The sequence below is a fragment of the Mesoplodon mirus genome (assembly GCF_964341445.2).
Source record: "Mesoplodon mirus genome assembly, chromosome: 12".
Classification (NCBI taxonomy): Eukaryota; Metazoa; Chordata; class Mammalia; order Artiodactyla; family Ziphiidae; genus Mesoplodon; species Mesoplodon mirus.
This window is the reverse complement of record NC_138988.1, coordinates 66,825,291-66,895,298: the sequence shown is the minus strand read 5'-3', so window position 1 is coordinate 66,895,298 and position 70,008 is coordinate 66,825,291. Positions and strand designations below refer to the sequence as shown.

General features: G+C 53.9%; 2 protein-coding genes across 2 annotated transcripts; both read left to right on the top strand.

Moving 5' to 3' along the window:
* Positions 1–30,533: 30,533 nt before the first annotated feature.
* Positions 30,534–42,039, top strand: MLN (motilin; the record flags this gene model as incomplete). The annotated part of the gene is given in 8 exon segments (XM_082637724.1): positions 30,534–30,546; positions 31,014–31,067; positions 31,241–31,298; positions 31,968–32,091; positions 34,064–34,106; positions 34,109–34,173; positions 37,484–37,592; positions 41,900–42,039. Coding segments are annotated over 8 exon segments (606 nt in total).
* Positions 42,040–44,688: 2,649 nt separating this feature from the next.
* Positions 44,689–63,070, top strand: LEMD2 (LEM domain nuclear envelope protein 2). Its single transcript, XM_082637259.1, has 9 exons — positions 44,689–46,280; positions 47,993–48,033; positions 51,242–51,317; positions 54,428–54,504; positions 55,396–55,475; positions 57,138–57,283; positions 58,266–58,367; positions 58,445–58,547; positions 61,724–63,070. Exons 1-9 carry the CDS (start codon positions 45,509–45,511, stop codon positions 61,872–61,874), a joined length of 1,548 nt encoding a protein of 515 aa, XP_082493385.1. The 5' UTR covers positions 44,689–45,508; the 3' UTR covers positions 61,875–63,070.
* Positions 63,071–70,008: the final 6,938 nt, after the last annotated feature.

Sequence of the window (70,008 nt, the reverse complement as noted above, 5' to 3'; positions counted from 1 at the left end):
ACATTAGCATGAACTACACCCCAGGGTTAACAGTGGTTTAACAAGTAATTTGTATATTCTTTATAGTAATAGGACACTTAATTTGGGGAGGTGTCCCTGTCTGCATTTCCCTACCCCCAATTTGGGCAACACCACCCCGCCCAGCCCCCAGTCTTCACCCTCCCACTAGCTACCGCCATGTGGACCAATGGGAACTGCTAGCCTCTTACCTGATTCTGCCCTGTGATTGGCCTGGGCTTAGGCATGTGACCCAAGCCAGACCAATCAGAGAGCTTCCCTGCGGTTTCCAGAACTGGAGCTGGGGGAGAGCGCTCCTCAACCCTGAGGTTGTGAGGATGTGAGGCCGTCGTTCCAGCCTCATCGAGACAAGGAGCCTGAGACCAGGAGAGCCACATGCTGAAGAGAAAAGAAGCAGTGAAGGTGAAGCGGGCCCGCCAGACATGTCTAACACACCTCAGCCCTCCGGTCACTACCTCCTGCCCCAGGGATGGGCTCCAGTAGGCGCCTCCTCACGTGCACCCGGGAGGGCTTGCGCTAACATGGAAGACTTGTCTGCGTTTTTCATGTTTTCTACTGTAGGCACATATGTTACTATGTACCATCAGAAATTTAACGCTTACTATCATTGTTTAATCTTCCTCATCTTTCACAGTTAGATACAAACATCTGTCTTCCATGAAGGTTTTCTAATCACCCAGCCAGAAGCCCAGACCAACTGCCATCAGAGCTGAGGCCTGGCCTGGAGCGTGGGAAACAAGGTCAGTAGTGGCTCCTCCCCAGGAAGGGGTCCCGATGGAGATGGGGAGGGGAGAGACAGAGGAGGGGAAGGTCTGTTAGGGAAGTGGGGGCCCAAGTGGGCCTCTGATCTCCACTGAATGGCACGGATTTGGGAGATGAGGCCTGACCAGACACCTCTCCCTGCAGCCTAGGGTTGCCAGCCTTCTGCAGGGCACCCGCCAGGCTCTGACCCGCCTAGTGTTGCGGCAGACTGCGCAGACTCTGGCCCTTCAGCTAGAAGGATGGGGAGACGCCTGCTCCAGGGGCCGGGGCTTCTGGGCAGGACCTGGGCCCGCTGACCTGTGGGGAGATGCTTGCCGAGGTGACCCTCGACGCCCACCCCTGCCCCCACGGGTCTTGACACTCTCCTTCTCAGTGAGTCTAGAGGCTTAAAATGAGAAGCGTGTTCCAAAAGATGGGGCTTATGAGAAGACTTCAGCCAAATCAATTAATGATAAAACCCTTGAGCAAACACAGCTACTTCTATCATTTTAGAATGTGGTGATTTGAGCGGCAAAAGAAATTAAAAACACAGAGGTCAGGATCAGAACCCCAGCCGCTCTCGTTGGTTTTTAATCTCTTGTTAAACAATATATCTTCTGATGGCTTTTGTCAGTTTATTCAATGTAAGAACCCAGGACATGTGGCCCACTGACCCTCCTCATTCCTTCCACGTGGCTGAGGGAGAGGATGCTGCTGGCAGCTGGTCAACTAACAAGCTTAAAGTGGGGATGGGCAGGTGGGCCAGGGTCAGCGTAAATGACAGGGGGCCGCACAGGACCCTGGAGACTGGATGTCACCAGAGCTGTGATGGCAAAGGGCAGGGCCATGAGGTCCCCTGGGGCCAACTGACCCCTCACATTACAGATGAGGTACCTGGACCCCCAAAAGCAAACGTTTTCCTAAGTCACACTGAATCAAGACTGGAACTCAGATGTCCTAACGCCCGACCCACAGCTCATTCTGTTGGACACCCACACAGGTCACCAGGAAGGGCACTGGGCTTGGTACAGGGAGTGTGGTCCTCAGCTCTCTGTCTTCTCTCGGGGCATTATCAGTGGGGCTTATTGAGCTCAGTCTGGGAGACAGAGTTAGGCTCCATCTTTGGGAAGATCCTGGCCTGATGAGAGAGGCAGTTCTCAAGGTTGGGAACTTCAGTCTGATGAGGGAGACACAACCCTGCCCTCAGAAAGCGCTCAGTCTGATGGCGACACAGGCAAATACAGACAGCCAAGCCTATAAGTAAATCGTTTGGGTGAGAACACCCCGTGACAAGACAGGGTAGCCTAGAATTTTTGGTGGCTTCACCAAAGAAGGCTTCTGGGAGGAGGCTGAGACACAAGGAAAAGAAGCTGTTCTCAGGACAGCTTAGGCAGAGAATCTGAGGCAAGAGAGAGGCTGGAGCTGGTGAGGGAGATGACACACAGAGTGAGTTGCCTCTGAGTTGTCTGTACCCACACACAGGCACACTGATAAACACGCAGTCCTGTTTGCACACACTCGCGCCTACTTACACAGACTCCTCCACATACACTCATAACCACATGCTTGCATGCCAGGTGTAAGTACATAGGAGCTTTCTCCTACCTCCATGTGCACACACATACATGCACACATGCATTTATGTACATGTACCCATACATGTGATCATCTACAGACCTACACACTGGCCAACCCCCGGCTTTGTGCATAGCTCAGATGTGCTCTGTTGTGCACATAGGTGGGGAGCCTGCAGTTATATCACCTGGGGTAGCCACACTTGGGGTCCCCCAGCAGTTATATCACCTGCCAGATGTCCCTGAGTCCCCCTGCCTGGGCTCTGTCTGCATCCCCTGCCCCTGCCGTGGTCCGTGTATCTGCTGCTTCTCCTCTGGGTCGGTGGATGGGCAGGGAGCTGAGGTAGACCTGGAGGAAACTCCTGGGGAGTCCCCTAGAGCTCCCCCTGAGCCTAGAGGACCCACAGGCCAGGGAGGAGTCTCCAGGGCCTCAGAGCGGAACTGTCTGGTTCCCTCTTGTTTACTCAGGGTCTCTGTGACAGGTCAGGCTCCTGTGAAACAGACTCTGAAATGGAGATTCGTGTGTAGATTCCTGGGAGCAGCACCTGTGGGGAGTGAAGGAGGCAGGACTGGGCAGAGTGAGAAGCTGGGCTGCGATGCAGTCGCAGCCGAGGCCTCAGCCACCCCTGGCCCTGCAGGTGGTCACACATGGTGTGAGGGGGGCCATCCTTTATGCTGTCCACTTACCAGTCACTGGATGTGGGCTGCCTCCAGAAAATGGGGTAACCTTGAGGGAGGAGGCTCCCTTCAGCCAAGAACACTCACAAGGAAGAGGGGCTCACCTTGGAGCAGTCCGCTGCCCACACTCCCCACTGCTGGGAGAACAGGCACTCAGGCCTTGAAGGGGGGGGTGTGGGCAACATGGTGGTAACTGCCATAGGCTGCAAAGGCCTATGTCCACTGCCCACACTCCCTCCCTACTGCAGGTCTCACTCCAGTCCTTCCTGCTGCAGGCGGATGCTCCTCTCCTGAGTTTTTCTGGGCCCCACTCCCTTGTCTGTCCTTCCCACATCACCCCATCTCCCTGGACTTGTGTTGACAGCTCCAGGTTGCAGGCTTCTGTTTCCCTCTCAGAAAGCAGTGGACGAGGCTCCCTCCAGCGCCCTCCTCTGCTGGGGGCCGAGAGCCTCTCCGAACACAGAACACAGGGGGCTGCGTAATCCGGGGAGGGCTGAGGACAGTCCCTCCCACTCGCTAGTCCTCCGTGACTCAGATCAGTGGGACAGGGGCTGAGGCCACCCGTTTTGCTCTGGGCTCACAAGGCAGCAGCGTGGGCTTGTAACTTTGTTATTCAGCAGGCTCTGGGGGGCAGATGGCTTCCCACTTTCCGCTGACAGGACCCCCTTCTCCACTTCCCTGGGTCCTCTGTTCTATCAATCACCCCCTTCACCGTCTCCTCTCACACACACAACCCCAGCAAGAGTGGGAGCCAAAAGCCTTTGGATCCAAGACAAACCTTTTTTTTTTTTTTTTTTTTTGCAGTACGCGGGCCTCTCACTGTTGTGGCCTCTCCCATTGCAGAGCACAGGCTCTGGACGCGCAGGCTCAGCGGCCATGGCTCACGGGCCCAGCCGCTCCGCGGCATGTGGGATCTTCCCGGACCAGGGCACGAACCCGAGTCCCCTGCATCGGCAGGCAGACTCTCAACCACTTGCGCCACCAGGGAAGCCCCAAGACAAACCTTTTATCCCTTCCTTTCCAGGGAAGATGTGAGCCAGAGAGTGTCGGTTTGGAGAGGAAAGGGCTCTACCCAGACTCCACCCAGACTAGGACTGTATTTCATCTAAGATACACATGTGTTTTCACATTTTAATACCCCTGAAACTGGAATATGTCTAACAGTCGATGCTTTATTCTGGTTTAATCTGTAGCATTTTTTCCCCTTCATGGTACCTAACGTAATGGTTACTTTTTCAAGGAATGGTATCTTAGGTTTGATGCAGCTGAGAGGTGACACCCGCTCTCCACCAGAGGTGGGGGAGGGGAGGGGACTGGAGCTGGACAACCTTTCAGCACCTCCTGCGTCAGCTTTTCATGGCACAACTTCAGGATCTAGGCCCTCCCAAGGCCTCCTGCAGGCAGATGAAGAGCAGAACCAGGTTCTGGAGCCAAATAGAAAATTATTTTTAGAGACTCGGGGCTGAGGTTTGCTTCCAGGGCCCTGCAGACCTCATCTGCCGGCGGCCACAATCCTCCTTCTGAAGCCTAAATAAAAGTAGCTGGAAGCAGTTTCCGCTGCCTCGCAGCTGGGAGGATGTCAGAGATGTAAACGTGGGTGCAGAACTTCTGGGGAGGAAGGCTCGGGGCTCTCTTTTAAAAATGAGGCTTTTAAAGTGGTGATGGGCCTGGCACTGTCTCCAGGTAAGAGGATCAGCCCGCTGGGGGGCCAGATGTTAAAAGCCTGGGAATCAGGAAAGAGAACGCCATGTGGAGGAGAGGCGAGGCAGGGGGAGCTGAGGGCAGAGAAGCACATTCTGGACCTCATCTGGCCACCTGCAGCCAGGAGACCCCAGAGGCAGACTCCCTGGGGATGGCCTGCCTACCGGGCCACATCTGCACCCAGGCACTGGCTCTCTCTGCCCTCCACAGCCTTGGTGAACTCCCAAATGGCCATCTGAGCAGACTCCTGGGGAAGGAGGTGGCAGATGGATGACATTGAGATCCAAGCCTTGACAGCCAGGTGAAATTTCAATGAGCAGCAGAGACTGGAGGAAGCCATTCCAGGGGCAGGGTTGAGCAAGGCCCAGAGGGAGACACCAGGTGCTGAGGAGGCTGGAGGGCCGCTGAGCAGTGATGCTCCCTCCTCGCCCTCTAACCGGAGCCAGAAGCCCCTGGCAAGGAGCCCTGGGAAGTGTAGTTCCCAGGAGAAAGGCAGGAGGGCTCTGAAAGAGCTCTGGCAGCATCCCCGCCCCCTGCAAGGCTTCCCAGCCCAGGCCAGCCCACACTCGTTCCTCCACTCCACCAACTTGTACTGAGCACCCACTGCAGGCCAGGCACTGAGTTGGGTGCTGGGGATTCAAGAAAACAGGCAAAAATCCCTGCTCTCAAGAAGTCTGTGTCAGAGAGATTATCTCTAATTGGGAGAGAGATAATAAAGTAAACATATAGAATGTCAGTGCTAAGTGTCATGGAGAAAGATGCAGCAGGATAAGGGGGTTGGGGAGGGACAGGAATGCTGCTTTCTGTAGTGTGATCACGAAGCCCCTCTGAAAAGATTTGACTACAGCCTAAATGAAATGAAGGAGTAGCCAGGAGGGTACCTGCAAGCAGTGTGCTTTAAGCTCAACAAGCAGTAGGTGCAAAGGCCCTGGGGTAGGAGTGAAATTGGGATGGTCAAGAACTAACAGGAAGACCATTGGCCAGAGTGGAGAGTGTTGAGAGAGGAGAAGGAATCGAGGGCAGGGAGGAAAGCAGCATCAGAGCCCACAAGGCTTTATGGGCCGTGGAAAGGACCCTGGCTTTCACTGTGAGTGAAACGGGGAGCCTGTAGAGGTTTGAGCAGGAAGGTGGGATCTGACTTCGATTTTAGCAGGACAACAGACTGTAGGGGCAAGGGGCCGGAGGCAGGGTTGGTTTCTTGCAATCTTCCAAGCAAAAGATGACGGAGGTTGGATTTAGGTATATTTAGAAGGCAGAGCTGACAAGATTTGCTGACAGACTGGATTCAGGGGTGTTCCAGTTTTATATTGCTACATAACAAACCACCCCCAATACTTGGTGACTTCAAACTGCCACAGTCATTTATTTTGCTCATGAGAATGCAATTTGGCAGGGCTCAACAAGGAAGGCTCGTCTGCTGCATGTGACATTGACTGGGGCAGCCTGGCGTGAGGCGCTGGAGCCACTGCCAAGGTGAGTCAGTGTCAGCAAGTGTGTGCTGACGGGGCTGGGAGCTTAGCCTGGGCTATTGGCCCGAGGTCTCAGTTCCTCTTCACACCGGCCTCTTTTCGGGGCTTCTCATAACATAGCAGCTCAGTAGCAAGAGCAGGTGTGCCAAGAGACCAGTGTGCCTTGTGACCAAGGGTCAAGTCCCAGAACATAATTCCACCTTCTCCTTTGGTTAAACAGCTCGCCAAGCCCAGCCCTGATTCAGGGGAGGGAGATTTGATGCCACCTTCATCTTTCAGTGGCAGGAGGACAGAGAATTTTCAGCCATCATTGATCTCCGTAGGAGAGAAAGTCAGGGAGACTCCAGGATTTGGGGGCTGGGCCACTTACCTCCTGATGGGGGACGCTGTTTACATCCCAGTTATCTTACCCTCCAGAGACAAAGTTGTGTGACCTTAGCCAAGTCCCTTCTCCTTGCTGGACCTGTCAAGTGAAGGGTTTGGATTAGAAGACAGCTGTCCCTTCCAGCCCAGGAACACCAGCTACAGAGGCTAGGAGCTGCCTTCCCTGAGAGCTCCCAGGAGGCAGATCACCTCTCCTCCCAGGGTTGCTCCCAGAATGTTGCTCAGGAGGCCTGAGACTGGGGCTGGGCAGCTCTTGGGAGGCACCACAGAGCAGGATCCCAGCTCTCAGCCCATCTCCCTGCTATCCTGACACTGCTTCTGGGCTGGGCTCAGGTGCACTCCTCCGCTGGCACAGGGGAGCTTGGCCCAGGCCACAGTCAGGAAAAAGGTAGAAGGACCCAGCCAGGTTGTGGTCTCCAGACATCTGCAAGCCCTTATTCATCAGGGCATAATCAAACATCAAGAGACCCTGAGGCAACCAGCCAAGCCTCTGCCCACTGCCGCCCCGCTCTGGGCCAGCAGCATGGTGGGGACTCTGACATGCTTTCCCAGGTGCAGAAGAGGGGCGGGGAGGGGGGTGCTGCAGCGGCTGTGAGCACACTCCTGGGACGGCTGAGGGGTATACAGACATGCAAGACTAGCGGGATGTAGACCCTCCCCTGAAAGCACGCCAGCACAAATGCTTGTGTACCCATGACTCTGCTGGGCGATACTGTCAAAATGCTGAAACTAATTCAAAAGGTCTCAGGCTGGAGGGGGCGTGGGGTGGGGGGTGAGACTCTGCATTTCTAACCAGCTCCCAGGTGACCCTGATGCTGCTGGTCCACAGAGCAAGGGTCTGGTCTAGCTGACCTATGGCTTCCTAGGTGGACACTGCAACCCAGACAACCCAGTCTGAGGGCCCATCTTCCAGCCCCCTGTGCTGCAGACACAGAAATGGGAGCCACAGGCCCTGACCACCTATAATGTCACAAACCACCCAAGGGGATGAGCTATGTGACCTTGGGCAAGTTCCTTCTGTCTCTGCTCATCTGCAAAACTGGGAGAGGCCTAGAAAGTGGGAGAGAGAAGGAAGGGTTGAGGGAGGAGGGGAGAGGAGAGAATGGGGAGGAAACGAGGGGTAGGATTGAAAAGGAAGAGGGGAGGGCAGGGTGAAAGGGAGTGGCAGTTAAGAGACCTTGAAGACGAAGGGACTTAACTGAGAAAACGAGAGTGAGGAGGGGAATGAAGGTGGGAGAGTGGGCACTGGGGGCTCGGGGGACCAGGGTATCAGAGGAGGTGGGCAGGGGAGGGTGGGCCGGAGGGGCCTCAGTATCTCTCTTCTCATCCTAAGCTCTCAGGCACTAGGGAGAAATGAGATTCTAGCTGCAACCCTTCTGGGAAACATCTGCCTTTTCATTTATGAGGAAAAAGTAGAAAAATGACCGGAGGAAGTGCTGCTACTGTTTTTTTAAGCAACGCAGCAAAAATGTCACCACTGGGAGCGTAAAGCCCATCAGTATGGTTAAGTAATAGCCTGGCCGCCTTCATCAGGCTTAGCTGCCCACAAGCCTCCCGTTCCCTGGGCCATATTTCACCCCCGGGCCCTGCGGCCCAGACTTGCCTATAAGCCCGTAATGAGCTGCAGGATGGATGTAAAATCCCCACCCCCGTCTCACTGGCAAGCCAGGCCCTTCTGATGCAAGATCCAGAGCTCGAAAGGCCTTGGCTTTCTCACCCCAGTTCCATAACACAACTCCAAGAAGGGAAACAGCACAGGAATATACCCGAGTCCTTTCTGGACCACCAGACCTGCTCATTGTTCTGGCTTTCCCAGCCCACTCAGGGACCTGCAGGGGACCAGAGTTGTCCTTGAGATCATGGAATGACAGTTTTGGGGTCTCCTTGAAGAAAAGAGAAATGATATCTGTGCCTTCCTGTAGTCCACCCCCCAGATGGAAACTTTCTGTTTGGATTTTGCTGGAAACAGCTCTTTGTTGGGTAAGGCTGGCAGTGGGGAGGGGAAGGTGAGGCCTGGGAGGAAACAAAGGAAGGTCATCAATGTCCTGCCAAGGGTAGAGGCTGGCATCACAGGCCTCTAAGAGGTGCCAGGGCAGGGAGGTCTCTGTGCCAGCAGTGTCTGCCAAGCTCAGGTCAGGGGCTGGGGCAGCCCATCCCCTCCTGCACGGGGCCGGGGTGGGTGGAGCAGCCCTTGCCGCACCTTGGCTCACACTGTACCTTGGCCTGGGGTGCCCTCTCCCTCCTGTGCAATTGTGAGTTTACTCATCCTTCAAGGCCCAGCCCAGATGACACCTGCTCTAGGAAGCCCACTCTGAAGCCTCCAACCTCCTGACTCCCTCCTTCCCGACTTGTCTGAAGCCAGCTCGTGTAGGGAATCCTGTCCAGGGGAGAATCCCACAGGCCCCTGAGGCCAGTCTAGTGTATTTGTCTAAATACACCAGAAGCCCCTTAAGGGCAGAGCCTGACACTCACCATGGCTCGGGTGAGGAATGTTTGGAGATTGCCTCCTCCAGTTGCACAGGAGGGGCCTGGCCTGCTGGCTTTGTGCTTGGAGAGCCGCTCCCACCCAGCCCACCCCGCCCACTCTCTTCCCCTCCTCCACCCTTCTCCCCCACACTCTCTCCACATAGTTCTTTATTTGTTTATTATCTGTTTCTCCAGACTAAAATGTAAACTCCCATCAGGACAGCTATTTTTGCCCATTTTTTTTTCACTGCTGTATCCATAGCATCTGCATTAGTGCCTGGCGCGTAGCAGGTGCTGAAGAAATGTTTGTTACATCTTATTCTTTCCAAAGAGTCAATTTATGTGGCAGAGTTTTTCTTTGCCTTGATCCAGGAACATGGGCACATGGGCTATGACGGGCAGGGTGTGTCCACACTGGGACAGCGCAGGGAAGAAGTAAGCCCTTTCGTGTCACTTCCGGGTCTTGTCCCTCCCCTTGAAAATCTGGAAACTGGTGGCATCTCCCCATAAAATTCCCTGTATCTGGACCGCAAGCACTCAGAGAGCTCAAAGCACAGATTTTTGTTGTTATCGTTCATGTATTTGCTTGGGCACGTGGGAGAATATCTAGAGAGTCGTTGCCTTTTTGAGATGAGGGGGGTACAATGATTTGCCAAATCAAGTTAGTGGCCCAGCCAGAGCCCCATCCCCGACCCCAACTTGGACCCCCAGGGGAGGGCGCTGGCCACCAGCCCACTGGCTCTCTTCTGCCACCCACTGAGGCTGAAGGAGGCAAAAGACAGGAAATTAGCTGACTTGGGGTTTTGTTCCAGACTCCTATGATGGGGTCTGTACCTGCCTCACCTCCACTCCTGCCTGGACCAGGACTCATGGAGCTTGTTCTCAGGCTGGGATTCCAGTACTTCTCTCGTACAGATAGAGTGCAGGGCCCCAAATCTGCACTTCCAACAAAGGCCCACGCAGCTGGAAGGGGCACCAGCTCTGAGAACTACCAGCCAGGCAAAAACTCTCCCCTCCGTTCACAGGCTCGAGCTAGGGGTTTAGATCTGGAGGGAGAGAAGGATGAGGGATTTCTGCTTTTTATTTATCCACTTCGGTACGGTCATGGACGTTTAAAAGCCTGTAGGGGACTTCCCTGGTGGTCCAGTGGTTATGAGTCTGCGCTCCCAATGCAGGGGGCACGGGTTCAGTCCCTGGCTGGGGAAGATCCCACATGCCACATGGCATGGCCAAAAACAGAAAAAAGAAAAAAAAAAAAGCCCGTAGGGATGATTTTTGTAATAACTTTTTTAAGGAAAAGAAGTGATTCATGCATGGTGAAATGGCATTTATCTGTTCAACCTAACAAGCATTTATTATGCGCTTACTGTGTGCCTGGCAAAATCTTAAAGAATAAGACCCAGAATCCCATTGTCTGGACACGGAAGGGTCACGATGGGGAGTGAGACAGACAGAACAGCGGTAAGGAAAGAAGGAGGGACCTCACTCGAGGCGTTGACAGGCACAGTGGGCATGCAGGTGGCAATGAATCCCCCCTGAGGCAGCAAGGACGCTGCCAGAGGGAAGGTAGCATTTTCGCTCAGCCTTGAAGGACCCCAGCCAAGGGGACCAGCATGAGCAGAGCCTGAAGAAACCGGTACCTGAGGTTTTAGGGAACTGGACCAGAAGGCTGGGGTGCCGGGAGGCCTCCAGGATGGGGGGGTAGGAGGCACTGGAGGCAAGCCAGAAAAAGTGGGATGGGGGGGAGGTGGCAGAAGTCGCTGTCTATGGAGCTAAGTGGCTGTGACTTCACAGAGAGCCCTCCAAGGGCTGAAGTAGAAAGGTGAGCCCCTCAGCTCTTTCAGGAGGACGTCTCAGAGGCTGTGCGGGTAGATTGGATGGGAGGAGGCAGAAAAGAGAGGCTGGAGACCAGAGAGGGGTAATGGGGCCCTGGGCTGGGGGACAATGTGGGTGTGGATGCCTGGCCTCGGGAAGGGAGAGCGAAAAGGAGGAGCAGACATGCTCTGAGGCTCCAGCTTGGACACAGGGCTGCAGTGGTGCCACGGTCTGTGTCCTGTGACCCGGCCCTATTTCCCCATAGCCACTCGGTCCACATCCAGGCATATGGTGGGGGAAACACCTGGGGGGATGGAGACCTACTCCAGAATATTCCTTTGCAAAATATGTATAATTAAGGGCTCAGCCCTGATACCCCTGCCACCCTCCTGGTCCCAGGACAGGACTGGGCCCTCAGTATGATATTCATTGAAAAGGAGGGCAGAAAGGGCAGGCGCTATCAGGGAGGGCTTCCTGGAGGAGAGAGTTGGATTTAGATGGGCAGAGGGTAGGGCAGAAGCCATGGCAGGAGCACAGGGCCAGGCAGGTCCTTAAAGGCTATCTCTCCCTCTCCAGCCCTCTCAGGAGAGGAGCCCCAGTGCAGTCCTACACCTGGGAAGGAGCTCTGACTTGCCTGCCCCCTTTGCCCGTGGGGCCTGGGCTCTCTGAGAGCAGGTCTGGCAAGGAGTGTGGCCTCCCTGCAGCTAAAGAAATGAGCCCAGGGGGAGCAGCAGTTGGCCTCAAGTCAAACTTTCAGTTAGTGGCCCTGCAGGGCCTCAAATCCAGGCCTCTTTCCCCCACGGAGGTGGTCAGATCTGGCCCAGCAGCATGCGGTGAAATCTCCAGCCTGTATGGGACACCAAGGACTGGCCCAGAGATGCTGACTCAGAGTCCAGAGCCCCGGGGGGCTCTGCAGACCTGAGGCAAGGCTGCCCAGAAACCCCTTCAGCTCCAGCCGCAGGCCCCTGGAGGCCGGAAGAGGAGGCTGGGCCTGGGGTTGAGGTCAGGAGACCTCAGGAACCTCAGCCCTGCCTCCATACCCCCCATTCTAGTGACCACCCATCTGGCCTGGTGGTTCTCTGAACCCTCCCTCCAGAGCGTCAGCCACAAGCTGCCAGATGCTCTGCTGGCAGAGCGCGGGAGACCTCTCCTCGGTGGGCGGGGATCTGAGTGGAAGTAACAGCATGACAGGCACCAGGCGTCCAGACCTGCAGATAGATCCATCAATATCAGGTGGATACAGGCGTACTGCGGGAGCAGAAGTAGGATGCAGATGAGTCTCCCCAAAATCGGGATTAACCCCACCCAGGCCTGGGTGGCTGCAGAAAACACTGCCAGCTCCTCTGTTTTCTGCTTCCCTCTGTACCAAACTCTCTTCTCTCCCCAAACCACACTCCCCATGCTGCTCTGACCCCATCCTTCTCTCACCAACCCTGCTCCCACCCCGACTCCCCACCCCCATGGGTCTTTGCCTTCTTTCTCCCTCCCCCTCCCGCCTGTCTCTCCCCTCCTTGCCTTCCTCCTCACTCCTCCTCCCCGGAGGTTATTCCTGTGGGTTAAGCCTCACCCTCCTCCTCTGACCTCCTTTTAAATACCCCTGGGGATGTTCTCAGGGAATATCAGCCACTGCTGTTGATGACAGAAAGAGACCTTGGCAAGGCAGGTCCTGGAAGGAGGAAAGTGAAAACACAAAAGGGGTGGACAGGTGAAGAACACCCCCATTCTCAGCGGGGACTCCCACTGACCCCCTTGGACCCTGCTTTGTGAATTGCAACAGCGGGAGGAGAAGGGACAGAGAAAGGGGAGGCTGGAAGCCGAGAAAGTGTCATCCCCAGCCCGCAGGGAAGAGTCAGGGTGGGCAGGGAGAGAACTGGGCTGACTCCAACTCTCAACCCCACAGCAAGCGCGCCCAGAGCCCCGTCCTGGTTGGGGCAGGCACCTGGGAGAGCCATCTTCCTCCCTGTCCCCGGGCCTGGGGGAACCTTGTCGCCTGCCTAATGCGATGCAGCAGGTGGAGTTAGGTCACACGGTGCAAAGGTGGCCCCCACTGCCCACCCCCACCACACATAGTAGCCACATGTGGCAGGTCCTCAGCAGGGTCTGGCCCAGCCCCCCACCACCACATCTCTGGGAGTGCCCGAGCCCCTGGGTTTCCATCCTCCTCCTAGGGAGCCTTGGGTCACGTCACCCTCACAACTATCCGTCCCCCAAGGCCCATCCTCAGCCTGCACATCCCAGCCCTCAGGAAGCTGTCAAATTATGTCAGAGATTTCCTGCATCGCACACCAGGCAAGCACAGCCTACAGTGACCCTAATGTCCCCCATGCTTGCACTACCATTTTGATGCTATTGTGATGAATAAAACCCAAATGCATCCAAAGCGCTGTGGTGGATTATTTCATCATCTTGAACTCCTACACAGTGACTGGAAGGTACAGTTGAAAGCTTTTGTTTTCAGGCTAAGTGGTGCTGTTGGTTTTTCTTTTCTTTTTTTTATAACTTATGTGTTACGGAGAATTTTAAAAAATGTACAGAAGTGCAGAGAATAGTCTAATGAAGGCCCATGTACTCATCCTCCAGCATCGACTCAGTCTTTGCATCTATACCCCCCCAGCCACGCCCCCCCAGTTACTTTCAAGAGAATCCCAGCCATAGTATCATATCATCTGTCAATATTTCACTGTATATCCCTAGAAGATGAGGACCCTTCTTTGTTTTGTTTTAAATTAATTAATTAATTTATTTATTTATGGCTGCGTTGGGTCTTTGTTGCTGCACGTGGGCTTTCTCTAGTTGCCGTGAGCGGAGGCTACTCTTCGTTGGGGTGCGCGGGCTTCTCATTGCGGTGGCTTCTCGTTGCAGAGCACGGGCACCAGGCGCACGGGCTTCAGTAGTTGTGGCACGTGGGCTCAGTAGTTGTGGTGCACGGGCTTAGTTGCTCCACAGCATGTGGGATCTTCCCAGACCAGGGCTTGGACCCGTGTCCCCTGCATTGGCAGGCGGATTCTTAGCCACCGCGCCACCAGGGAAGCCCCGACCCTTCATTTTTAAACAAAGTCAAAATACCGTCATCAAACTTAGTGGTAATTCTTTCGTATCCTAGTCCACGTTCAAAGCTGTTGGAAGTTTTTTATGTCAAACATGGATCCTATACTTGTCAAGTCAGGTTGCCACAGCCTTCATGTCTTCCTGTCACTTGATTCTAACTGGGCATGCCCCTTAGTCTCCACCCCACTCCACCCCCCAACAACCTCAGGCCAGAAACCAGGTCAAAATCCTCTTCTCCCCCCAAACCCGCAGGGGAGAGGCAGGTCAGGACCACCACTGAGGGCTCCACGGTGGATGCTCCATAAACACATGTTCAATTGCATTGAGCTGCACTTTTATGCTGGAACACGGCTTGGTGGGCAGTGACAAGCAGTGGGCACCCTGCCTCTTATCAGGAGCACACCCACCAGGAGAGCATCCAGGTCCAGACACGGGGTGGGGGGACAGAGTCAGCTTCCCCCCTTGCTGTCCAGAATAGGGTCGCATCCCCAGCCACTGTCCTGGGGGCCCTCACCCATTTAACCTCTCCCCAACTCCCTCAGGCCTTGTGAGAAGCTATTCTCAAGAACCCTACTTTCCACTCTGCGTCTAAATGCCACCTTCTCCAGGGAGCCCTCCAGGAGCCCACCTACCACTAAAAGCCCACCAACCTTTGTCCTCTCATCCTCTGGACTCTGCCTGGTCCACCCTTTACTGTGGATCATTCGCTGTGAGCTCCTGAAGGGCAGGGGCCGTGCCTTGTCCATCTCCCTCTCCCCCACCGTAAGCTCTTGGTAACTACTTACAGCTGAACAAATAGCAGACCCACTTTCCACTCAGATATTACTTCTCCCTCCCACCCTTACTGATTCTCTCCACCCCTTTGGCCATTTTCTCGCTTTTTAAACCAGGCTTCTGGGCCTCCCTGGTGGCGCAGTGGTTGAGAGTCCGCCTGCCGATGCAGGGGACGCGGGTTCGTGCCCCGGTCTGGGAGGATCCCACATGCCGCGGAGCGGCTGGGCCCCGTGAGCCATGGCCGCTGAGCCTGCGCGTCCGGAGCCTGTGCTCCTCAACGGGAGAGGCCACAACAGTGAGAGGCCCGTGTAACGCAAAAAATAAATAAATAAACCAGGCTTCTCACCCAGAAATCTGTTTATTTCACAAACTCTGATTAAGCACCACTGTGTGCCTGGTGCAGGGCCAAGCCCTCGGGGCTCAGAGAGAGAAGGAGGCAAGGTCAGCAGGGTGCAGGGACGAGGATAATGTCACGTATCTGTAGGCACGACTGCCGGCAGCTTCTCCAATGATCCCCACAAGGCCTGGATCTGCCACACATCTAGGCGTTGGAAAGTCAAAGCCAGATACTCAGGCCCATCCTGGAAGAGATGACACTTAAATTGGAAAAACATTTTCACTTCCACATCTCATTAAATCTCAGGCCAACCCGGGAGTAAAGTGGGGTTTGATGGGGTTAACAGGTCCAGCTGTCGATTGATGAAAGGGAAACAGAGGTTGTGCCTTGACCAAGGGGCACACAAGGCAGGGAGGGAGAAAGCCTGGACGTAAACCCAGGTGTCAACGCTTTTTCAGCGGCCTGCACTGTTGGCCTCCAGGGACCACACTGAGCAGAGACCTGGCTCCACATCCACCATGCTTGGTCCGGCCCCTCCCATGCCTGCCTGTCATCACCTGGAAGAGGCTTCCTCCTTCCTGTCTCTGGTATCAGAGAGTTGGGAGGGGCATCCAAAACCCTGCTGTATGGCCTTCTTTTCCCCCAACTCCTTATATTACAGTTGAAGTAACTGAGCCAAGATAGGGAAATGCCTCAGCCTTTATTGAGCACCTTCCATATACATCAGACTCTTTACATCCATCATCTAATTAATACAACGCCCCAGCAGGGCAGACCTTATGATCCCCATCATTCACATGAAAAGGCACTTTAACCAAGCTGAGCCCCAGTATTTCTGCAATCTCAATGGCCAGAAGTGGGAACAAACTTCTGTGTCAAAGTTGTCACCAATTCTCCCATCCATGTTGTGGAAAGAGAGCTCTTTTGTTCTGTGGGAAATAATTTAGCAGGTTTTTGGTGTAAAAGTGCAGCCAAACTTCTCTTCTTGACTAGAGAGGATAGAGCTGATGAGAAGGACATGATTTTGGAAGCAATATGGCCTTTCTCCCTCCCTCTCTCTCTCTGTCCCCCTCCCTCTCTCCACCAGCCCAGCAGAGGTCAGGGCCTGGGCTCTGGATAACAGGGCTGTGGCCAATGGCACTCTCATTAAGGGTATGAGCAGACCCCAGGGCATCAAGTCCAAGCAAAGGTGAGAGCCGCTCAGAGGGAGAGGGCTTGGAGAGGTGCCCATGGAGGCATGGGACCTTCAGACCCCAGAATCGGGGCACCTGCTAACCCATTTTACTCTACTGCTGGCTAAGCCCCAAGGAAAGCTTGCTTAAACTCCGGAGCTTAATCTTAGCCAGGCTTTGCGAATCATAGGAATTAGGACCCCGTTCCAGCCTGGAGGGGCAGGATTTGGGAAGGAAGGAATTAGCCTGAAAATGCCCACAGTGGGGAGGTGGCAGGCAGAGCACCATCCGGTAAGTTGCTGGGGGACCTGCCGCCATGGATTTGGGGGACATGCAGGACACTTTGGAGGGGAACCTGGGAAAGATTGAGTTTCCTGTGCACAGGGGAAGGGGCTCAGGGTATCGTGTGGGTGTTGAAGGAAGCCCAGTTCCTGTAGTTTCCCCACAGGAGCAGGAGGCATCTGATTACTACAAGACTCCTCAAAGCCCCTGCTCTCCTGGCTGAAATAAGAAGGCAGTTCTCCTGCCTCAGCCCTCCCTGTTCCTCATTGGAATCAGTTCTCCCACTGGGCCAAGTGAGTGGTTGGCCAAGTTCCCTCCCTCCTTGCCTTTTGGTCAGAGGCTCCTCCACCTGGTGAGGGGATCCCTGGTTCCTAGCGGGGTGCAGCCTGCCCGGACACGTGTCTGCCTTCTCCCTCAGCTCTGATTGATTTTTTACTTCCCCGCTTGTCCAAGCAATAATTAGGATCCCTTTTTCCATATTAAGCAGCTGCTGTCATCACCGCTTCACGGTTCTCCTAATCACATTTCTCCTTCTCTTTATCCTGGAGGCAGGTTTCTGACAGGTCTGCTCTTTCCATTTCCCTGCGCAAAAAGGCAGAAGGCCATTGGAGAGGGAGACTGGGGGTTGCAGGGGTGTGGGGTGGCTTTCTGAGAATGTGACAAGGCCGGTGTGACTTCCAAGGTAGAGCTGTCCAAGATGGAATAGAAGGTCACATCCAGTCTCTCGGCAGGGAAACTAGGAGAGACATTTATGACCCCACGGCCCACAACTCACCTGTCCCTGATGCCTGAATCCCCTCCTTAGAGATTTAGCCCTTTGAAAAGGGCATGTTAAAAATACAAATATTCCTGGAGGGAGACTAAACTGCCCCTGTGATTTCCAGTAGGCACGTGTGTTGATCCCTGCCTGCTTTGCCTGCCCTCTCCTGCTCTGCTCTGTATCACAGCAGCTGCCCCCAGAAAACTACATTTCCCAGGCTCCTCACCTGCTGGCTTCCTGTCAGGTTTGGCCAGTGGAAGCCTCTGGCTGGAGACTGGTGGGAGGGAGATGAGGAGAAGCCAGGGTATTTCTTCCCTCTCTGATTGTGGTCCCTGCCTGTGGCTGCTTATCTGGCACTGGTCACATCTCTGCTGTGTCCTCCACAGTTCCAGTTCCAGCCTGGGAGGCCCCTTGCGCAACCCCTTCCCCATATCCCAGCTCCCACCAAGCAGCCCCAGATCCTGGGCTGGTACCATCACCTCTTTCCCTTGTACCTCCATCCTAGGCTGGGGCAGATTCCTGCCATCGGCAGTCTCTGGGTTGTTTCCCTATCTCCTGTTTTAGCTCTTCCAATGCCTCTGTAACTTGTTCTGTATATTATATTCCCTCTATTGAAACTACCTGGGGAAAGTTCTCTTTTCCTGCCTGGACGCTGACTGACACAAAAACTCACACATAAAATGTTCAACGTGGAACTATTAATTCCACCTCCCCCAACACTTATCTCTTCCTTCCTCAGTCTTCTCCAGCTCTGTAAATACCACCACTGTCCACACAGCACCCAAGTCAGAAAACTAAACACCATCCTTGATTCTTTTTTCCATATATCCAGTCTATCACCAAATCCTTTTGCAAGTATATATCTTGAATCCTTGGTTTCCATCACCGTCATAATCTCTCACCTGGCCTGGAGCCTCCCAACTGGTGTCCAGTCTTCTTTTCTTGCCTCCTCACAATCTTTTCTCCACCTAGCACCCTGAATGGCCTTTTAAAAACAAAACTCAGATCCTGTCCCCCACCCCCACCACTGCCCCCTGCCTAAAACTTCTCAATGGATCCCATTTGAATCCAGACTCAATCAGGATGTGTCCATTCATATGTAATATCACCTGTTTCTGGATGACTTAAGAAAAAAAGGCTCTGCTGAAAGATATCTGGGCCCTCAGAATTGATGGCAGGAGACTCTAGGTTTGGAAAACAGGCAAGAAGCATCTTTTGGCAGGAACAACCAGGACAGAGCATGCCCAAGGCTGCTAGGCCCCACATCCCCCATCACTGCCCAGAAGGAGCCTGACTTTTTCCCATCTTTGGCTACTTGTCCAGGGCAGGAGGGAGGTGTCAGACAAACCTGCTCAAGTGCCATATCCTAGACAAGAGAGAAAGAATCTAACTCTCTGGCTTCCCTCTCTCAGCCCCAAAAGAGAGGGAGGATGAATGCTGGGCAGCCAAAGCAAAGCATGATAAATATCCACAGGTGGACTTCAGGCACTGCATGATCCAGCTCCTGCTTCCTCTTCATCCCCAGCTCATCCACCCCTCACCACCTCCCCTCTGGGGTTCACTCCACACCATGCTGACCTGTCAGTTTCTAAAACATAGTCAAGCTCTTTCTTGTCTCTATATTCTCTAACAGGGCTGCCCCTCACAGAGGAGCAGTGCCCCATGACCCCTGGGGCTGCCCTGAAGCCCTCCTGCACCCCCCACTTTCCCTGCTGGAGGGGTGTGAGGGGTGAGGGAGCTAATCCTGTATCCGGTAGGTGCCCAGGCCATGCTGCAGTCAGCTGTGGTGAGTGATCCTAACCCAGCCTCTGGGGCAGCATATTTTCTGAGATGGGGATGTTGTCAGGGCCACTTAGAGCCTCCCTGCTGGAAGGGAGCACCCTCAGGTGCCAGCCGCACCCTCCTCCAGGCCCAGCATTTTCTCCCAGAGGCAGGGCCCATCCTCAGTGGGCACAGAAATCCGGTCCCTCTGAGTCCCTTCTCCCCAGACGCGCCTCCTTCCGCCCCCCCCCCAGCTCTTCACCACCAACAGCTGCAAAATTTCAGCGGAGAGCATAAAAGACAGGTGCTTGTCTTTGGCTTTATTCTTTTAAGAAGAAAAACAACGAAGAGACAAACCCTCGGAAATCAAGTTGGGGGGGTGGGGCGGAACCCAGCCCTGCGTTCCGGGGAAATGTTAAATCAGCGAATTGAAATGCCGGAGATGAAAGTGGGACTGCTGGGTGGAGCCTGTCACACCCGTGCTGACAGTGACAGCGTGGTGATGGTGGGGGACGCAGGCAGTGCTAGGCTGTGAGGCTTGACGTCAGCGCCCCCATTCTGCAGTCTCCTGAGCTCCCTCCCCTGTGGCTCCCCCTCCTCGTCGCGCCCTCCAGCTCATACAGGATGGGTTGGAGGAGCTCTCTTGTCAGCCCCTCCCACCACCGCGCCGTGTTTAAGCCCCCTACACCCCTCGTCATTTAGGAGAGTGCTCCCTAATGGTGGTGTGATATTGATTTATGATAATACGTATTTGGTTCCCCACCCACCCACCATTTCTGGCGCAGATCTCCAAGAACCCTTGAAATTTCCTAAGTGATAAGAGAAAGGAGAGCATCGTTTGTTATAATATTTGGCCTTTTGTCCCCTGTTCCTAAACAGCCCCCGCCCGAGCCAGAAAGGTGAAGCGAGTCTTTTTTTTTTTTTTTTTCCTGGAGTACAATCGCTTTACAATGTTGTGTTAGTTTCTGCTGTACAATGAAGTGAATCAGCTATATGTATACCTATATCCCCTCCCTCTTGGACCTCCCTCCCCCCCATCCCGCTCATCTAGATCGTCACAGAGCACCTAGCTGAGCTTCCTGTGCTTCATAGCATGTTCCCACTAGCTATGTATTTCACACGTGGTAGTGTATATATGTCAATCTTGATGTCCCAGTTCGTCCCACCCTTCCCTTCCCCCCATGTCCACATGTCCGTTCTCTACGTCTATGTCTCTATTCCTGCCCTGCAAACAGGTTCATCTGTACCATGTTATTCCTAACAAGCCACTTTCGACCAACCTGAGTTTATGTAATGAAGTGACTTTTGGAAAACCCCTAAAGCCTGGGGGCTGGTTGCTGGTTGCCAGGGGAACCAGCCACGTGATTAGAGGGTTGGAAATTTCAGCCCCTCCCTGCCCCCACTCCAGGGAGGAGAGAAGGGCTGGAGATGGAGATCAATTGCCAGTGGCCAATGATATAACTGATCATACCTATGTAATGAAGCCTCCTTAAAAAAATCAAAAGGACAGGGTTCGGAGAGCTTCTGGGTTGGTGAATGCACTCACACACTGAGAGGGTGGGGAACCCCAGTCCCCTGGGACAGAAGCTCCTGCACTCAGGACCCTCCCAGACCTCGCCCTGTGTATCTCTTCATCTGGCTGTTCATCTGTATCCTTAGACATGGAATTGTTTGCTGGTGTTGGAAAAAATACAGCTGGTGCCAAGGTGGACTCAGCAAGAAATTGTGGCCTCCTTGGCTTTCTAGAAATCACCCCTTTCAGGACCCCCCTGGATGGGAAGTGGTCCTCCTGCCCTCCTCTGTCCCAGAGTGTGTTCAGCCCTCAGGAAGTGGACTGCATTCCTGTTTCCAGAGCACTGGATACATAGCCCCCTGGTCATTGACTATGACCATGGATCTACCGGACTCAGGAGGATTCCAAGTGGATTAAGTTCTCAGAGGAAAGAAAAGTAGAGAAAGAGATGTGTGACATCTATGGAGAGGGACCCATCAGATGTAGCTACTCACCGCTAGGCTGTGAGACGGGGTGTGAGGGAGGAAACAGAGAATGCTTGGAGAAGAGAGCAGAAACCCAGAGCAGCAGCCAGTGAGATGGAGCAGTACCCCTCCCTGGGTACCTCCAGGGTACCCCTCCCTTGAACCCGAGCTGGGCCCAGGCCGGAAGCTGTCATGCAGGACCTCTGGGCAGCAGCTTGTGAGTTTGAGGAAAGGCCTGCTGCCCACCCCACGCAGTTACCACCACACCCAGAATGTTTAATCCTCTAATGAGCTGTCTCATCCCCACGCAGCATCTGCCCGTGTGGATCCGTGGGAGCCTGGCCTCACTAAGCAGCTGTGAGTCGTTTAGGACAAAGTGGGAGCCTTCTCTTTGGCACAGTGCTGAGCCTGTTGTGACGAGCATTGAGGGAAAATGATGAGGGGACAAATTGGACCCCCCATATGGGCCTGACCAGGCCAGAGGCTGAGGGAAGGAGCTGGGCATGGCTGCCAGGCTGGGTCTTATTTTCAGGGCTCCTCTCCCTTGGGCCCCCACGCACAGCAGGAAGGTTGTAGCAGAGCCTGCCCACACTCCTCTCCCCATCCTTCCAAATCTCTTGCTCTCCCAGCTCCCGGCAGGGCCACTCAACCCCACTTTGCCGCTGAGTACCCTTGAATGAGGGGTAGTCATTCCAGAGACGCAGCAGGGAATGTTTTTCTGCCCTTAGGGGAAAAGGGAAGTATGTCCAAGTCCATTCGTTTCAATTATTCGGCCCTCCAAGTTCCAAAGCTGCTTGAAGGTGTGCCCTGGGCTGGCCAGAGAGCCTGGTTAACTGGGTACGGCCTGGACCGTCAGCACCACGGACAGCGCCTCAGTCCCGAGCCACCACCCGGTGCCTGCAGGTTGGAGGATGGGGGAGGGGGGGTGGCGGTGAGAGGCATAAGAAAACCCCATCCTCAAGGCCCTGAGAGTTCGTCCTTTTCACTGCAGCTTGAAGGGACATCGGATAAGGAATGTCATCACCAGGCCCAGATGCCTTGTAATCAACCATTCTCGGTGCCCTGCATGGAAAGGCAATTAAAGCAAGAATTAAAAAGCCATAGCATCATTTAAAATCCAATAACACGGCTGGCCTGAAATGTGTCCTCAGTCTCTGGGGAGGGTGGAGGTGGCGTGTGGGGAGGTGCTGAGGACAGAGGAATGCGGCGACGAGGGAAGAGAAAGAGTCGGAAAGGAAGAAAATGGTGGCGTGGGAACGGAGGTTTCTGAGTCTCACACGCCTTCCCACCACATAGCCAAAGTCTGCTCACTCCACTCCCATCCCACCCTGCCTTGGAAGCCCTCCCTGATGACTGGCCTTAAGGAAGTCCTCTCCTCTGGAGTCCTCTAGAGCTGACTCCCCTCTCCTGGTATTCAGCATTGATTCCTGGCTATTCGTCTTCCTTGTCAACCAGAGCATGTGCTTCTGTGGATATGGACTGTGATTACTTTATCAGTCCACACCCAGTGTCTTTGGCTGAAACTTTTTTTTTTTCTTTTTTTTAGCGGTACGCGGGCGTCTCACTGTTATGACCTCTCCCGTTGCGGAGCACAGGCTCTGGACGCGCAGGCTCAGCGGCCATGGCCCACGGGCCCAGCCGCTCTGCGGCATGTGGGATCTTCCCGGACCGGGGCATGGACCCGTGTCCCCTGCATCGGCAGGCGGACTCTCAGCCACTGTGCCACCAGGGAAGCCCTGGCTGAAGCTTTTAACATAGTCCCACCCTTGCACCCTATCACCTCCCCACAACGCAGCAAGTCCATCCCTAAATTGAGAATAATAAAAACCGTGATCCTCACGAGCCTGTGTGTTAAAACACAAAGCAAGTCTGGCCATTTCCCCCGCTTTTGTTGCCAGTATCTAGAAAGGGCTCATGCACATCCCTTCATGTAAAAGCTCTGAATTTGCTTTTCACCCCTAAGAGACCCAGAGAATTTCTAATCTACTAAAATGACGTTAACCCTTTTCACATCAAATAAAGCCTTCCTGCAGGTAATCTTCCTGTCACAAGCTGACTGCCTTGATGTGACTTGGAAGTGAGTGGGGATACTTGGTTCCCTTTCATTTTCCCTCCTCCTCAGTAGAACCCTAAACCGGAAGGATTCAAGTTTGATAGGAGCTATTCTTGCAATTTATGCCTTCTGTCCCTTGGGAGCTTACTCGTGTCTATTTTAAATAAATTCCCTCTTTTTTCTCTCCTTTTTACAAAGAACAACTGCAAATCTTCTCTGAGGATAGCTTTTCTTTGGGGTGGAATTCAGTTCTGACAGTCAAACATTCATGCGATAGGCCCTGGGTGAATAACGATTAAATGAATTATCTCTGTGATTGGGTCTTGCCTGAGACCTGGGGGGTGTTCCCTCAAAGTCCTGCAGTGTTTTGGGCTGCAGTTTCCCAATAACTTGGTTGCTCTTTCAAGAAAAATCATATTCTAAGAAGTGGAAAAGGAAACAGGCAGATGAGTGCTCCCAGGGGCGGTGAGGGTGAGCTCTAATGCCCCCCGTCTTCAGGGCTGCTCTGGGCAGCTCTTTCTTGTGTTAGGTCTAGGGGAGAATAGTCAAGGCTTGCCACTATCTAAGCTGCTCTCTCCAAATTCATCTTGCTGATGTCCTGGATCCTATGGTGTGAGCACAAGATCATGCCTCTGTTTTGCCTTGCTATCCCAGCTGGGATTTTAGGACCTGCCCATTTGGCACCTCCTTCACTTAGATGTGGTGCACGATAGACCACAATGGTTCAGGACCTGAGGACCACGCTTACTGTGGTGGGAGACCAGGTCTCTGCTCAGCCAGACATTCATGAAGAGGCCGGAGCTGTGAATGGCCCCTTTAGCAGCAAACAATGCCCCCGAATTCCTGGGTAAACTCACCCTTTTCCATTGCCCCCCACGCTTGCCCAGACCCCACCTGGCCACCCAACCCTAGCGCTGGACCACAGAGGAAACAGAATCCTCCCCCTTCCCCTGCCACTCGCCTCCAGAGTGGGCTGGTGTGAAGGAGCCTGCGTGACTGCCACAGCTGTCAATGGCAGAGGCTGCATGTGGCCCACTGCTCCCGTTAGGAGCCGTTGGCAGCCCCCCAGATCCAAAACACGTCAGCCCAGCAAATGTGGGAAGGTCAGCGACTGAGGTTCAGTGATGCAATGGAAAAGAAGAAGTTGGGACAGCTAACGCCTTTTACCTGAATCTACCCTGGATTAGGCTAACATTTGAAATGACTTTGGCTCCCATCCACACAGCATAAAACCTCTACCAAGACTTCTCTCCTTCTTAAACATGAAAGCATGAATTTTTCTCAAGCACCAACTTCCCTGATGGTTTATGAAGATGTGTCAGCTGTCTCTGCCTCCTTGTTCTAGCACCTCGTGCCCTGGGATCAGGGAGCTGGGAGCTGCCTGCCCCGAAGGGGTTGAAGAGAAAGGAGGTGCTTCAGCTTATGAGAGGCCAAACTTTCCTTAAAATTAATTCATCACTTGCAAAGCCATCTGCTTTCTCTTCACACACATCTATCATCTCCATAAAAATAAATACATATAACTAAAATTCAATGAAAAGGAGACCCGGTGTCATCAGTTCAATTCACAGAAGGAACAGATCTCACCAAAGTCCGGGCCACAGACCCAGCTCTTAGCATCCACGTCCTGTCCCTGGAAGAAAAGTTATGTGACCTCTTCTTCTTAAAGTTTTATAGCAGCAGCTTTCGTGATAAACCCCCATAAATAGAAAGGGAACCCAGGAGCAAGTTGGTGACTGGGACATTTCTAGGAATATATTAACCACCCAGGGATGTATTGACCGGGAAGTCGGCAGGAATGCTATTGTGAAACTCAGCCGAGTCCCGAAGTTCTGTGCACACGGTCAACAGTCCAGGCGGCTTAACCGAATAGATCTTATCGGATTGTTTCGGGTCCAGGTTGTGGTCGAGTGTGGGATGGACTCTACAGGAAACCGGAGACACAGGAATGTTCATTGAACATGTAGCAGATGTAACACACAAACAAGAAGCTCAACAAATTGGAAGTTAATTCTGGGTGGACCCATCTGCATGTCTGTGTTCTCCTCTCCACTGGCACTGCTTCTCTACCAGGGGTTCTTGGGCTACAGTGGTGTCTGCTGTGTATCATTTCTCAATGAATCATTTGTGTTCTGAAAAAGGACCCTGAGCCATAGAAGGAAAAGAGTAAAAATACCCCACAGGTCACCAAAGCCTGTGTCCCCTGGGCCAGGGCACAGTCATTGCCTAAAATACATCTCTCGGTGCTTTGCCTGCCCTAGTTTTAAATGCCATCCCCATGGGCTAGGAGTTTTGCCTGTGAACCCAGTCGCACACCCCCAGCTCTGTGGGGGGCATCAAGGGCTTGGAACCGAAGGGGAAGCAACAGCTATCCCTCCCCCTCCCCCACAGCTCCTGCACTTGAGAAGCGGGTTCTTTGCCTCTCCTTGGCCTTGGCATAAGGTGAGCAGTGCACGTTTAATTCTTCCCAGAGTTCTGGGCAAGCTGACCTTTGGAAACCTTTCATTTTTCATTTTGATGCCATAAGCTTTGGCACTCCCAGCAATCCCGGGCTATTTTTGCTCATTTGAACTCCGTCATCCTCTAGACGCCCTCTGCCTCTTTGAGGGGAAACAAGACAGTGTTCAAGCCGCCACACCTCCCCCCAGGAGCCCCCAGTTGCAGTTTTCCTTCTCTGCCGGCCCCTCCCTGTCACCCACATCCTCCGTGCTGTGTCCTCGGGGCCTCGATGACATATGTCCAGCAGCTCACCTGCCCGTTTCCAGCTCATAGTTCTAACCTCCTGACGTCTTCTTGCATTAGGTCTCTGTCGATCCTGCTGTTGGCTACATCTCCCAATTTAGTCTCAGCTGCAAATGTAATTAACATGCCGTTGTCTCCCTGTTCCAGGCCATTAATGGAGATGTTACCGCGGTACCCCGCAAACGATATTTTCAAGGTCATGAGGAGAGGAGAGCTAAGCTGCTAATACCTCTGCCCAACACGGGGGGGAAAGAGGCAATCAAGTGCCCACATGTGGTTTGAGTCATTTCCTCTGGGTTTTGGGAACTTCCTTTCTCTGACTTGCGTTAGGTTTTTATGTCTCCCCTCAGCTTCAGCCGCTGCACATCCAGGGCAATTCCCATTTGGAGAATGAAGAACATCAGATTATGCCTTCGTCTTATTTTTGTCCACTTTCTAGCAGGAGAAACAGCCACTAAGTGAACATTTGGAGGGAGAGACGGTGTACATGATAAAGACAAAGTTGTCGTTATCAGGCTTGTTATCCGTCCACCTCTCCATTCCTGAAGGAGTAACCGTGACAGTGGAAAATACACATTGAAGCCAAGGCACCTGACAGCTAGGGGAAAACAGGCCTGTTCTTGCTGAGTCGGTTCCTAAAGGGCCGACCCACAAGATCTGCCACCAAGAGGGACATGTCCTTGTGGCTGGTGCCACTAACCCTGTTTGTGACCTTGAGCCCCCCCCACCCGCCCCCTCCCCCATAGTCTACATCCCTCTCTGCATTACGAGGAGTAGCCCTTTATGAACCCCGATTTGCCTTCCTTCCACACCAAACTGCAGATATCATAGCGTAGCACTGCAAATTGCTTGGATCAGAAGTACTGAATCACAGAAGCAATTCAGGATAATGCTATTTACGCCCAGAAAATTGATCCCAGGTTATTTACTGTTTCCAGCACTTCCCTTCTCCCCATCCCTCATTGCAGGCCTGTCTCCGGTTTCCAGGCTCCTAATCATTTCTCAGACAGAGCGTCTTGAAGGTGTCTCTGGACAAGAGCCCAGACTGGCCCAGCAGAGTGTGAAGGGGCGGGGGGCGGGAATAGCTTCGCATCTCCCCCGTGCTTGGCGGACAGGCTTGCCGCGCCCTCCCACCCCCCGCCAGCTGCAGTCCTTCTTGGGTCCAGATCTGGTCTCTCCAAACCTAAGAACATACGAGAACCATCTATGCGTGTCCCAGTTGGTCATCTGGGACTGCGTCACGGTCAGATGCCTTCCAGGCAGATGGCTTAGGGAGAGAGCCACAGGTTTGGAGAATTTGTACCTGGCCTCTGTTGTGGGCCTTCCCCAGCTGTAAACATTCATGTGCTCACTCATCAGATACTGAGAGGCAAAAAAGCACAGTGGATTCTAAAGCCAGACTCCTGAGTTTGAACCCTGGTCCTGCCATTTTAATAGCTGTGTGACGTTAGGCCAGCTGTTTCAGCTCAGTTTTCCCACCTATAAAATGGGATAGTAGCCACACCAGCCTCATAGGATTGTTGTGAGATTTTTAAAAAACATATGATGTCTGGCTGATATTTATTACGTATCAAACAGCTTTCACACTCCAGACACTGTCGAGGTCAGGGGTCAGCAAACTTTTCCTATAAGGTCCAGATAATAAATATTTTTGGCCTTGTGGGCATTAATGTCTCAACTATTCAACCCTGCTGCTATAGCCCCAAAGCAGCCATAGACAATAAGCAAAGAATGAGCATGGCTGTGTTCCAATAAAACTTTATTTATAGACACGGAAATGTGAATTTCATATCAATTCACCTGTCACTAAATATTATTATTCTTTTGATTGTTTTAATTATTAAAAATGTAAAAACTACTCTTAGCTCAAAGTCTATATAAAAATAGAGGGAGAGCTGGATTTGACCCACATTGGCTGACCCTTGGTCGAGGCGCTGGAGTTGCAGATACTATGTCCTGCCGTAGGAGCCCATGAGCTTCCCTGAGCCTGGGAAGGGCTCCTTCACAGCCCTCAGGCTACTATGCCCCCACCAAGCTCTCTGACCTTGTCTTAAAAGTCTCTTTCAAAACGGGGACACTGAGACTCTGATCAGGCCAGGGTTAAGAAATGGCAATTCAGTTCCAAGCCCTGGCATTTTGAGCTCTAATTCCTCTAAGATAGATAAATTTCAGACTCCAGAGACCCAATGCACAAGTGTGTCACCAATCCAGTGCACTGGAAGAGGTCTAACCTTGCATCTGGAATAGAACACGGAGCCCCAACTGGTGGGAAGCCCTGCTGAGCAGGGAATTTAGAGGTTATCTGGGTTGGGTTTGAAGCACTGCAAACATTTGTTTCTTTCAGAGGGCAAAAGTCAGAGCTGATAGAAGGACGACAGGATAGGTGTTCCTGGATGAGGAGCATGGGTTCTGAATGTTTGGGGCAGCCTCTCTGGAAGACACTAATGGCCAACAAGGTTCACCTGGGGAAAGGCCTCTGCCCACTAGACTCTCGGGACTTCACACCAGTCTGCCCAGCCACCTCCCCACTGGTCTCCCAGCCCCGCCTCTCCCTGCTCCAACGCCTACACCCAGACACTGAGTGATCTTCCACCATGACACATTTGTTGTATCCCCTTCAAGACACCGTGAGGACCCCCGGCTTCCTCCTCCATCAAATCTAAATCCTTCTGCTTGGTTTCTAAGGGTCCCAGACTGACCCTTTTCCAACCACACAGTGGACCTCCCAGAACACCACCATCCTCTGCACCTGTGTGTGTCCTGCATCCCAGAAGCCCCCGCTCCCACCCTCTGCCACACCTGGTCACATCCAGCCTTGGCCTTTATATGAAGAGATCTTGCAGTAGGGTCACAGAAGAGGGATCTAATTGTGCTTCAGTTTCCTTATCTGTAAAATGGGGAAAATAAGAGCACCAACCTCACGGGGTTGCTGAGATTTAATTAGAACACGTGTGTCGAGCGTTCCCTGAGTGGTGCCAGAGTCGCCACTGTATTTGGAAACGTCACCAGCCAGCAGCAGCCAGTCCTGTCTGACTGCAGAATACGTTCACCTCTTCCCTCTTTGAATATTTTTTAAGTTACCATTTGAATGACACAATTACCACAAAAGATTTCCAGGGTAGGTGTCCCTTCTCCCCATTTAGGCTACAAACCTTTTGTACTGAAAGCATTACACCTTCCCTGGCGCTCTACGGAGACTCTGGGCCTCCACGGCCCTGGGTCTGGACTGTCATTTGCTTTTCCCTAATCTATTGAAATGCTGCCACACACTCTGGTGTCCTTTCTTTTGTGAGGAGCTTCAGGGGAAAAGGCTGAAGACAAGTTATCTTCCTAGTACAGCGCTTTGACAGGCCAACAGAGAATCTGATCAATAGAGCGGCCTGGAGACGGTCAACATTATATATTTAAGTAACGAAAAGAAAGGGCTTTTGTTAAAATGACCCTCTGAGCGGCAGTCGAGCTCTAAGTGGACAGGAGAGTGCCATCTGGGCGGGGGCTGGCCTCCACCAAACCCTGACTTTCACTCAAGGAAAAGGACTTCCAGGAAAGGCCCTGATGTCCACAGCGTGGCAGGCCCTGCCCATTGTTTCCACGAGCTTCAAGAATCCAGGCTCCCCACCCAGAGCCCCCAAAGGTATGGCCAAAGGTTAATGGGCTCCAAAGGGAGGGCAGGAGGTATATAAGGGACCATCAGACCAGTCAGACACCAGTGGACAAGCAGATAGAGGCTCCGCCTGATCCACTCAGACCTCACTCACACTGCCAGAGAAGGTGGGCGGGGGAGGTATCAGCAGTAGCCTGAGGATGGGATGTGAGCCGAGCTAGCCGCATCCAGAGCTCTCTGGGGTGAGCTGACCCGCTCCTGTGGCCCTCTGCCACCTTCAAATACCCACCTGGGCTTCAGACTGAGTGCCCCGAGCTGGTTTCCAGCATACGGGTTAAAGCTGCACACAGTGGGCAAGCACAGGGCTGCCCGGAGGCGCGCAGGTTGGAGGGAGCAGCAGGGGGTGCAAATCCTGGCAAAAGTGAAGCTGTCTGTGGTCGGTGGTGCCATCGACTGCAGGCCGGGAACCCAAGCCAGAGCCCAGCCTGGATGCAGGGCCATCCCACTTGGCATGGGATCTTGGCTCTGGGAAGTTAAGGGGAAAGGCTGGGTCCCTAGGGAGATGACATGGCAAGACTAGTGGGGCCCAGGGTTCCTAAAGGAGAGAGAAGAGACAGGTGTCCCCTCAGCCAGAGCCAAGCGCCTGAAGCCTGGAGCCCCACTCCCGGTAACGGAAAAGGAAAATCAGCAGCTCATCATACAGTTAAAAGCCCTCGCTCCTACTCTGAGCTCCCCAGAACGCAAATGAATGTAGGTGACAAGCCGGCTGCCAGTTGGAGCACGAAAATGAGCAGCAATTGGATTTTTGCCTTTTTTTAATTTAAAGTTTTTATTGATTCCTATGGAGTGAATTAAATGTGAACACCAGAATGAAAAGGGATCCATAGCATCTCCGTGAAGGAAATGGGACACCATTAATGTGACACAGCTGTCTCCTCTGAAAGGGAGCTGGGGCCCCAGAGACTCCACAGGGAAAGGAAAAGAGGAACAGTGATTCAGAGCACCCCACCCTCACCCGGGCTCTGTTACCTCAACAGAGCACAGGGCCTCAGTTTCTGAGACGTGGTCTTCAGTGGGTGGGTGGTCCTTCCCACTCTCCTGGGAATTTGTATGCAGCCGGCATAGGGGGCGTTGGCTGTCTGAGCTCTCGTGTTCTTTCTCATGGAGTTTTAGCGACATGGAGAGACCAAGTAGGACAGGGCAGTGGGAGAGCAAGAAGACGGAGGGGCCTTCACACAACCAAGGAGACGGGCCCTAGCAGAGAGGCAGGACGCAAGCCCACAGCCTTGGAAGATTCTCTCCAAAGGGAGAGTCGAAGTTGGACCTACAGGGAAGCTTGGAGGCCAGTCTGGGGCAGGACCCTCTCCTCCCAATGGAATCCAGCCCTCCCAAGGGCTGTGGGAGCCCTGAGGTGACCCCCAGAAGCTCTTTATCTGAACCCTGTAATCCCCCCACCCCCACTGCAGCAGAGGCTGCTCCGGTCTCCCTTCCCTGCTCCAGGGTCCTGCCCCCTGTGGTGCCCTCCTCCCCTTTCTGTGGGCAGAGGCCACATGGAGAGGGTATTAGGACGAGCGCCGGGCCTCAGAAGGCCAGGCCTCCAGCCCACACTGCCTTCAAATGGGTCCCTTCACCTCCCCAGGCCTCCTTCACTCCCTAGATCACACCTGCTCCCAGGTGGGCATGAGGAGTGTGCGGGAGAGGGCTTGGAATGGTAAGGAATCAACCAAGGCCAGTGCCCAGCAGGCCACGCCCCCCTCCACAGGACCATCCTGCCCCGGCCCCTCTCTCAAGTCCCTGCACTCCTGAGGTCCTCACACCCACCTGCTCCCTGGTGTCTTGGCAGCCCTCCTTCCCGCCAGCCATTCCTGACACACCCACTTCCAGGATGTGGGAGGGCCTCACACATGCTCACGCTGGCACCTCGCCAGCACTGGTGGCTTTGGTGCGGGTTGTCACAGGGAGGAAATTGTTTCTGGATGGTGGCCAGCTGGACTCGCTGGAGCTGGGAAAGGGTTTGTTCCAGAGCCGGTGCTGGCCCAGAGGGGTGGAAACCCTGCTCAGCTGCTCCAAGCTGACGTCTTCCATCTGGCTCTGCCTCCGCATGGGCAGAGGGTCTCCGCCCTTCCTCTCTAGACCTGGGGTCTTGGCCCAGTGCTCCCAGGGCAGAGCTGGAATCAGCTGGGCCTGGGTGCATCCCTTTTATCATCCTAATCGGCTCAGGGAGCAGGCAGGGCTCTCTGGATCTTGGGGCTTGGTTCTGCTGACAATCTAAAAGTTTTTTAATCGCAACATGGGGTCCCTCCTGCTTCATTAGCCCAGCTGACCCCAGGAGGCCTCGTCAGTAACAAAGGGAAGGGCCAAGTGGAATGATTCTTCCCCCGTGTGTGCAGGGGGCAGGGCAGCCTCTCCCAGGTGCTTAGGGCAGAGAGGGGGCTCTGAGTTCCTCTGGTACAGCCCCACACCAGACCCAAGTCCAGACAGGGTAAGTGGCTTGCTCAAGATCACACAGCTCCAGGTGGGCCACGGACCAGAGCTGAGGGCTCCTGCCTCTAACGCAGCAGCGTGTCCCTGTACCCTACATTGGTGACAGGAGCTCCCTGTTTTCGTCCAGCTCCAGGATGCTGTCCCACGAGACCGTGGCCTTTCTGCTGGCGGTGCATGCAGCCACCATGCTGGCTTCCCAGACGGAAGCCTACATTCCCATCTTCACCTACGGCGAAGTCCAGAGGATGCAGGTAAGATATTCCCAGGGTGCCCGCCTCCCCAGTGTGGCCGAGTTGACCCGCAGCCCTGCTCAGCACTGAAGTCACATTAGTTTCTCTGAGGCATAAGTGTCCCTTCAGTAAACCCACGTTTAATCAGCTATGCCAGGGACACTGAGGCGAATATGCAAAACCAGGACCCCAGATAACCCCAGACCCCAGCCGTCCCCACGGCCACTTCCACTCTTACACTAGTGCCACAAAGGTATCAGTGGCTCCTACGGGCGACATCTTTTCCCACCCCTGCCCATCCTTCAGGGGAAGTTTTCAATTAACAAGCCAATAAATATTTGTGGAGCATCTCTGCAGCACAAAGGGCCACCCCGGGTGAGAGGCCAGACACGCAAGGAAATCTCAGAACCTCCCGTCTTCAGGGAGCTGGCTCGGGAGCCAAGACACAAACATATGAAAGATTCACTAATAACAGAAAACAAAAGGGAGATGTCACAAGGCAGGACGTGATTAATTGTCCAGTAAGTAATGCTGCTGGTATGCGCTGAGTTCAGGGCAGGAGAAAACATGGTGGGCTGGTGCGGAAGAGGGGAACCTGAGCTGAGGGCCTCGAGAGAGAAGGATGGGGGACAGGTGGGTGCAAATGTCTGAGCAGGAAAGAAGGTGCCTTTCCAGGGAGTGGTGGCCAAAGCCTCCTTCTCTTTAGAGCCCAGAAGAAAACAGGGCAGGCTTAATGGAACTCAGGCAGCGGAGCCTAAGGAAAACTGGGCTGCTGGACCTGCCTCCCTGGGCCTTTTACTTTAGACATCAAGGGGTTCTGAGTGTCTCGCCACCTTTGTTTCTCTCTTTCTTTTTTTGGCCGCACTACACGGCTTGTGGGATTTTAGGTCCCCAACCAGGGATTGAACCCGGGCCCTCAGCAGTGAGAGCACAGAGTCCTAACCACTGGACTACCAGGGAATTCCCTGTTTCTCTTTAAATGGGATGAAGTAATGGACGTTCATGTCCCACGTGTCTGAGACCAAGGCTCCAACAGGGATCCATGACTGAGTCAGTTCTCTGGGAGGTCATGTGGCCCTGAGGCACAGCCTCTGTAGCAACGTGCTCTGTCCCGGGGTAGGTTTCCACACATCCAGTGAACAGCATCCTTTACAGAGGCCAGGCTGGACCCAGCTCCCCTTCTTCGGGGTGGACATGCAAAGTGATGGAGGAGATACAGAGGATCCCCTAAACCTACCTTCATCCACCACTTGGCTCCCTCTGCAGGAAAGATTACCAGCTGTTCCAGAATCACCATGTCCCAGGGCAGGCCCAGAGCTGAACCCCCAGAGTGTCCTCAGAGAAACCAAAGGAATGGGGGTGTATCTGATCTCAGTGCTCAGGGACCTAGCAAGCAGGATGCCCGGCAAGATGTGGGGCTGGACAGAAAGAGTCAAACTCAGTATTACACGAACTGGCAAAATGGCAACCAAAGGACGCTTGGCATTAATCTGCTCTGTGGTTTTCCTCCTTATAATTGCCAGGCACTGGCATTTTTATGAAGAAGCTGCAAATTCCTTCCTCCATAATTCATCTCCCTGTCTTGCCTCATAAATCACCTCCCAGGGACTCCAGTTTCGGGGCCACCCCATGGCGCCCTCACCATCTCTTTTACAGGCTCTTTGCTAAGAAAAACACATTTTCACACTTAATACGCAAGAAGGGTGGCCATTATTTTCAGCATTTTAACTTAATTAACAGTAACAACCTGGGTGTAATGTTTGAACTACAAAGGAACGGATTCCTCTTCGAGTTGACTTGTTGCTGGGCAAATCGAGGGCCATTGTCAAGCTGCTGGGTGTCTGAGACACCCTGTGAGAGGTGCCTGGGAAAAGGGGTTCTTTCGGCCTGAGCGGGAGCTCCAGCCACTTAGCACTCTGGGTAGAGACTCCAAGGGGCCATATGGGTGGTTGAGGGAGAGTGAGTTTTGTACTGTTTTGTGCTCGACCCCTAGGCAAAGGAGCAGTATGAAGGGCAAAAGAAATCCCTGAGTGTACAGCAGAGGAGGTGGGCCCACTGGACCCCGCAGAGCCCTCGGAGGAAGAAGAAAAGGAAGTTACCAAGGTGAGCAGACGGGGGCAATGCAGAGAAACCCAGTAGGGGGGTGGTCCCCAGCCACCACAGAATGTTCTGTGAACCAGACACTGAGGCAACAAGCTCCATCCTAGGAGGGAGAAACAGATACCAAAGATGAGACAATAAACCGTTTTAGGCACCAAATAAGGAGGTAGAGTAGAGAGTGACGGTGGGGCTGGGGGCACTGCTTTGGCTGCGGGAGTGGAGGGAAGGCCTCTCAGAGGAGGTGACATTTGATGTGAAGCCTGAATCCTCAGGAGGAGCCACCCATGCAAAGAGACGAGCAGGAACATCCCAGAAGAAGGAGCAGGGAGTGCAAAGGCCCGGCTCAGGAAGCCCCTGGTGGGTCGGAGGCCCTCGAGGCCCAGGGGGTGCTGAGAGAGGGCAAGAGGCCAGCAGGGCCTGGTGGGCCAGGCAAGACACCTGGGAGGCTGTTGGGGGTTCAGAGCAGGGAGGTCATCTGCTCCGACTCAGAAAGAACGGGGGCGGCAGGAGTGGAGGCAGGAGGCCACTCAGAAGGCAGCTGTGGTCCTCAGGGAGAGGCGACGGGGGTGCCGTTTCCTGCCCTAGACTGGAGCCGGGAGACAGCTACTGTGTCAGGACCCAGGGTCCAGGGTCTTGAGCACCCAGTGAGGATGCACAGATTGTCAGGGCTGGAGAGAGCCTTGAATTTGTCTAGTAGGACTCTTTAATTTCACAGACTCATTTATTCAGACGGAGAACACTTACTAAGCCTCCGTTACGTGCAAGGCACACTTCTGGGCACTGGGGGTAGAGTGACAAACAAAACAGATAAATCCTCTGCCCTCATGGAGCTCATACTCCCGGGGAGAACAGAAACAAGGTACTGGAAGCATCAGCAACAGACCGCAAACAGGGTAAATAAGCAAACTTTACAGTAGGTCGCCTGGGGATAGGTGATGTGGAGGAAGATAAAACAGGGAAAGGAGATGGGGTGGGTGGTAATTTTAAATAGGGTGATCAGAGCAGGTGTCATGAGTAGATTGGTGTTTGTGCAAAGACCTGAAGAGAGGGAGGGAGTGAACCATAAGGATATCTGGGGGAAGAGCTTTCCAGGCAGAAGAAACAGCCAGTGCAAAGGCTCTGAGGCAGGAGTGGGCCCAGAGGAGAGGGGGAGAAGGAGGGAGGGAGAGGAGAGGGGGAAGGAGAGAGAGAGAGAGTGCGCTTCAGCCCTGGGTGGTCATGGGGGAGGCAGAGCAAAGTGGTCAGATTCTGGAAATATTTTGGAGGCACAAGCCCACAGGGTTTGCTAAAAGAATGGATATAGGATGTGAAGAAAGAGAAAAGTAAAAACTGACTTCAAGGCTTTTGGCTGGAACACCTAGAAGGAAGGATTTGCCACTTACTGAGCTGGTGAAGCCTGTGGTTGGCTCAGGTTGGCAGGAAGATCAGGAGGTCAGACTGGACCTGTGAACTGTGAGATGCCTGTTGGGCACCCAGATGGAGATGTTGCACCGGCAGGTAGATATGCAAGTCTGGACTTTAGGAAAGGTTGGGGCTGGAGACATAAATGTGGGAGTCATCAGCGATTATATAGAATTTCAAGCCAGGACAAGGCGAGATCCTTGTGGGGGTGGTGGGTGGATGGAGAGAGAAGAAGTCCCAGGACTGAGTGTGGAACACTTTCCTGTAAAGGGGTCTGGAAGGGGGTGGGGCAGACTGGCAGACTGATATCTAGAGAGAGTGGGGGCCTTGCCAAGGTCACACAGTGGTCAAGGCAGAACAGAGCTGGACTCCACACCTCCTGCCTCCCAGTGAACACTGGCCAGTGATCTTTGCACCCCCTTGGGTCCCCACAGCATGCTGTCCACAGACAGTGAGGTCACACATGTGGCACAGAGTGTGACCTCTGTGCTGTCACTGCAGCGGAGGAAGGGGGGGCACTCCTTTCCTTCCCGCATGCTCCCTGGGTTCTAGAGGAGGGAGCCTGGGAGGGAGTCATCCGCCTGGCAAAGGCGGAGCTCACTCAGAACTGCCCTCGAAAGGCACCTGAAACAGAGTTTATGGCACTGACTCTGAGGTTCCCACGGTACAGGTTATATCCGACGTAACATCTCAGGAGGCTTGGGGTGGATACCTCTTGTCCCCTCTCCTTATCCTTAGAACCATGACATGCAGGCCAGGAGGTCCTTTCTGGGTCATCCAGTCCAGCCTCTTCATTTTAAAAGTAAGGAAACTGGGGCTTCCCTGGTGGCGCAGTGGTTGAGAGTCCGCCTGCCGATGCAGGGGACATGGGTTCGTGCCCCGGTCCGGGAGGATCCCGCATGCCGCGGAGCGGCTGGGCCCGTGAGCCATGGCCACTGAACCTGCGCGTCCGGAGCCTGTGCTCCACAACGGGAGAGGCCACAGCAGTGAGAGGCCCGCGTACCGCAAAAAAAATTTAAAACTTAATATTAAAAAATAAAAAATAAAAGTAAGGAAACCATTCCCACAGCAAGGGAACAGCACAGGCAGGGCTGGAACCGCCAGCCTGCAGAGCCGCCCCTAAGGTTGTCCTTCAGGCCTCCTGAGTCCATTTCCCATCCCCGGTGTGTCGGGTGGGAGGTGGGGGAGCAGGCCTGGGACTCCTCCAGCGTGGGTCTCCGGAGAGTTAGGGGTTCTTGGCTTGTGCAGCAAGACCATTGAACCAGGAAGCTCTGAGGGGGGGAGATCAGTTGGTGCCCCTTGCTCTGCCGCAACAACCTCTCTTGGTGGAGAGCCTCCAGACAGCTCCTCCACGGTCTCACGTGTGTCCCCAAGGTGCTAGAGAAAGCGTAGCCTATGGGTCCCGGGAATGGACCCTGGAGCCAGGCCCTCTGGGTGCACTTCTCCCTCTGCTATTTAGTACCTGTGTGGCCTTGAGCAAGTTACTTGACCTCTTTGTCCTCAGTTGCCTCATCTGCAAAATGGGGATACTAATCCCCATTAGTGTCTCTACATCATAGGGTCATTGAGAGGCTTAACCTATGGAAAGCATTTAGAGTGACACCTGGCACCTGGTACACTCCCACGTGTTAGCTATTATCATTCAGGAGAAGGGGAGGGGACTTTCCTCCTCTGATCCCAGCTTCCCCCACCAGGGTGAGGCTGGTTGATCCTCCTCCCTCCCTGGTGGTCTCAGCAACTTCCAGGATCCAGCCCCCAGGAGAGAATTGGGGAGAGGGGCCAGAATTCCCAGAGGACCCCAGAGGATCTGGAAGAGTGGCACGGCTCCCCCGCGGTCCCTCCAACCACCTGTAGGGCACCTAGGGGTCAACGGCGCACTCTGCCTTCCTGTTAACTCTGCCTTACTTCACAGCTGACTGCTCCCGTGGAAATTGGCATGAGGATGAACTCCAGGCAGCTGGAAAAGTACCGGGCCACCCTGAAAGGTCTGCTGCGTGAGGTGTTGCTGTCCAGCCAGAACGGTAAGCGGAGCCAGGGCGCCTCCGGGTTCATATTCCTGCAGCGTAGCCAAGTAGGGTTTGGGGGCTGTGATTTGTTTTTCTGCTTTGCTCTTGAGAACCTGGAGCTGCCTTCTGCCGCAAGCTTCCACACCCTACCCCATCTCCGAGGGGAGCCTAATCACAGATTTGGTGGGGGTATGGGGAGGAGGCGAGGGGGCGAGGGGGCGGGCCTCGGATGGCTGCTGGTGGTTGGGGAGGCCCAATTCCCCAGCCAGTGGCATCTCCAGGCCCTGCCTCCAGGGCTCAGACCCCTTTCCCTAAGGCCTTTCTGGCAGAGGACCACAAATGACAGCAACCCCAACCCCTCCCCCTGCACAGATCTGTTCCTTCCCTCTCCAAACGCCACTGAGGCTGGTTGGTGACTCAAATGGAAACCCTGGGGCTTCCCTGGTGGCGCAGTGGTTGAGGGTCTGCCTGCCGATGCAGGGGACGCGGGTTCGTGCCCCGGTCCGGGAGGATCCCACATGCCGCGGAGCGGCTGGGCCTGTGAGCCATGGCCGCTGAGCCTGCGCGTCCGGAGCCTGTGCTCCACAACGGGAGAGGCCACAACGGTGAGAGGCCCGCGTACTGCAAAAAAAAAAAAAAAAAAAAAAAAAAAAAAAAAAAAGGAAACCCTGGTGCAGTCTGGCCACAAAAGCCTGCATTTCTTTTTCCCCCATCCATTCTGCAAATCGAAGTCCTGAGCCCCATTTGGCCTTCCCCGGGTCAAGGTCGGCCTGAGTTACTTGTGCAAAGCTAGGTCTTATGTGACAAAGAGCCACCAATTTCTTCTCCTAGTCCACAGGAGGAGAGGAGAAAGGCCAGGGGAAAATGTTTGGGGCGGAGGAGAGGTTAAATTACTAGCCTCAGGCTATGGAAAAAGCTAGAGGGAGAGTCTGGCCAGACCTCCCCACGTTCCTCAGACCTGCAGGCAGGTTTAGAAGGTGGTTTCACAGATGGACCTGATGACACTTCTGAGCTGCAAATTTCCTTTGCTTTTCTTCAGCAGCCAAGTGACAGGTCACCTGGGGGAGAAGCTGGATGGAACTCGGATCCCCCCACCCCCCGGGAGGCCCCGGGAGCCCATCTGCACGGCCCATCTGCTGGGCTTGGAAGGAAAACACCCTCTCCCAAGCAAATCCCCCTCCAGCAAATAAATCATGAAATATACAGAAATGACTCTTTTATTTAATATTTTAATTTCCAAAGGTCAGAGTCAGGTCATGCCATAAAGGGGGAAATAATAAAGCTCAGAGAGAGTTTGGCCATAAATGGTGCGTATATTAGCAAAGCATGTGCCTTTTGTAAGTTCTGTGTGCAAATATTAATTGAGACCCACGGAATCGGAAGATTTGCACTGGCCCTTCCGTTCTAGGTAAGGAAACTGAGTCCCGGAGAGATGGCATCTTTTGCCCATGTGCTGAGTCAGTGGCAGAGCAAGCACAGGAGCTCAGGCCTCCTGAATCCTGGTCCATTTTCTGTTTACTGACTCAAGGTCTAATGGACCAGAGCTTTTTAAGGCCTCTGCGCTCAACCCCTTGCTGGGTAACTTCCAGCTAGCCCTTTAACCTCAATGAGCCTTTGCAAAAGCAAGGTGGTAATATCTGCCTTGAGATCTGGGGACGGAGGCACCAGCAAAAAGCACATTACTATTATTATTATCACCTTGTGACTACATGCTCCAGCATCTATGGCAAAATTACACAGCCAGCCCATTTATTTCTGCGTTCTAAACAAAACTTGATGGGAAATTTCATTCTAATTTAATTTTACGCTAATGACTGTTCATTTATTTATAAACTGGGGCCATTTAGGAACCCAAGCTCCATCCATAGGTTACCAACAATTAGACGACAGTGCCCATTCCGTATCTCCACCCGCCCCAGCCACTTCAAGGGCTTAGCCGTGGATAACAGTCAGAACAAGACGACTTCAGCCCTTAAAAAGGACCCTTGCTTGGGGTGCTCTGAATGCCCCTCGAGGAAGCTTACACGGGACCCAGAGCCTGCACACAGCATGTTCACACAGTTTCCAGTGCACGTACTGATCAACCCAAGCACAGCTGTCGGATCCCGGGAGATGCTGCCCAGACACCCGCTAATAAACGGGGAGAGAGGGTTGCAGCAGGGCACGTGAAGGGAGGAAAAGCCACAGGAATCTAGCTATAAAGCGTGCGATTGGAGGAACTGGATCCAGAACTCCTCCTCGCCCTTCCGAGTTCACCAAGTTCCTCCGTTATCAGTAACGCTCTCCAAGAAGCAAAAAAATAAAATGTTCACTGTCTCTTTCCTTGTGGAAAACACAGATTTCGCGTCTTTTCCTTGCCCTCTGCTGAGATCTGCCCCTACAGTGAGACCACCTTCCCCCACCCCCAGCAGGGGGCGCCCATTTCTGGGGCGGGGGGGGGGGTGTCCCAGCATCCTCTGGGGAATTTTCCCGAAGCTTCTGAGGATTGAAATGGGTGCTATGGAGGGAAATGAGACACCTAGGAGATTTCACCCCGGATGGTTTGCATCTTTTTCAATGGGAATTGCTTCAGCAAGCACAGCACCTAGGAAGCGTGAGGATGCTGTTGGTTCCGCAGAACAGCCCGGTTCAAAGCTCAGCACTGCAGCCGACTTGTCCCCCACCCTCACCCGGTGGCCTCTGAAGTTCTTCCCAGTAATGAGCCACAATGGGGACCCAGCCACCACCTGCTTCTTCATGCACAGCGCCCCGGCTGCCTGTTTAGATATGTCGGCCCCTTTCTTCTCTCGTTTTCCTCCTCCTCCTGCCACTGGTTCGATTTCTCATCATCGGCTCAAATAATTCTTTTTCTCCAATAAGCGCCTCCATTTCCAGGACAGCAGACTCGACTGCTTACAGGACATGCACAGCCCTGGAAGAAATTAAAACTGGATCAGGGGCAGGGGGGTAGCTTGGGGAGGTTCTGAGCTGAGCCAAGGAGAAAATGACCATGTTTTCACAAAACAGAAGTAAAGAGAGACACACTCTTGACTAAAGCTAGAGGATGCCTAGACCAGGACCCAGCCAGCATCAGAGACAGGGAAAGTGCCCAGAGGAACCAGTAGGGCGAGGATGCGGCTTCTCAACATCTGGCTGAGATTTATCCAGCAAAATCTACGAGTCTCTCCAGATACCTGGCAATTACAGAGAGTTACAGATTACCCGTTTTCATCTGGAATGTACTTTTACACTTAGGACCACGGGTAATTATAGGGCGACCTGAGCCTAGTTTCACAAGATGGAGATGATGAGGTATTTTCTTGGTAACCACGTCGGTGTGATTTTATAATTACTGAGCTACGTGGATTTGCCATGAAATTGAATACTTAAAAGCAAAGAGTAATTGCCTGATATCTGTACTCTATAATTTAGTGTAATCTAATCATGGACAAAGCCCAAAAGAAAATGTTCTGAAAGCATTACATTTTTCTTCATACACAATTCATTATTGACATTGGGGAATGTATTCCATGCCTCTAAAGGAACTCTTACCCACAGATATCAAGGTGTGAAAGTGGCCAAAAGAGTGAGAGTTTTGTTTAATTTTCAGCTGCTGATGAAAAGCAGGTAACGTAACTGCTCAATAAACCCATTCTGACACTTTTCTGTGACTCTATTTGCCCCTTCATTGACCTAGAGAGATAGGGCAGGGTACTGAGATGAGGCAGCAAGATGCTGGGCAGAGCTGGGGCCGTTCCAGTCCAAATCTGAGCCAAAAATTGCACCTACATCGTCCCCCTTTCCAACCATACTCTCCCAGTGCCCCCACCACGGTGTGACGCCACCCATGCTATGGTTCGAAGGAAGCCCAGAATAGCCAAGAGAGATGCACGAGGCCGGGGACAAGGTGGATCAAGGGCAAGTCCATGGTCTGGAGCATCTTTAAGGACCTGATAAATGTGTGCAGGGCTTTTCGCAGGAAGAGAATGAGAAAGGAACCCACTAAAAGATTTATGGCTGTTATTATTATAAGGCTCTGCCGAGACAGAGAGAGGTCGGCAGGACAGCAGGCAGCATGGCAGCCCCTTGGGAATCCAGAGCATCCTCCAAGCGGCCCCTCATCTCTACTAAATGTGTGGATGTGGTTATGAAGTAGATTTAGATATTGGAGCTTGTTTTCCCTCTTTTGACTTTAAGAAATCAGGAAGACCAACCGCAGCCTGAGGTGCTCACCTTAAAAAAAAAAACCACAACAAAGTGATGAGAAAGGAGGGCACACAGGACAGCCGTTGACTTTGCAATATTGCCCTCTTCTTGGAAATGTGTGTTCCCATACTCGACAGGCCCAGCGGCAGAACTAGAAGAGACACAGAAAGGCAGATCTGAGAAGGCCCAAAGGGGCCTCGTGGGCAGCTCCCAACAGGACACGGGCAATGGTGGCAAAGAAGCACTAAGATGGAGCCCTTCGGAGGGGAAGACCTAAGGGTCAGTGTCGGAAGTGTGGGGATGGTCACGTGGATAAAAGCTGATGGGCGGGGCTTCCCTGGTGGCGCAGTGGTTGAGAGTCCGCCTGCCGATGCAGGGCACACGGGTTCGTGCCCCGGTCTAGGAAGATCCCACGTGCCGCGGAGCTGCTGGGCCCATGAGCCATGGCCGCTGAGCCTGTGCGTCCGGAGCCTGTGCTCCGCAACGGGAGAGGCCACAACAGTGAGAGGCCCGTGTACCGCAAAAAAAAAAAAAAAGGTGATGGGCAACAAACTGACTTCACTGAAGCTGGTAAAAGTGCTTTGAGGGTGGAGAATGTTGATGGAGGACCCTGAAGGGTTATCAATCCAGGGAAGGGGTGGACTGGATCGGGGAGTTCAGGAGGAAAATGTAGAGGCCCGAGACCTGGGAAGAATGATTGACTCATGAGGTTTTATTCTTCTTTTTTTTTTTAATGAGGTTTTTTTCTTTTCTTTTTTTTTAATTTTCCTTTTTTCTGATTTTCTTATTTTTAATTTTTAAAATTTTTTGGCTGCGGCGTGCGGCATGAGGAATCTTAGTTGCCTGATCAGGGATCAAACCCGCGCCCCCTGCAGTGGAAGAGCGGAATCTTAACCACTGGACTGCCAGGGAGGTCCCTCATGAGGTTTTTTCTGACTGGATTTTCCAAACAGATTGTGAGGCTTCTTCTTGGAGGGATGGGGAAGGGAAGTATGACTGGCAAATATGCTGTAAGTGGTGGCACATTACCCCAAAGGCCTGCTAGACCCAGCGAGGCAGAGGTGGAGCGCTGGGGGATGGGGCGAGGAAAGGCACTGCTGCAAACACGATGGGTTCGAGGCTGAAGGGAAGACAACGGGGTTCGGGTGGGGCTGGGGGAGGGCTGGGGGTCATTTGTCCTTGGGTGTATGTAGCAGCAACCGGGACCCCAAACACAAGGAAAGCTGACAAAGCCCACATTGGGGACCACCCCAGGGGTGGCCCCGTTTTGGTATTTTTTTAAAATACCAAATCGCCCGAGATCCACTGTGTGGAAATAGACTGTAACTCTGCGAAATGCTGTAACATTAGCTTTGTTTAAGCACCAGTTTCAAGCCGTCTTAGAATACATGGGGCCAGTATTGATGTTGAAAGGCTCATTCTTTATATATTGAACTGCACAGCTGCAAGGAGAAGCACAAATGTTACCAACTCATTTGTCATGCAAACAGTGCTTCAGAAAGAAAGAAAATACTATTATGTGGTATATGTGTTAGGCAATCACTATATCAAATTCATGGTATTCCATGCAAACACAGGCAGAGAAAAGGAAAACAACACTTGGTGAGAGAAATCGCACCACATGGGAGCAGCTAAGTCGGGGGAGATGGCGAGGCTAACTCGGAAGCCTGACCAAGCGGAGGTTGTCATTTCCCCTGCAATGTGGCCAGTGATAAATGCTCCGTGATAGAGCAAGTGGCAGGAATGCAAACGCTGGCAGAGGTGCCTTGTCCAGGGACCCAGGGTGGGGAGACAAGGTGGGGGTGGGCAACGGGACCATAGGGGAGGAGGCGAGATTGGGGGAAGGCGAGAACTGAATTGGAGGGTTAGAAAGAGAATGGGACTTATGAGACCAGCAATAAGTGTTTGGGAAAGGCAGTTGATGATCGATGTGGAAGGAATACAAAGAGGGAGTGGGAGGCAGAACGAAGACCACAGTGTTACTTCCATTTGTCACCACTCCCCATGCTTTCCTTAGGGGTTTCTCTGTCGGGTGGGAGGGTCTACACAGCACTGACGCTGCACACAAATGGGTTAAGTGCAAACACTATGGAGCATGTGTCCTGAGCACCTTATACAAATTACCTCTTCTAATCCTCACAGCAATCCTATGAAGTTTACTGGCCAACAGGCTAGAAATGTTAGTTGGATATGATCGCACGTCTAATAGTGGTGGAGTTTGGATTCAAGAACCCCCTACTTGGGCTTCCCTGGTGGCGCAGTGGTTGAGAGTCCGCCTGCCGATGCAGGGGACACGGGTTCGTGCCCCGGTCCGGGAAGATCCCACATGCCGTGGAGCGGCTGGGCCCGTGAGCCATGGCCGCTGAGCCTACGCGTCCAGAGCCTGTGCTCCGCAATGGGAGAGGCCACAACAGTGAGAGGCCCGCGTACCGCAAAAAAAAAAAAAACAACCCTACCTAAATCCACAGGTGACACAAGACTACGTCTTGGGGTCTTCTCCTACCTATCTCTCCCTATGAAAATCCCACCATCCGGCCACACGGCCTCCTCGCACAGGCTCAAACTGCCCCTAAGAGCCCAAGGGCATTTGCCTCTTCTGCCCCCACGATGGGATGCAGTGTCCTCTGGCGGGAGATCCTTTCCTGCCAGCATCTGGCCAAGGGCAGGCCCTGCAGCCCCTTGGGGCTCAATGTCAGTGAGTGAACATCCAGGAAAACACAGAGGCCTGCCGACCATGACCTTAGTTCAGACCAGGTCCCAGAGCATGCCTGGGGTCTACGCCACAACCCAAACAAAGCCCTTCCCTGAACGCATTGGTCCCCAAGCGCAAAGAGAGGCAAAGGATTCCATCTCCCCACTCTCGGCAGTGCTTGTCTTTCACCATTGTCGACTAAAATGCACAACTTAAAAGTTGTTATGTTTTATTCAGCAGACATTCTTAGGACTTCAAGCCCGGGAGAGAGCCTCTCAGATAACACTGAGAAAACGGTTCCGACGGGGAAGAGGGGCAGTCAGGATATATAGGAGTTTTTGCAATAACACCAGGTAGTTGGAACAAAAGATAGCTGTCAATAAAAGAAAACCAGATAACTCAAGTTAAGGAATTTAGCACTTTTCTATGTATGGGAAGATGCAAGAGTCTGGGCTCACTTAAACCATTCTTTCACATGCACCTCAGCTATCTGGGGCCAGTATCCTGTGTTTTCTCATCCAGTTTCCTCAAGCTGCACTGTGGGGAGTGGCTGCTAGATGGCGGGCATCCCTTGTTTCCTTCTTGAGTTCCCTCAGGGCTCATCATTGGGGTGACTGTAACGTGGTGGCTAGATCCCTAGTTTACTGATATGGCAGGCAATATTTTCTTACCATTAAGTAATTCATCCATCAAATCAACATGACTTTATCGAGTGCCTACCACGTGCCAGGGACTGTGCAAGGGGAGGAGGATTCAGAGGTAAACACCACTTGCTCTTACAGACGAGAAGGACTGAGCAAGGTGGGAAAGAAAAAAGGAAAACAAAAACAAAACGCCAATAACCCTCAGACCTCCCCAACATGGCAGCCTTGGAGGTTGATTCTGACCTCCTCATCATGGCCCGCCCATAGGGCGGTGCAGACCTTCTCAACATGGCGGTTAAGAACGACCTTCTCAACATGGCGCGGGCCCCGCCTGCTCCGCCGCGGCCGCCGGCGGGAACAGTTCCGGGTGCGGTGTGCGCCGGGGGCAGGCGGGGGGTGGCGTCCTGGCCATGGCCGGCCTCTCGGACCTGGAGCTGCGGCGGGAGCTGCAGGCCCTGGGCTTCCAGCCAGGACCCATCACCGACACCACCCGGAACGTCTACCGCAACAAGCTGCGCCGCCTGCGGGGCGAGGTCCGGCTGCGCGGCGAGGAGCGGCTGCGGGAGGAGGCCCGGGCAAGGGGCGAGGAGCGGCTGCGCGAGGAGGCCCGGGCAAGGGGCGAGGAGCGGCTGCGCGAGGAGGCCCGGCTGCGCGAGGAGGCTCCGCTTCGCGCCCGGCCCGCTGCGTCCTCCCTGCGGTCGGAGCCCTGGCTCTCCCCGCTGGCCTCGGGCCCGGCCTACGCGACCACTGGGGCCTACGGCGACATCGGGGCCTCCGCCGCTTCCTGGTCAAAGAGCCGCGGCCTCACCTACCCGCCCCGCCCCGCGCCGCTCAGACGCCGCGCCTCGGTCCGGGGCAGCTCCGAGGAGGACGAGGACTGCCGGCCACTCGACAGGGCCGCGCCGGGCCCCGGACACGGAGTCCGTCGGTGGTGGGCCTCGTCTCCGGCCCCGGTGCGGCCGTCCTCCGCCCTCCTCGGTCCCGACCCGCGCCCGGGCCTGCGGGCGACGAGAGCGGGCCATGCGGGCGCGGCGCGGGCCCGGCCCGAGGTGGGGCGGCGGCTGGAGCGCTACCTCTCCCGGCTCCTGCTCTGGGCCAGCCTGGGGCTGCTGCTCGTCTTCCTGGGCATCCTCTGGGTGAAGATGGGCAAGCCCTCGGCGCCGCAGGAGGCGGAGGACAACAGTACGTCCCGGGCCGGCGCAGGGGAGGGCCTTGAGCGCGCGTGTGTCCACCAGGATAATCCCCCGACCCCCACCCCCACCCCGGTCCTCTCAGCACCAGGCTGAACAGTTCCGGGGCTTGTCAGATGACTATGGCCGTCTTCTTCCCTCCAGACTTTGACTTTCCTTCCTCCAGTTATGGGAGGAGAGGGCTGGGATTCCTGCATCTGCTATAATTTCTGTCTTCACTTCCTCCTATTCTCATTTTCTGCCCTAGCCCTCCCTACTAAACTCCCTTTCAACCACGTGCTGGAAGCAATCTTTCTGTGGTCACTTTTATTCTCCCTCTCCAAAGAAAGCTCTCTAACACACCCCTGCAAAGGTCCACCCCCATTGCTTTTGAGTTCGTTCTTCCCTTTTGATTTCTTGCTCTTTCACACATTAGTGCCCGTTTGAAGGCACCCCAGGTGTCACTGCTCACAGATAGGCTCTGGTTTGGTGCAACTTCGCAGCACCAAAAAAGCCACGTACTCCACTTCTTTGGACCACAGGACCCTCATTTGTCAAAAGATTATACTAGCCCTGCCTCTGAGACAGGTGTGGAAGAGCCTTTTAAAGAGTTTAAACTGATGTAAATGATGGCATTTATCACTGCAGCACCTTCTTGGGGTGTGTTAAAAGAGAGGGTCCCGTGACTCAAGGATGTTCCCAGCCATGCTTCTGTCCACAGATAGTTCCGTGATAAGACATGCCAACAAGAAGTCTGCAGGATACAGTATGTTAACGAATAGTTAAGGGTTTGTGTTTCCTAAAAGGAAAATTTGTTTCTTCCATAAATCTGGGCTCTAGGCTAATAGGAAACAGCACAGAGACCATTTCTTTATAAATTTAAGTATAAAATGACTCTAGTTCACTGACTTTTAATATTCTTTGCAAAGAATGATTGTGATTAATACTATTCCCAGCCTCTAGCCCAGGCCACATCTTTCCACGCCTAGCAGGAACAGCCAAAATGCAGGGAAAGGCGAAATTATGTCTTAGCTGTTGCAGCAGATGGATATTTGGGTGTATGAACACGTCTGTGGGCACGGGGATCCCAGGCTCGTGCACACACCCAAATAATTTCTTGTCTATGAGAGCAGTTTAATCCACCTGCTAGAGAAATTAAGCAGTCCCAGGAGTGTCATGGTACTGTACTGGTACTAACTATAACTATTTACATTGGTGACGTCAAAAAACGGTATACTGTTGTATTCACTGCTGAGATGCTTTAAGACAATAGCTCCTGGATAAATACTGGGATTTACCTGGAATTCCCCTCCCATGATAGTGTTAATCCCTGTTTAACATAACGTGTACAATTTATAAAACCATACGTGTTGTCTTGTTTGAGACTAAGTCTGAGTTAAGCAAGGAAGGCTTTAGTGATCCCATGTTATGATGAAGAAACAGGTTCAGAGTGGTTAAGTGAATAGTTGCCTACTATCCTGTGGCTAATCATTTTCCCCTGGGATTAGAACACAGCTGTACTAATCCCTAATCCAAGACCGAGAACCCCTTACGTTTTTTACTGTCCGCATTTTTAAAATGCCTCATTTCGATGACATCTTTCTATATCCCCCCCACTTACGTTGGTAATGTTTTACTTACCCTGAATTTTGAGAGTGATCCCTTTTTGTACCCTTTCCCACAACCCGCACTTTTAATTTCCTCTGTTTCTTTTCTTGGTCTCAGTGAAATTATTGCCAGTGGACTGTGAGACAAAAACAGATGAGGTGAGTTCGAGTTTCTCTAGCTTTTGCTCTTCCTCCCAAGGATGTCGGCCTCCATCAGGAGGTAAACTTGCCCAGAAAAACATCATAATAGGATCGCTTTCAGGAGTGCTTCCTGTAATGTACCAGAATCATATTGTGTTTTGTGATGTATGTGTCAGACTCAATTGTCGCAGTGAAGAAGTACTTGAAACAGAGAGGATTGACCTTCCAAGATCCAACCCCCGGCTTGTTACGGGAACTTTCCCATCAATCGCAGCATTAAGGACTTTGGTCTTCTGCCTAAGTCGATCTGGGGGGATGCAGTAGGTTGTGGTCAAGGGACCTCTCACGCTCCCCTTGCTTCAGGAGGAAGGGCTGGCGGCTTTTTAAGCGTCAGGAGGCCAGGTTCTCAATTCCACCTTCTCCAGTTGTACGTCTGTGGCTCTGAAAATGCTGTTCTGATTTGAAACGTCATCGGGGAGTTGTTTTAAACACATCTGAAGTGGAGTTAGCCCTCTTAGTCTATAGATTTGTTTTATGAAGCTTTAATGTTCCCTACAAATAATATTTGGGGAAGGTGAGCAGCCCCATCCATTTACGAGTCATGAAAACAGCATTACCGAGGAGCTGGGGTGCTCCGGTACAGGTGGTAATCTGGGGAAGATACGAGGCAGTACATTTTCAGGTCATAAATCCTGCCAGGAGGAGCCTTGTGCTGCCAGAGGGCATGATTTAGTAGTCTAATTATTAAGTGTGCAACGGCCTGGCCTCCTGAGCCCTGAGTGCACATCTCTGGCAGCCTGGGGGCTGGGAACCACCCACGGTCATTTCCAGGCCCCTGCATTGACTCTTTCCTGTGTTAACGAAGGGGCATCCTGACGCAGACAACCGGTTTTATTTCCCTTTGGCTTCTGCTGTGTCATATTTGGGGAGTGTTTTTAGTACACGTATTTATTGCTTTCATCCACCAGATGTCTGTGCTTCTCTATTGTTTTGTAAAAACAGACTCATAATAATTATAATCTGCCTTCTATCATAAAAACTGCAGTTGATGATTGAAGGAAGTGGCCCAGAAACATGGCCAGAAGGGGAAACTAGAATTTTGAAGAGTGAAAACAAAAACAGGGACCAAAAATACTTTTTCTGTAAGACTTCTCTGGTGATGTTAGTTTCATTTGTCTTTTATTTAGAAACGGGTTCCCTGGTTTCTATCTCTTGGTCCTTCACACCTCTGAGTGTATCGGGCCCAAGACGAATGACAGATATGCTCCGGGGTGCTCCTCTGCGCTGGACGCACCCGGCCCCACCTGAGTGAGCCAGTCGGGCACCATCCAGGTCCTCACTAAAGACTTGCTCAGTGAGCACAGACAGGCAGGGCCTGTGCCACGACATCACAGGCTCCCTTCAGTTGCAATGTTGGGCTCGGTTGAGCTGGGGTACCCTTGGCCTTCATGGTGGGTGGACACAGGAACAGGCGTGTTGGGAGGTGCTTCTCAGCTTGGGTGAGTTTCTTGCTGAGTCTCATTCCTTGTGTGGCTCAAGCTCACCCAGAACCCAGAGGGGCATTTGGGTTTCAGATACACGCATTCTTTCCCTTCTCAGCTGACTGTGACTCTTTTTCTTTCTGCCTTTGTCCTGCTGAAACCCTGGGGATGGGCTGGGAGTGGGTGTGTTGTCTTAATCAAGCTGTCTCAGTTGTCTGGTACCTTCTGTCCTTTAGGTGATATCAGCCCTGCTTTGCCTAAATGTCTGTGAGTTTGGAACAGTATTAATTGCTACTGCTTTTTTTTTTTTTTCCTGGTTGTGACAATAATAGATATTTAGAAAATTTGAAAAATATTGACAAAAATCGCTCGTGCTTCTGAGACCTAGAGATAATCACCATTAACGTTTTGGGAGCATTTCCTTCTCACCTTATCTCTCTGTGTATGTGTGTGTGTAGAATTGGGATCTCTGTATATTTAGTTACATTTGACACTTAATTATCAACTTTTCCCATATTGTTAAATAGCATTTAAAAAGTAGTTGGGGTTTCTCACTCTACTAGGAGGCATGTCAGTTGTTTCTGGACATTTATAGTCGTGTGCATAAATCTTGGTCGCATCATTTCATACCTTGTAAAGGCATTAGGATCTTTAGGCCATGTGAAGGGACAAATCTTGGCCTCTGAGACTGTTAGAAACCAAATTAGATCAGGGCAACAAATGAGCCCCGAGAAGGAAAACGACCTTGGTTCCTTCTGTAGCTGCAGAGCCAGGTCCAGAACCCAGACCTTCGACTTCCCAGTTCAGGACTCTGCCCAGTGACAACCCCCAAGAGGCCTGGAGTTCGAGGGGTGGGGGCTTGGAGTCGACTGGCCACACTCAAGTGGCTCCACCATCTACTACGAACTGTGGGTTCTTGGTGGCCCACTTAAGGTCTCTAAACCTTGGACCCCTCGCCTGAGAAATTGGGGTACAGTGAGGAGAGCAGCGAGGATGCAGTGCTCCCTCACATATAGACCACTCAGCATGGCACCTGGCCTGTCGTCCACTCTCAAGGAAGAGCGGTCTTTTTTAAATGTCCCAAATCCAGTAAGTCTAGCAAAATGGTGTCCCCACTGTTACAGGTGCTGAAGGAGTGAATGTGCAGATACTCTGATTTTCTCAGACAGGTGACATTTATTTTCTCCCTACAGTTGCAAGATTCCTCGAAATTTTCCATTTCCAGGGAAACGCAGTCTAAGATTAAACATTTGCATCAGATAATCCACAAAGTAGACAATCCACAGGCAGACTGTAGACACTTGGCTCTCCCAAAACGGACAGGAATGGCCCATGTGGGAGACCAGACTGCATCGTGCAGCGTTTGCTCTTCCCTCCGAGGAGACTGGGCTCCTGCATTTCCCCACAACCACACCGCCCCTGCTCCACTGCCCCACCAATGGCCTTTATTCCAATGGGGACCACGGGGCAGAGGCCCAGGAGCCTCCAGGATGGTGGACCCTTAGTTACTGTGTCTGCTGTCCATCTGCCTCTGCTTTTACGGTGTTCTTTTCAGTCAGTTAACCCAGTATTTATCGGCCCTATTCCTGGGCCCACCCCTTTGCAGAATTTGTTGTCGTTGTTTTAAAGTACGAGGTGTACCTTGCTGTTGAGTCCTTGACGGTGTAGCTGAAGAGGTAAAATCAGACAGATAGGCCCCCCTCACCCACCCCTCCTTGCTGACCGCTTGTCCCGTGCCCTTCCAGTTCTGTCAGGCCAAGCAGAAGGCGGCCTTGCTGGAGGTGCTGCACGAGCTGTACAACTTCCTGGCCATCCAAGCCGGTGAGTAGGTCTCCCGAGGCCCACGACTCCTCACGAGCGGGTTGTGGGCTGAGATGCTGTGTCATCTCCCAGAAGACACGCTCAGAAGCCCAGTCTCCCCTTCCCTGCCTCCCCACAGACGCATCTTGTTTAAGCCTTGCATCTGGGCAAAACGCATAGGTTCCTGAAGGATCCCAGGGGTCCTGGCACGTGCATAGGCCTTTCAGCAGATGTGCCTCCTTCTCTGGGATGCCCCCCACCTAATGTTCTGGGGGTCAGTGTTGCACTGGAAGGGCCCAGGCCTCAGGTCTTCTCAGAGTCTGGGTCCCCGAACCTGGAGGGCCTCCCTGTACCAGGTGGTCGGCCCAGCTCGGTGCAGAGGCCTCTACAGGTGGAGCGGTCTGAGCGGGGGGCCAAGCACCTTCAGGCCCAGCCCGCCCTCCTGGGCCCTAGTGTCCCATGTCCCCATCTGGCTGTGGGACACCGGACAAGTCCCTGACATCTCAGGGCCTCAGTCTCCCCATCTGACTGAATGATCTTGGGTCTGTCTTTTCTTAACCAAATGAAAGCCAAGTGCTGTTCTCTAGATGCCCCCCTGAAATCTCCTCCATCCAAAAGGCTCCCCCACTGTTTTCTTTAGTAAACATGTTCCTTGAGGCCAGAGATGGCACCTGCATTATACTGTGTCCTGCCCAACACCTGGCATCCAGGAGGCTCTCCAAATCACTGATGACGTGGGTGACGGCTCAGGGCTTGTGCCTGTGTTAAGTGTACTCGACGCGAGAACCAGACGTCAGTCTGTGGGAGGCTCAAGGGGCGCCTCTCACCTGTAGGGCCAACCCTTGTCTAAGGCTGTCGCCGGGAAGTCAAGGTTGGGTGGACCTGTACTGGGCCCTCAGTCCTCAGGGCCAGTCTTGTGGGCCTCAACTCTGCCACCTCCTCCCTCCTGACTGCTGGGAGACTGGGGTGGTCAGGGAGGCCTCTGTGAGCTCCTCAGAGGAGAGGTAGGAGTTGGGGCTCACAGCATCACAGTCATCTGTGGCCCAGGTGCTTGGCATATAAATTCTGGCCTGAGGGGGTGTTTGAAACCTTTGTGACTCAATTGTGGTCCAAGGTCCAGCAACATCAGTGTCACCTGGGAGCTTACTGGAAAATGCAGAATCTTAGTCCCATCTCAAACCTATTGAATCAAAGTCTGAATTTTACTAAGACCCCCAGGATATAAAGTCGAGAAGCTCTGCTCTTAAACTGTGGATCCTAGTAGACAGTTCTCCTCCATCCCACCCTCCTTGTGTGGTCCTGGCTCATGCCATCAAGGGGCCTAGTACCCACCGTCTTCCCACAAGCCAGGCAGGGGCAGCCCTGAGGGTACGCATCTCAATGAGACAGGCCGCAGGGGCGTGCAGGCTCTGTATTCAGCCATACTCCCTCCCCCCACCTCCTGCTGGAGGTCAGCTATGGACAGGGCACTGGCTGGCCTTTGCGGGATACAAGGTGACTCAGCCCAGAATCCTGCCCACAGGCTGCCTGTGGTCTAGTAGAAGAAATAGGCCACCTACCCCCCTGACCACTGAGTGGTATAAAATGCCATTGGATGAGAACCAAGAGGCCAGAACTTCTGGGAGGCACAATGCCTTTTAGCTAGAGTGGTCAGGAAAGCGTCACAGGGGAGGTGGCATCTGTGCCAGGCCTTGAAGCCCAGGTGGGATTAGTTACATCTTTGTGGGGGAAAGGTGGGGCCAGAGAGGCAGGAAATTATAGGGTCAGAGATGGAAGCAGCTTTACGAGGAAGGAGAAACAGAGGGAATGGAGTTTGGAAAGGCCAATTGAGTCCCACCCTGGCTGGCCATGGTTGCCAGGCCTCCAGGAGTCCCTTCTGAAGGCAGTGAGGGCCGGGAAGGCTTTTGAGCAGGGGGGTGATGGACGGAGAGCCAGGTGCCAGGGAGGCAAATGGGGCAGCGGTTTGAGTGGAGCAGTGTCAATTTAAGCAGAATCATTTTAAAGCTTTGTTGACCAAACATGGATGAGAAAGGGGAGAGGAGGAAACCAGGAGACCTTGGCAGTGGTCCTGGCAGGCCTAGGCAGGGCAGGGTGATCTGGGTGGGGCAGGAGCACAAGAGAAGCCAACTGACTCTCAGGGGACCCAGAAGGATGAGATCAACTTTGAAATAGGAGGATTTGGCTGTGTTAGGGGGTGAGGGGCAGACTTCAGTTCATTCTCAAGATTTTTAAAATGTTATCTTCAGCCACTCCCTCCCCAGCACACACACACAGACTGGCCATCACAGCCCCCAGGCTGTGCCAGGTCAAGGGCAGTCAGGCTGTGTATGGGTGTTAAGGATCTTGTACGGGCCCAGCCCTGCACTGTCCCTGCTTCCAAGGGATCTAGTGGTGAAGCAGCACCTGGTGGGTGAGCCACTGTGGGTGATCAAGAGCCAAGGGCTGTGGCAGGGCCCCAAGTCCAGCCGATTTGGCTAAACAAGAGACCCCTAGGGCTGGGGGCTTTTCAGAGGGGACGGGCCTTGGGCTGGGCCTGGGAGCCTGGGCAGGACTAAGGGGGAGGCTCCCAGCTCCATCCTAGGTGGGAGCCAGCCACCCAGGGTGCTCAGAAGAGAGCTTTGGAGCACCATATCGGGGCCCCAGCACATAGACACCTCTTCTTCTATGGAGCATTTTGGACATCCCTCCCTAGGGCCCCTCAAAACCTGGCATTCTAGGTCACCTGCCTGTGTCATGGGTCAAAATCCCTGCAATGCAACAGCCTCCCTGCCTTTCTTTTTTCCCAGGCTGCGTTTATTTATAGTGCCATCCCAGTGCCTTCTGAAGCTGTCTGTCTGATCCTTTTAGGGATCAGTTGCAAACAGACCTTGGTATTGGGCAGCTTTTTAGTCATTTAATGCAAATCGCTGCACTGCTTTGCAGGTCAGGTTTTAATGATCTGGAATCGATCCAAGCTAAGTGGCTTTTGATCTTGCTGCAGAGTGAAGATGCCCCACAGAAGCTGGAGCCGCCGGGCCACATGTTCCGCATCAGAGCTGATGGCTTGATTTTTGCTGCAGTTTTTAGTTGGTTTCAGGGTAAATTTTTTTCACCTCTTCTTTGTATTTGAATGTGTGTTTTTTCCCTCCTAGGTAATTTTGAATGTGGAAATCCAGAGAAGCTAAAAAGCAAATGCATTCCTGTAATGGAAGCCCAGGAATATATAGCAGTAAGTAGGCTGCAGTGCGCGTCCGTTCCCGGAAGGTCCTGGTGCTTTTGTATTGATCTTTAAAGCCCTGCGTTTTTTTTTCCCTTTTTGTTTTGTGTTTGCTTTCCCTTTTTAAAAAAAAATTTTTTTTTAACTCAGTTGAGTGTTAGGTTACCTTAAGTTAAGGCAGTGATGGGGTGACTGGGCCCAAGGTGAGCTGTGAGCCAGAGCCAGGCCTGCCGCAGCTCGTTCCTGACCTGCTGCTCCCTGACCAGCCGGCGTGGCCTGCTGCCGCTGCCCCTTTTTTAAGTGGCCCTGTGACTTGCTCTTCCTTTGGCTCATTTTTTCCCCCCTTCTCAGCAGCCTTAAGACATTTAACCTGTCATTCTCTCCCCTCAGGATTACCGTCGGGGTTGCTCTGAGTCCATTTGATATTCACTGTGGCCTCAGGGTGACAGAATTACAGATTTTTGGAACTGGCAGAAAGCTCGTCCAATTTTCATTTCACAGATGAGGAACCTGGAGCCTAGAGAGGGGAGGGACTTGCCCAAGGCCACACAGCCGGGACTGGCCGCAGGGCCCCCACCCCGACACTTTCTTTCATCTCACTGCAGATGAGCTGCCAGCTCTCTGGCCTGGTGCTTCAGTCCTTGAGAAAATTACATGCTTCTGCTGTCTCAGACCTGCATTGTTTCCCTGTGTGTGCTTCCGCATCACCTCCTCTGGTTATAGCCTCTTCCCTGGTATCATCAGCTACAGGCTTCCTTCCTGCCAGTTTGCTGGGCATTTAGCAGAACAGGGCCTTGGGGCAGGCGGAGGACATGGAGAGGGCTTCCTTAATCTAGCAGCAGAATAATGTCGCTCCAACTGCTCCGCCCAGATGGAAGACTAATCTCCCGCCCCCTCCCACAGAATGTGACCAGCAGCTCCTCCGCCAAGTTTGAAGCCGCACTGACCTGGATACTGAGCAGTAACAAGGACGTGGGCATCTGGTGAGTGTGGGCGGGGCGTCTGGAAGCACCTGAGGCCCTGTCATCACCCATCAAGGTGTCTCAGGCCGGGAGGTAGAGGGCAGGTCTCCCAGCCAAGTCGTCTTGGGCCAGGCCTGAAGCTGGGCAGCGGAAGGAGAAGCATTAGGAATGCAGCGTACAGAGCAGTTTCAAAATGAGACACAAAAATCCAGGTGTCAGGGGGATCGCCTAGCAGTCCAGCTAAACCTGTTTCAGGTAACTCAGTCTGTGCCCCTTTCCTTCACGGGCCCCGCACAGTTTGCTGGAGATGCATTTTTTTGCACTTCCTTTCCTTGGTGCTAGTTTTCATTTGTAGATGAAATGATTCTGTATGTTGGTTTCACTCAGTATGGAAATTGCAAAAGGAAAGACTGGGTTTTATTCCAGCTGGGCAGTTCCACCTGTTTCTGTCTCTGGTGAGCACGGTTAGCAGAGACAGCGTGCCCTTCACCCTCCTGAAAGGCCCTATCTGGCTGCTCGGCCCAGGGGTGGGCGGGCACCAGCCACTGCCTGATACCGGAGTCCCCTGCTGGAGAGACACTCGCTTCATCGCCCCCTCCCACCCTTCAGGGTTTGTCGGGGTCTCTGTTCAGGTTACAGCTGCTGATACTAAAGCACACTCTAGGGTTTTGTTCTCTTTCTCTCTAATCTACCCAAATTACTGATTCCATCAGCAGTGCATCCAGCAGAAGCCCCTCGGGCAGCTCAGCCTAAAGCTTGATAACTGGATGCATGGCACGATTAAAATTCGTTGGCTTAAAAAAAAAAAAAGAAACTTCCCTGAGTGGCTGAGCGATTTTCCTGTGTGTTGGAAAGGCAAAAAACACGGATTTTATCCTCGGCAGCATGCACTGAAGCTGCTAACGCAAAGGAATGATGACACTGCCTTTTCACATTGAGGAGGGTGGCCTGTGGGGAGCTGAGCCTGGCTCCCACGACCAGTGTTAGAAGTGGGTCGTGAGACTTTGCTGTACAGCAGAAATTAACAGAACGTTGTAAATCAACTATACTTCAATTTAAAAAAAAAGAAGTGGGTCATGAGAAATCCGGACAGTTTGGGCACCAGCCATTCGGCTGTGCAATCCAGACCAGGAGCTTGTTGACTCGCTGGGAGAAGGTGGAGTGTCGGCAGTGTCCCCACGCGTCCTGATGCCTCCTTGCTGGGGCTGGGGTCTGGCCTCCAGGAGCCTGGTGGTGTTCGTGCTCCCGAGTCTCGTGGCACCCCACGGTCTCTGCACGTAAACAGCTTATGTGCCTCCTCATCACCGAGGAAAGGCACCCCCTCCCAGATTCTGTTTCCATTCTTGCCGTGCTGCACAAAGCCGGTGATTCCGTAAACATTTCCGTTTCTCTGTGCTGGGCGGGGGGGCATCCAATTTACACTTTAATCTTCCGCGCCCGACAGAGGGAGGCGTCACTTCAGCGGCAGGGGTTCCAGCCTGCTGCCGTCTTTAAAGTTTTATTCTTTCTAAGTAGCCAACGTGGGAAATTTCTGGAAAGAGTGCAACCAGGATAGCGAGTCCATTTTATAAGCAAGTGGAGACCTCAAAGCCCCGCCTTCCTCCTCCTTCTGCTGATAGTGAGGCTTATACAGCCGCTCCTCAGAGCTGTTGAACGTGTCTACAGCCCTGTGTCCTGTTTCAGGTTGAAAGGGGAAGACCCATCTGAGCTGGTGACCACGGTGGACAAGGTGGTCTGCCTGGAGTCCACCCGCCCCCGCATGGGTGTCGGCTGCCGCCTGAGCCGTGCCCTGCTCACGGCTGTCACCAATGTGCTCATCTTCTTCTGGTGTAAGTCCCGCCACCGTGTCACCCTGTCCCTCCCACTGCGCCTCCGGGGAGCCCAGCTCAGCAACACTTCTGGGCATGGGTGATGCGGTCTCTCGGAGTTCGTTTCTGTCTAGTGAACCTGAGGTCTGTCTCACGAAACTGAGGAGATGAACCAGTCAGCCTCTGCCCCGGGTCATCTTTCCCTTTGGAGACTGGGTGGCTGGAGCAGGAAGATAACTAGAAGACATCCTGGATTTGGGGCCGGGGGCCATCAGCATCCCCGAGAGGGTGCTGGCTTGGGCTGGAGGTGGGCATTGTCCTTTCCGGCACCCCAGACCGCAGGCCGCTCCGAGGGGGAGGCCCAGCAGGAGCTTGGCCTAATTTTACTCCCTGAACAATGTAAGCACCTCCTCAGGAGCTACAGACGCCCAGTGAAAGCAGGCAGGGCCCAGGGTGCTGAGTGGCAAAGCAGAGTCTCCCGACATGAGGGGCTGCCTTTGAGCAGAGGCCTCGGGGTGTCTCTGAAGGCCAAAGGCCGCGACACAGAAACCACCAGCTCTGCAGAGAGCTGGGTTACAAATCACAGGCCGTCTGGGCATGCACACAGCTCCGTCCCCCTCGCTGGCAGGCACAGACATCATTATCGGCAGCAGCATCTGGAATACAAAGGGCCCGGCATGTATATATGTATGAAACGCCATGTTCTGGTTCACAAGGGAAGAGATGAAAGCCCAGAATGAGGTTGGGAGGAGCCGAGATCCAGACGGCTGGGGAGGCCTCTGTGGTGACAGCCGGAGGGAGGAAGATGATCACTTAATAGCCTGTCCTCCCTCTGCATTTCCCAGTCCTTCATTACCTGCTTACTAGCCCTGGGTCTGACACACAGTAGGTACTCAGAACCCTCTCAGCCTCCAGTGCAGTGACCTGCCCTAGTGAGACAGCCAGTGGGCGCCTGGCCGGGGAAGGTGGTGTGCATGATTAACAGTGCTTTGTTCCCTCCCAGGCTTGGCCTTTCTGTGGGGCCTCCTGATCCTCCTGAAATACCGGTGGCGGAAGTTGGAAGAGGAAGAGCAGGCCATGTATGAGATGGTGAAGAAGATTATAGGTGCGTGGCCCCCAGTGAAAGGGCTGCTGGCTCCCGCCAGAGGGTCCTCACCCTAAACAGTGCCCTCTGTCCTGCAGATGTGGTCCAGGACCACTACGTGGACTGGGAGCAGGACATGGAGCGCTACCCATACGTGGGCATCCTACACGTGCGTGACACCCTGATCCCGCCACAGAGCCGGTGAGACCCGGGTCGGACCCCACTGAGTGCCACGGAAGGAGGCCCAGAGCCTCGAGTCAGTCATGTGGGGAGGGGGGCAGTTCAGCCCCAGGATCGCTGGAGGTGGGGCACCATCCACACCTCTTGCCATCAGCTTATTAAGGCAGAGTGCAGACAAGAGGTACAGAAGCATGGTCCCGCTCCTCTGTAGAGATGGCGCTTTGGGGTGCTTTGGGGAGCAAGCCCTAGGACCCGACCCCTCCCCTCCCCGTGGGGCTTTGCAGGGAAGGACCTGATGGGTTTCCATGAATGGAAGTCCAGGCACAGAACAGTAAGGGCTCTGATTCCATTGCTCTGATTCTCATGGTCCTGCCCTCTGTGGATGTTGTTGGCTGGCTGGAGTTCCTGGTGACCACAAGATGGTGGCCAGCAGCTAGCCGGAGCAACACCTGCCTTGCAACAACCAGCAGGGGAGAGACGGGCTACCTGTTGCTCTCATGAGCAAGGGAAAACATTCCCAGAAGCCACCGGGGACACACCTCTTTGAGGCTCCACTGGCCAGAATTGGTTACTTGTCTATTCTTGAATCAGTCACTGGCAAGGAGGAAGAGATTGTTTTTCAAACATTTTTAACCATGGTGTACAGTCAGAAACACATCTTACCTAAGGTGTCATGGTCTAGTTCCCATGCACGAAGGCACACTCATGTACTTGGAAACATGGTTTCACAGCAGGGAATGGGGTCAGCTTCCAGGGTGCACCGCTCATGGGAGGGGGTGGCAGGCCGTTGTCATGCACGACTCCAGGACCACCTTCCAAATGGGCTGCGGATGCTGGGTAGATCCCTGACAAAACCAGGAGTAGGGTAGATTTGGGGGACAGAGTCCCAGGAGGCAGCCAGCAGGGCCCACTGCGGTGTCACCTCAGACTTTGCCGCAGTCTCCGGCCAGATGCCATCCTCTCTCGGATGATGCTAAGCACTCACCCTCGCTGGATGCTCGCTGTGAGCTGGGCACTGCTCTGAGCCCTGCACAGGTGCAGCTCGCTCACTCCACCCTCAGCATGGCCCTCGGAGGGAGTACATTGAGGACACCACTGTACAGATGAGGACACTGAGGCACAGGGAGGTTAAGAACCTGCTCAGAGACCCAGGACTGGTGCCACTTCTGTGTTCCCAGTGCCAGGCTCTGTGGTCGAGGTCACCCCGTTCTGTCAACCCAAGAGGAGCTGGAAGAGTAGAGCATCTAAGGGCCCCTTTTAAATGTGAAAATGCTGAGTAACGCTCATGCCCACCCCACCCCCTGGACAGTGGCAGGCAGGAAGCTTAGAGCAGACCAGCCACGGTGTGGGGCTTGTGCTAGCTGTTGGTCCCCAGCATGAGTCTGCCACACAGCCCTCCAGCTCTCAGGGGAGGCCACTGGTAGATCCAGACTCCCCCCTAATTCCTGGACCTGCCAGAATTCATCATCATGTGACCATGGGTAACGCCATGTCTGAGCTGTAATACAGAGAATCCCACTGCCTTGCAGAGGGCTGTGTTGAAGAGAGGCCATCATTCATTCATTTTCTCAACAAATGTTTATTGAGCACCTACTGCATGCCACACTCTACTGGGTCATGGGGAGACGGGGAGAGGAAGAAGCAAAAATCCCTGCCCTGCTGGAGCATTGGTTCTGGGGAGAAAGAAGACAAGACGCATAAGGAAAATGTGTTGCCACTAGGTAGTGGCAGGTCTTAAGGAAAGGGGAGCAGGGTGTCAGAGAGGTGGCCTCCCACCTCACCGAGGCAGCACGGAGCACTTGAGCCCTCATCAAAGGGCAGCACTCATGGTCATTTTAATAAGAGCAGGAAGTGGCACTGCAGCTTATCAGGGGTTTGAGCCACCACACCTCGGCTCCTGTGCATCAGCAGAGACTGCAGGCGGGCAGCTGCCCCGCAGGGTCTGGACCCCTGTCCGTGAACCCAGGAGGCTCAGCCGCCCGGTCAGTGTAGCCGAGCTCTCGACTCGTAAGGACCCATCAGCTCCTGTGGGCCCTGTGTGGGCACAGTCCTGTGGGTGAGGGCCCACTTGTGGGAGGTTGGGGGAGATATGAAGAGCTTGTCCAGGGAGGCACACGGGGGTGGCTTGTACATCACCTGGTAATGGGCAGCCTGGGAAGGGGGCTGGGGATGAGGCCGTGGCCCCCACATGGTGCCAATACCCCCACCTCCGGGACCCGGTGTGAGGGGCTCAGCCCCCAGGGCCTGTGTGGCAGGGCTAGACCAGCCAAGTGGGGGCTGCTGAACAGCCGTGGAGTTTGGTTGGCAGCAGGACCTCACCACCCCGGGAAGAAAGCCCCACCACCCGACTCTGCCTCCTGACACACGGGCCACCCCGGGAGTTTCCCTCCATTTGCGCTCCCCCAGCTGAACCCCCTGCTTCCACACATACCCATATTCGCTCGGCACGTGTGGGGTGCTGGGGAGTGGTCTGCAGTCAGACAGGAGGCCGGGGCTCACCAAAGCATAGGTGTCAAAGCAGCCCTCCCCCACTGCCCTGGAATCTTCCTGTCTAGTTCGGAGGGGGAACGAGGAAATAGGGGGCTGTCCGAGGGGTCCAATGCCCCGGGGATCTGGCAGAGCAGGAACTCTGGTGTCTGCAGAGGGGCCCTACCTGGTGGCTCAGGTTCCAAAAGCAGCTCCAGCGTCTTGGCCTCCCCGGTTGGATGCCTAGTTCATCCCCATCCCGAAGTGCTGTGGAGTCTGGACTCAACAGCCCAGTGGCCACTCTTTAATTAGCCCACACGAGGCATTAAAATGCAGCCTGCACTGGAAGCGGGGGTTGGGGGGGGCCGCCTGGCCGGGCTGTAGCAGTAATGGGTCCCAGCAAGAGTCTTCCCACTTGGACACCCGGTTGGGGGCGGGGGGGCGCAGCGCTCCAGCCCTTTTCAGCTCCCTTTAATTGAACGCTTTTGGAGCAGAGAATGTTGAGGAATCATTTCTCTGGGGCCCATGAAATTTCTCTCCTCTGCAGGAGTCCAGTTAGTACCTGACTGCTCTTCTTCCCACAGATAAATTCTGTGTGGGCTCTTGGAGCTTTGTGCCCCCTTTTGTACAGAGGGCATCCAGAGACCAGCTTGCCTCTCTTGGCAGCGCTGGGCACAGCGGCCAAGGGCGCCGCTTGCCTGCTGAGCCTGCACCCCCATCCCTCGTTGCAGGAGACGCATGAAGCGGGTCTGGGACCGGGCCGTGGAGTTCCTGGCCTCCAACGAATCCCGGATCCAGACAGAGTCCCACCGCGTGGCCGGAGAAGACATGCTGGTGTGGAGATGGACTAAGCCCTCTTCCTTCTCTGACTCAGAGCGATAAACCCTGGGCAGGGGCCTGTTCCCAATCAGCCTGTCCCCGGCCAGTCCCCTCCAGGGACGTGAGAGGGCCACCATCCTGCTGGTGCTGAGTTCACACTTGCCTTGACTTTCACCCTCCTCCTGACCCTGGTTCCAAAGGTGTCTCTGTGAGACTCTTCAGAGACAAGCTTTCAGAAGGAAAGCGTGGGCTTCCTCGAAAGGCCAGGGGAGAAGGCCAGGTGGGCAGCTGCCCTCTGTGATGGTCCGCTCCTCTCTGCCCCATTTTGTTGGCAGAAAGGGGAGAAGGGTTTTTCATGAAAAGATAAAAGCTCAGCAGCCATGAGCCCCTGCAGAGCAAGTGTGCAGCTGGGTGTGCGGAGCACGCGGCAGGGAGGTGGGCCCCGCGCCCGTGGGAGGTGGGTCGGGGTGGCGGCTGGGACGGCAGGGGTTGGGGAGCAGCTCGGTCATGTGCCTTCGGGGGGTGTTACGTGGGAGCTCAAGGGTGAGGGGAGAAAGCCTGTCCTGTAGCTGGATTGGGCCTCTTATCCCGGAGGGGTAAGGTGCTAGAAATTAGAACAAGTATTGTAGGAGAACTGTCTAGGCACACGGGGCCTCAGGTCGGGAGGAATGAGCAGCTAGGGTGGCCCCGGAGGAACCTGGAGTCGGCGACGACGCGCCCCCCCAGAGCAGAGAGGAGGGTCGAGCCGCCGCCAGCCCCTATCTGGGCGACCCCGCCGGAGGCGGCCTCCCCAGCCCAGGCCTGCAGCCGCGGCGCGTCACCCGATTGCGCTCCAGGACCTGGGGATCCGCGCACTTCTATGGGCGAAGATCGCCTCGTTTACGGCGACCACGCCTCCCCATCCCGCGCACTTTGGCGGGAACTTCAGCCAGCGGTTTCAGTGCGCGGGGTGCGGCCGCACCTCCTCCCCATGCTGGCCGCCGGGAGCGATCCCGCTGCGCGGACCTTTGCCCGCCCGCCAGCGCCTCCCCGCCAGGCGGAGCGACCTCCGGAAACCTCCGCGGGGACCTTATTAGTTAAGGGCCGAGAGCCTCTCCATCAGAGCAGCATCTCCACAAGTTCTTGTCCGCGGCGGGCGGGAGAGGGGGCGAGCCGAGAAGACGGAACAGCTGCCTCCAAAAGGCATTAAGCACCTCTCTCTGGTCTTATTGGTTTTTTTTGTTTCCCTAATAAAGCGCCAGTCTTTCTCATTTGAGCAATACTCTCTCTCATTTCCTCTGATGTCTGGGTGATCGGCGGGGCTGGAATCCGAGCGCCGGCGCCGTGGCAACGCAACAGTCTCATAATCAGGCTCCAGCCAGAAGAAGAAACTGCAACAGGCTTCACTGTCAGGGCTGAAACTGTTGGATAAATAAACTATTTATTAAAAATGGATGTGTTTCTCGTCCGTGGTTCTTTTCCTCTCCCCTCAAAGCAATGTGTAAGGAGAGGCAACGTCCTGAGTCATTAAGCGCTGGCCCAGGAGAGGTCAGCTGGGAGAGAAGGTGGGAGCGGCCTCCCTGTGACGGGTTCTCGGGCAAACCACATACCTCGGAGCCTTGGTTTCCATGTTTATAACACGGTGTGACGACCTACCCTGCAGGGTGAACTCGCAAGATGCATGCCTGGTTCCTGTGGGTGGCAAGGAGTGGGGGCCAATAGAGCCTCTTTCTTCCGGCCCCATTTCTGCCTCCCTCGAGGCCCCAGAGGCTCCTGGAGGTGCTCAGCACCAGCCCTGGGAGGGGGAGGAAGGAGGAGGCGGGTGAGGTTGGACGGGGCCTCTTGGCAGCTGATGGTGTCACTGGGGAGAACAGCACAGCCCGGGGGACACATGGGGGTCCCCCACCTGCAGTGGAGGCAGGGGTTTGCTGGGAGTGCTTTGGGGGTCCTGCCGCTTTCCACCAGCACTGCCTCTACCCTGGGGTCGCAGCGAGTGAGCTGCTGGCATTGGGGGTCCGCGCCCCATGTGGCGGGGCCTTCGTTTTCTCAGCCTGGGAGGAAGGCTGCTCCACCACCCTGCCGGCCCGTCCACACAGGTCCGACTGGTACGTGAGCGCCATCCTGCTATCCTCGCATTAGCTGGAAACTCGGTGGGTAAATGGGTAGTCAAGGACCCAGAAACACAACTCAGAAAAAAATGAGCCCATCTTTCCTTTTTCTGGTTTTCAGTACAAGATTTTTGCGCTGCCGTGTTTTGTTTTAAGCTGAGAAGGGAGTTAACGCAAGGCTCTATTTTGTGACGCTGTTTGGACAGCAGGAGGGAGATCAAAATAAAGAAATAACAAAAGGCCCCCAATGTCCAGCCTCTTCCTTTATGGTAGAGAGCGCCTGGCACAAAAGCCCTGAGCGAGGCGTCTCGGCTCAACTCTGCACCCTTTCTCAGCTTTGAAGGGCCAAGCCCCCTTTTCAGCGACTCTGATTTCAAAAGGAACAGCGTGAGGTGGTGGAATTTGCCCGAGGAAGGGGTCTGAGGGCATCATTGGGTGGCGGCCACTGTTGAGAAGTTTCTGCTGCTCCGCCCAGTCCCTTCCAAGGCTCCCCAAGCTGCAGCCCTGTCTTCCTCGGTGACAAACGCCCTCTCAGACTTGGGGGGCACCGATAAAGAAGCTTGAGGGCTGAGGGAGGGAGAGGTATACCCCACCAATCTCGCCCGTGGACGTCCACCCAGGAGCTCCAGGCCACCTTCCGGAGTCTCTGCTTGGGAAAAAGGTAAACACGGCCATTTGTCACTGACTTATCATAAGAACTGCTGTAGCAGCTGGTCCCCCTTAATTAATACACCGTTGACTTTGAGCCTTAAAAAAAAAAAAATCCTTTCGTTGAGGCAGGTGTGTGGACTCAAATCCATTATCCTGTCAGCCGCCCCCAAAGGGAGGGATCAGGGGAGCAGTTATGCAGGAAGTCAACCCAACTGCTCCAAAACAGCCCTCCTTGGGCAGCCAGGACAGCTTCTGCACCCCCATCCCCAGAGAAAGCTCAAGAGAGAAGAAGAGAATCTGGACAGAGTGTCCCATGATGCGCCCGGGAAAAGAGAGGCAGAGGGGTGAGTGGGGGGCACGATGCTGCCTGGTGCTGCCGTGTTTCCAGGGGGTGGGGGTGGGGACACGGCATCCTCAGGACCAACTCTGCCCTTTATTGGCAGGGACCTTGGGCCAATCAACTTATCCCTGTAGCAGGGGAAGTTACTAAGAAGGGCATGATAGGGACTTCCCTGGCGGTCCAGTGGTTGGAACTCTGCGCTTCCAATGCAGGGAGCGCAGGTTCAATCCCTGGTCAGGGAATTAGGATTTTATATGCTGCATGGCGCAGCCAACAAATTTTTTTTAAAAAGATGATAAAATTATTCAACACAGTACAGCGTGATCACCGTAGCCCACTGAAGCCTCAGGATGGCCCCATCCCGCAGGTGCTGTTGTTACCCCTCCTGGTTGGGGTTGGGGGGGGGGGAACTGAGGCGTGGCGAAGTCAGGAAGGTAATGGAGCCGGGGTTTGAACCCAGACAGCCCAGCTCTCTTCCCTTCTCCAAAGAAAGGAAGAGGAAGCAGCTCTCAAATCTGTTGTGCTGCTGTGGGTTTGCCGGAACAGAATAAAACCACTTCATTCCAGACAAAGAGCCAGGACCTCACAGAGGCTCTGGGAGGCTCCTCTGACCTGCCCTCTCGCTCTCCCCCAACTCGGGCCACACACCTTGCCGCCCTCGCCCTGACCAGGCCCACTCCTGCCTCTGAGCCTCTGTGCTAGCTGTTCCACCCACCCTGCTGATCCCTCCCACCCCCAATCTACACGTGGCTCACTCCCTCCTCCAGACCACCATCCCCGTGGGGAGTTGTAGCTGCCCTCCCACCCTGCACACCCTCTAGGGCCCAGTCCTCCTGTATTTCTCTCTTAACACTAGACATGCTACATATTTTACTTCTTCATGCACCTGCCCCCTGCAGGTTACCAGCCTGTTACCTGGCTCCCTGAAGGGTCCATAGCCCCACCCTAGGGAAACACTGGCCACAGTGGGAATCGGGCTGGACTATCAGAGCCAGGGTGGGGTTCTTGGGCAGAGAAGCAGAGAAGGAACCAGCCTCCCCAGACAGGAGGGAGTCTGTTTGCTGGAGTTCCTCCTGGGGGACACCCAACAGAGCCCCGAGGACCTGCCAGTCCACAGCATCCTAGGACAGAAGGAGCTGTGGTGAAGATGGTCCAGGTCCCCTACCTTTTGCCAGGCACCAAAGCAGACAAGCCCCGGGATTTGTATAAGATATTGATTGGGGATGTCCTTCGTCCGAAATGTGTCTTCTCTGCAGCCCTGGTGAGTGGGGGCTTGGAGCAGATTTCATGTGTTTCGAAAGTGATGAGATGTTTCTTCCTGCCAAGAGTGTGGGCTGATCCCTGGCTGAGGCCCTTGTGACATCTCGGGCCATCCTCTCAACATTGCAGGGGTGAGGTGAGACTCCAGCCAAACCGGGGAGGTGCTACCCAGCACCAGGGATGGAACCAGCTGCTCAGGCCAGGCAGACGGGCAAGAACAGCTCAGAGCAGGGTCTCAGGAGCGCGGAATTACTGAGCAGGGTCTGAGAAGAAAGGGTAGGAGAGGTATCACTGGTGATTACAGCCCGATTTCTAAGCTGCTTCTGTTTAGTAAGGAGACAGGGGAAAGTACAGTAATTTTCTTCAATGAAAACAGGCAACAGAATTCCCTTTGCCTCATTCCCCTTGCAATTAAGCCCTTCTCTGCAAATGAAATGATTTGGTTTGCATGGGGACTAATTTAAGCACACTGGAAGGGCCGCTGAACTTTCTGATTGCAAACACCAACATGTGCAAAGCAGAATCCCAAGCAGCGATGCCAGACTGGTGAAGCGGCCCGGCATGAGGTTGGGGCTTCCCTGGGGTAACGTGGGATGAGCCCTTGGTTGGGAGTCCAGCTCTGCCCCTAAACCCATGACCCTCTCCGTGTGGCTGACCCCCTTCCCCTCTCCAGCCTCCATCCCCGCATCCCAAGTAAAGAGGTTGGACCAGACCCCAGGAGCAAATCCAGAAGCTTCTGGCACATCAGTGGATCAGGAGTAAACGCCTGGTGTTGTCTTAAGCTACTAAGTCTGTATGATTATTGTAACTTCTTCATTTGAAATATTTTGACTCAAGAAAAGAGGCTTAAATAGTACAGAGATTTCTCCTGTACCCTTCACCCACTTCCTCCAATGACCCCACAGAACCATGGTACATTGTCAAAACCAGGAAACTGATCTTGATACAATACTATTAACTCGGGCACAGACCTTATTTAGGTCTCACCAGTTTGACATGTGCTTCGTGTGTGTTTCTATGAAATTTTATCACACAAAATCACTAAGTTTCGGGTGGTTTGTTGCTTGTGATAGAACAGATACAGGTATGGACAAGATCTCCAGGAGTGTGTGTTACAGTTAGAAGTGACAGAAACACAGACAAACCTCAGCACAAGGTGCAAGCATTGGCTCAGGTAAGCCAGTCCCCTGAGAGGCAGGGGTGGGCGGGTCTCAGAGCAGCTCCACCCAGGTGCAGGCGGAGCATCAGGGCCTGAGTGTGGCCACATGTTCTCAGAGGTCTCCTCCACCTGGCTACTACCGCTCTGAGGACATCGAAGGGAAGGAGAGACGGGAAGGGCTCAGACGGACATGAGTGGGGGCCCGCCTCCCAGCCAGTCACTGGGGATGGAACCAGAGGCTGCTCAGAACTGAACCTGGGCCTCCCCTGGGCCAGGGCACATCCTGTACTGAAGGTAGGAGGTGGGAGGAGGGCCTCTCAAAGGAAGGGGTGGAACACTGAGGCTGGAAGAGGAGAGAAAATACACGCACTGTAGAGCAGAAATGTGAGAGACAAGGGCCAAACCCTGGGCACGCAGACCTTAGGGAGGGAGGTGTACGAGCCCTCCACGCTGGGCTCAGAGAACCAGCATCCAAGTGGTACGGTGGGAACTCCAGTGACTGAGGGACAGGAACGGCTAGTATGCAGAGGTGTCACTGAGGCCATTTGCCAAAATTCCTGCCACAAGAAAAGATCACACTTCCCTACTCTCTTGAAAATTGGGCCTGGCCATGTGACTTGCTTTAGCCAATGAAATGGAAGTGGCAATGGCCCTAGGAGGCAGAGGCTTCGAGAGCTGGTACCGATCTGCCTCATTTCCTCTGCGGTGGGGCTGCTGCTGGGGCTGCCTCTGCAGCCTGGGTCCTGGAGCAACGACGGCTTGGATCGGAATCCCCAGCGGACCCACAGTGCAGTAGTGTGAGAAATCACTGTATGTTGGCATAGGCCACCCAGAATCTGGGGGTGTTTGTTACTAACATCAGCTGACAGATACAGGCGACTAACTTTGGCCACCTGCCCAGAGGGAAGAACGAACGGCTGGTATTGCAGTAGGGGAGAAGGAGGAGCCTGCCTGAGTCCTCTACACGCTGGAGGCTGGGAATGGACTAGAAGATTCTGGAAGATCAGTTTAGGCCCTGGGATTATTTTCGTTCTGCTAAAGCAGTGTCTGGCAGGCTCTGTAGTGAGGATCTGGATCTTTCCAAGCTGGCTACCCCTGCTATGCAATTACTCCAAAGACAAGGTCTGGGGTCCCCTGAAGAGAAGGATCACAGAGACGTGCACAGCAGGCGCATGCGAGGAGTCCTCACCCCAGGCAGTTGGGCTGGCTCTACACTGACAGCCACAACCTAGAGGAGGATGTGCTGCCTGATTAGCAGGGGAGGGAGGACCACACAGCCGTCCCAGAGAGCCAAGACCCAGGCTGGCTAGCCAGCCTTGCCCCGAGCTTGGTGGAAGAGGCTGATAGGGTGTGGCCAGGTCAGAGGCTGTTTAAACAGTGGCCAGTAGAGTGAGAAGGTGTGGATGTTCCCAGAGAGTCCCATCCCCCACAGGGATATGTGCACAGTGAGTGGCTGCCCTCTGTGGGGCACAGGTGCCCAGTGTCCCCACCAGGATCTTGAAGGTGGCTGGACAGGGCTGACAGGACCCAGACAGAGGGAAGTGTGTGTGTGTGTGTGTGTGTGTGTGTGTGTGTGTGTGTGTGGACAGACGTGTATGCACGGCTGTGCTCCAGCCACCCAATGGGAGGAGGGGGCTTCATCTGAGACAGACACTCTCAATGTACTTTATCAAATTTGCAGATGCCACATAGCTGGGGGGGACGATGGCAAATAGGTCAGATGACAGAGCTGGGATCTAAAGGGAAGATGACAGGCCGGAGCGATGGGGTGGATCTAACGAGATGAAACTTAACAGGGACAAACATGTTTAGTTTGTTTTATTTATTGATTTGTGCCCTGCCTCCATGCACGAAGGAATGGGGGAGGAATAGTGGCTCACAGGAGGAAGGCAATGAAATGCCTGCACTGAGGGCCACAGACGTGACTGTGCAGACCTGGGGGTGGGGAAGGGGCCGGGGCTGAGCTCCAGCAGGGGACTGGGGATTTAGGGATCATGGTCAGTTCTATGGGAAGCAATGGGGAGGTCGGTCTGTGGCTGCATCAATAAAGGTATAGCACCCATGATTGAGGAGATTAGCGGGGACCGTGAGTCAGAGCACCTGAGTCTGAAGCTCCATGTGGTCAGGCCGTCCCGTTGGGCAGGTACCTTTCAGGCAGCTCAAGCCCAACTTCCCTCCATGCTATCCACCTGGTAATCAGGCCCCCATGTCCATCTCTCCTTCCTATGGCCAGGGCCCCCCCCAGGCAGCCTCTCCCTTCAAACACGTCCCAGCAAGAGACAGGCCTGGGACTTCCCAAAGTGGTCAAAGTGGGGGTGGGGGCAGACTCAGGTCACTTCTTCCAAGAACTCTCTCCACCCTGCACCCCAAAGCTGACAGGGCCAGGCTCAGAGTTTTGGCAGCTCAGCTGAGGATTGGGAGTGACATGTCTTTCTCCTGTCTGGGCAGCACCTCCCAGTTTCTCTGAGGGGTCTCTTACTGGCCCCCTCTCTTGGCTGTGACTGGGAGAAGATTCAGCAGGAAGATGGTCCCTTGCTCCAAACATCATAAGGGAAGGGTTAGGCTAGTTCTGATGACCCCTGAGGGGCAGGGCTGGGCCTTGTGAGCAGAAGCCTCAAGGAGACAAACCTCGGCTCTGTAGGAGAAGGAAGGCCCTTGTTATTTTGAGCCTTGGGCTGCCTTGATAGGTAATGAGCCCCC

Bases quoted from the DNA above. Each gene is read 5' to 3' on its own strand.
- LEMD2 (XM_082637259.1), top strand. From the start codon at position 45,509: ATGGCCGGCCTCTCGGACCTGGAGCTGCGGCGGGAGCTGCAGGCCCTG. The intron at 48,034-51,241 runs GTGAGTTCGAGT...GTGCCCTTCCAG, and splicing joins GTGAGACAAAAACAGATGAG to TTCTGTCAGGCCAAGCAGAA. The intron at 58,548-61,723 runs GTGAGACCCGGG...CCCTCGTTGCAG, and splicing joins CTGATCCCGCCACAGAGCCG to GAGACGCATGAAGCGGGTCT.